This window comes from Schistocerca cancellata, chromosome 7, assembly GCF_023864275.1.
Source record: "Schistocerca cancellata isolate TAMUIC-IGC-003103 chromosome 7, iqSchCanc2.1, whole genome shotgun sequence".
Lineage (NCBI taxonomy): Eukaryota > Metazoa > Arthropoda > Insecta > Orthoptera > Acrididae > Schistocerca > Schistocerca cancellata.
In genome coordinates, this window is record NC_064632.1 from 563,582,678 (window position 1) to 563,654,766 (window position 72,089).

Here is a 72,089-nt window from a genome sequence, read left to right on the forward strand (position 1 = left end):
ACCAAACTGTAGCCTTCAATAGTTGTCGTCCCCTGGGCAGAAAACAACATGTAGGTCGTGAATCCGTAATCTTCAGGCTGCAAGAAACTATTAGCGAGGAAATGTTGTTTTATAGATGATTAAATTTCCGATCAGTTAGTTTATACGGGATGTCTTTCGTTTTTTTTATTGGCAGAACACGAGAAACTGCACAATGACATTCCACTTTAGAGTCATAAAGTCAAAAATATGCATTATTTGTGGTGTCACCGCCAGACACCACACTAGCTAGGTGGTAGCCTTTAAATCAGCCGCGGTCCGTTAGTATACGTCAGACCCGCGTGTCGCCACTATCAGTGATTGCAGACCGAGCGCCACCACACGGCAGGTCTAGTCTAGAGAGACTCTCTAGCACTCGCCCCAGTTGTACAGCCGACTTTGCTAGCGATGGTTCACTGTCTACATACGCTCTCATTTGCAGAGACGACAGTTTAGCATAGCCTTCAGCTACGTCATTTGCTACGACCTAGCAAGGCTCCATATTCAGCTACTATGAATGTATTCTGAACAGATAATATTGTGAATCATGTACCGTCAAAAGCGACGTTCATCATTAATGGACTAAAGTTAATTATCAAAACTAAGTTCGTCCGCTTTCTGAATTCTCATTCCTTGTCATGTTCCAGACCTCACGTCAGTATAGTTCTTCCCTCCTCAAGCTAGCCTGCGTGAGCTAAAACGCCTGCATTTCGGCCTCCAGTTGTAACACGGTGTTGGCTCTTCTCCTAACACAAAATTATTCTTCATCAAAATAATTAACTGCGAATTTCAGTAATTACAATTACATTGTTCTCAACTAGACATTGCAGGTTATATCTTAACTGATACCGCGGTAGACAACATGTCTCTCCTCAGAGACTGCCGAAGGAGCTCTGATCTTACAGCCGAACCAATTCGCCCGCCCTCCAAGTTAAGCACGATCCGAAGATCACCGGAGTCTCCCTCATTGCTTAGCACCTGTTTATTGTCCTGCTGGTAATTAATAATTGTGAAATAATAGAATGGTAGCACGCTATTGAGACAAACTTTAAATATGACATGCAGGTAAATACTCTAATTTGTCTAATATTAATAACAGAAGATTGTCATTTTGGCGCGCAATTTCTAAATGCAGTAGCTAATCATGGAGATTGTCGCATGTCCAGTATCGTGTTGGGCAATTTCGCCAAAACCAGGAATTATTATTAACGTAACAATAGGTTTTATTTAATCACTGATTTTCCCGGCTAATGATTGTTATTTTGTTAAAGAACTCTCCACCTGGTAACTTGTACCAATGTTGTCTGATCATATACAACCAGCAAACAAGCTAAATGCATAATAGGTATTCTCAGCTATACAAGAGTAACGATTTTTAGCAATCTTCAGTGCTGTCACATAATAGTCTTTAATTGTTACAGATCGTCTATCGAATTTACCGCTACTGTTATTCGAGTTTGCAACACCTTTCCTTAAGCAAATTGAACAGTTTGGTTACACAACACCATACGCACACAACACTAATGTATTATTTCCTATCAAAATATTTCATAAATGTTCTTACGAAATAACCGGGCTTCATACATCAGCCTAGAAAAATTTTTGTCATCTAAAATGCTGTCTGCATAAGACAAAGTTCACTATATTCAAATATTATTCGCAATCAAGTGGCATTTACTACCTCTTAGCGAGTTCTGCGCCACCAATACACAATTATTACGGCAATAATGACCATCAAGATTTATGTCAGTATAAAAATGCGCCGGCCGGTGTGGCCGAGCGGTTCTAGGCGCTACAATCTGAAACCGCGGGACCGCTACAGTCGCAGGTTCGAATCCTGCCTCGGGCATGGATGTATGTCATGTTAATTAGGTTTAAGTAGTTCTAAGTTCTAGGGGACTGATGACCTCAGAAGTTAAGTCCTATAGTGCTCAGAGCCATTTGAGCCATAAAAATTCAATTTAAAACAGTCGCTGCAATGTGTCACTAAGATGACGGCTAACATAAGGCAGTCACTTATCGATTCTCCTTCAGGCACCGTTTTACTACTAACAAGTAGTATATATTAAATCCTTTTAGTACCTTTACCATATGCATTAACATTTACAACTATTTCTGAATGTTAATCGCGTATTATTTAGCGTTTACCAATAAACCGCGCTGTAGATCAATAGTGCTAATGGCTGTGCTCCATTGTAGCTGATCAGAAAACCTAACATTTATAGTGGCCGAGAACCACAGAGAAATAAAAGTCGAAGCAAAGTGGATTCATTTCAGTGACACAGAAACGCTATTTTCCAATTACAACTTAACAACATAATACAGTTCGTTAAAGTCCTCTGTGACACTAGGCATCAATCACATCCGTGCAGTACAACAGTTCGAACAAGAAGAAGGATTATTCTAGAAGCATCATAGATAACAAAAGATGGAGATTTTAAATACCTTTTTCCATGACTATTGTCTGAGATAATACCTTACAGAATATTAAATTATGTCATTGACAAAATTTATTTACCAGTTTAGGGACGATGAAGTCCTTTCTAAAATATCACGAGAATGTTAATTCAGATTTCACGCACAATGGTGTCGTGAATATTTTTCCGAAGAAAATGTAGACGTGGAAACTACAAGATGGACCACAATTTAGGCGGTCTTTCTCACGATACCGGTACCTAGCAAACCATCTGTTATCGGTACCTCATCTTACGTCATCTGGCCACTGCTGCCTTCTCACCTGCTCTAAGAAGAGCTTCTTCTACCTGAATATGATGGTTGCAAATCCAGAACTATTACACCTCTCCTACAAACGTACAGCAAAACCAAGCAGTCTCGTGCTTCTCTATCCCGCTCCTTCGTCACTCGTAGTCATCTCAAAACAATTCAATGAAACTTTAGAGTATTGTCTTTTAAGTGACTGATTTATATGGATTTGATGTACTGACGCCTTAGTAAATCCCGCAAACATTTAACTCTTACTCTCCAAGAGCTTCTAGTATGTGTGATTGGCTACGCTTACATATACTATTTCAAAGGTGCCATTTGTTGTCAACTAAGACTCACAAAACTGTTACTGGATTTCAAAAAGTATTGCGGATGAGGCAAATCCCACCTTGCCCTCACGATGGTGACGACCATATTCTGATATGCAAGTAAACACATTGGCCAAAAAATATTATTACCCCCCGAAGTGATGGCGCCAATACAGCATATCATGGCCACAGATTTCTCCAGGTATGTCATATGCAGCTGAAGTCCGTCTTTAACTTCTAGGCCCATAAGGTACTAAATAGCGGGGATGTTAACTGATGCGTTTCACTCGCTTTTCTAAACGGCCTCAGATATTTCTATCAAATTACTGACGACAGATCTTGTGTGCTCGTCGAGGTGCGTCAGGGTGCTATCATGGTCGTCAAACCAGCAACGTATGCGTTCCACCCTCTCAACACTGCTGCTGTCGCCTTTGGAAGATGGGAACGTCCTCAGCATAGTAACATGAAGATGAGGAAGAAGGGCCAACACTGATCAGCAATTATATTAAAATAAACGGTTTGCTTCGTATTAATGGTACCATGAATTAGTTGCTTGAGGTCATGGAACTAACAACAAAAAGCTGTACACTGCCGCCCCGACATGTATTACAAAGCCCTAAAATAATTGCTGGTGGAACGCCTCATTAGGCCGTCGCTGTATAACGTAGAAACTCACCGTCGGTTTAGATCAATTATGGCAACTTTCGCCGTATTGGTTCAAATGGCTCTGAGTACTATGGGACTTAACATCTGAGGTCATCACTCCCTTAGAACTTAGAACTACTTGAACCTAACTAACCTAAGGACATCACACTCATCCATGTCCGAGGCAGGATTCGAACCTGCGACCGTAGCGGTCGCGCGGTTCCACGGCTAGAAACGCTCGGCCACCTCGGCCGGCTCTGGCCGTAATAACGGCCTTGATACGCCTGGGCATTCAGTCAAATAGAGCTTGGATGGTGTGTGCAGATACAGCTGCCCATGCAGCTTCAACACGATACCACATTTCATCAAGAGTAGAGACTGGCGAATTGTGATTAGCCAGTTGCTCGGCCACCATTGACCAGACGTTTTCAGTTGTGACAGGTCTGGAGAATGTGCTGGCCAGGGCAGCATTCGAACATTTTCTGTATCCAGAAATGCCCGAACAGAACCTGCAACGTGCGGTAGTGCATTATCCGGCTGTAATGTAGGTTTTGCAGGGATTGAATGAAGGGTAGAGCCACGGGTCGTAAGACATTTGAAACGTAATGTCCACTGTTCTAAGTGCCGTCAGTGCGAACAAGAGGTGACCGAGACGTGTGACCAATGGCACCCCATACCATCGCGCCGGGTGATAAGCCAGTATGGAGATGAAGAGTACAGGCTTCCAATGTGCGTTCAACGCGATGTCGCCAAACACGGATGCGACCATCATGATGCTGTAAACAGAACCTGGATTCATCCGAAAAAATGACGTTTTGCAATTCGTGCACCCAGGTTCGTCGTTGAGTACACCATCGCGGGTGCTCCTGTCTGTGATGCAGCGTCAAGGGTAACCGCCGCCATGGTCTCCGAGCTGATAGTCCATGCTGCTGCAAACGCCGTCGAACTGTTCGTGCAGATGGTTGTTGTCTTGCAAACGTCCCAGTCTGTTGACTCAGGGATCGAGACAGCCATGCAGATAAGATCCCTGTCATCTCGACTGCTAGTGATACGAGGCCGTTGGGATCCACCACGGCGTTCGGTATTACCCTCGTGAACCCACCTATTCCACATTCAGCTAAGAGTCGTTGGATCTCGACCAACGCGAGCAGCAATGTCGCGATACGATAAACCGCAATCGCGATAGGCTACAATCCGACCTTTATCAAAGTTGGAGATATGATGGTACGCATTTCTCCTCCTTACACGAGGCATCACTACAACGTTTCACCAGGTAACACCGGTCAACTGCTATTTGTGTATGAGAAATCGGTTGGAAACTTTCCTCATGTGAGCACGTTGTAGCTGTCGTCACCGGTGCCAACCTTGTGTGAATGCTCTGAAAAGCTAATCATTTGCATATCACAGCATCTTCTTCCTGTCGGTTAAATTTCGCGTCTGTAGCACGTCATCCTCGTGGTGTAGCAATTTTAATGGCCAGTAGTGTATAATTTGTTCCATTGTGACGCGGTACGATACTCAAAATTTTACGTCAATATGACGAAATGATTTTGAGTTGAAACGTCCCCTTATAACATTTATACACGACTGTGTAGTGTATCTCCCGAATTTTGTAATGAGTAGAAGAACATCATGTACAGTTCTGACGTCAGTGTGATTATTGTCTTCGAATAAAAGTATCATTTCTATTCGTCACCTTGCGTATTTCTTTTAGTTATCTTGTGTACTGTGCTGTACTGTACTGGAACGTACTGTACTCTAGAAGTTCTTTCTAAGTATGGTTCAAGTTCCATCGAGTTATGGTGCTTCGCAGTGACACATTACGCCAAAGCTACTTTCGTCCTTACGATCATCAGATCAGTGTAGTTTACAAATTAAAAACCACAGATGGACCCAATCAAATGAATCTGGCACCTTACAAAGTGACAATTATTGAACTACATGAAAAAAAACCGTAAGTTAGTTACAAACTAAGGCGTGCACTCATTTTCTTTAAATGATGTCCAGCCCAAACCCTGTATCATTTCTATGATACTCTCTCCCATATTTCGCGATAATACGAAACGTGCTGCCTTTCTTTGAACTTTTTCGCTGTACTCCGTCAGTGCTATGTGGTAACGATCCCAAACCGCGCAGCAGTATTCTCAAAGAGGACAGACAAGTGTGGTTAGGCAGTCTCCTTAGTAGATCTGTTACATTTTCTAAGTATCCTGGTAATGAAACAAAGTCTTTGGTTAGACTTCCCAACAACATTTTCTATGTGTGCCTTCCAATTTAAGTTGTTCGTATTTGTAATACCTAGGTATTTAATTGAATTTATGGCTTTTAGATTAGACTGATTTATCGTGTAACCGAAGTTTAACGAGTTTCTTTTAGCACTCATGTAGATGACCTTTCACTTTTCGTTATTTAGGGTCAACTGCCACTTTTCGCACCATTCAGATATTTTTCAAAATCGTTTTACGGTTTGTTTTGATCTTCTGATGACTTTATTAGTCGATAAACTACAGCGTCATCTGCAAACACACGAAGACGGCTGTTCAGATTGTCTCCCAAATCGTTTATATTGATAAGAAACAGCAAAGGGCCTATAACACTACCTTGGGGAACGCCTGAAATCGCTTCTGTTTTACTCGATGACTTCCCGTCAGTTACTACGAACTGTGACCTCTCCTACAGGAAATCGCAAATCCAGTCACATAAGTGAGACGATATTCCGTAAGCACGCAATTTCACCACGAGCCGATTGTGTGGTACAGTGTCGAACGCCTTCCGGAAATCCAAGAATACGGAACCGATTTGAAATCCTTTGTAAACAGCACTCAGCACTTCATGTGAATAAAGAGCTAGTTGTGTCTCACAGGAACGTTGTTTTGTAAACCCATGTTGACTGTGTGTCAATAGACCGTTTCCTTCGAGGTAATTTCTAAAGTTCGAAAACACAGTTTCTCGATCGCGAAATGCGCATTCCGCCAAATGCGCCACTTTTCCTTAGTGACAAACTCATGCAGGTGGAAGTGCGCTTCGTCGCTAAACCAAACCACTGATCTCCGCAGGAATTCCGCAGGGCTCTGTCATTTCGCCTCTACTTTTCAACTTATATATAAATGACATCCCAACAGTCCCCCTTGTTACGGCCAGTTTTTATGCGGACGATACGGCCTTTCTGACAACTGGACGACACTTGGACCAGCTAATCGCTAGGATGCAACGGCAACTTGCTGTAATGGAACGCTGGGCGCTGCAAAATAAGATAACGATCAACCCGACGAAGACGGCAGCAGTTCTGTTTACACGGAGGAAACCAGTTCTGAACGACAGACTCCAAATAGCTGACCAATTTATCCCATGGTCACCGGGAGTGAAGTATCTCGGTGTCTACCTTGACAAAAAATTACTCTTTACGCAGCATATTGACGACAAGAAGACGGCAGCCCAGAAGATGGCCAGGTCGTTGATTCCGTTCCTGAAGAGTAAAGATCTCAACCCTAAGACAAAAGTCCAATTGTATAAGGCAACGGTGGAACCCACAATGTTGTATGGCTCCACCTCGTGAGGAACTACGTGCGTCTCCAACTACAACAAACTCCAAGCGCTGCAAAACATTTGCTATCGATGGATCACAAGAGCTCCATGGTAGACAAGAAACGTCGACATCCGCACCGCACTCCACGAGGCCACTATACAAGAGAAGGTCCATGACAAGGCTCTACGAGTTTTTGACAAGATCTATGCCCTTAGGGACGAAGTTCGAGAATTACAATCGGTAGGAACGGTAAACCCTGCAAGATGGCACAAGTATCGCGTACCGAAGTCAATAACGTTTCACCCCCCATAGGCAATCTGTCATAATACGAGGAAGCAGTCACACTTAACAGCCTTGACACATTTCACCTTCCACAGGAGATAGACATCACCAAAGACAGCAGGCTAAAGGACCCATTGCGTGCCCAAGCCTAACTGAATGCGTAATAAATAAAGTGTTTTCCTTATATCCTTACACCCCATCCTAGAAGAATAAGTCATCAAGGATGATCTCTTCAGTCCACACTACACACACAATATTTAAGGGAAAAAAAAAAACACACACGCGCATACTAATCGCCATCATGACCCGTGGCAGCCGTCCAGTTTGGACGTCCTAACGGAAACCGTTCAGCAGTTATGACGGTTTTATTTCATGTAGTTCAATAGCTGTTACCCTGTAAGTAAGTGCCACAATTCTGCAGCCATAATGTTTGTCAACAGTTTTATACGCTAGCCTCCCTGGTCGCGCAGCAGCCAGCAAGGTCAACTGAGCGAAGCTCATCTGCAGCGCCTATGTAGTGGGCCATGCGACATTGGCGCGGCTCGCTTTGTCTCGCTAATCCGAATTTCAAATTCGGGCCGGTCGGCGGGGCCGCGGTTACCCACCACCACCACCACCACCACCACCACGCAGCCCTGGACCAGGCCACTCGCCGCTGTTACCTGACGGCGGCGCCGGTGTTTGCCGGCTTTGGGGCGGTCTGTCCGGCCCCCAGCAGGTGGCGCAGCACGGCGGCCATGTAATATGCATGTCCGTCCGCGGCGCAGACTTTGTCACTTCGCGACTGCCGCCTGCTTTCCTGTTGCCCGCGCCACCTAGTTTATGTCTGCCCTCGAGGTCTCCCGTCCCATAAAATACAAACAGGTAGGTTAGCGCAGCGAGGCCCCTGAAGCATACTGGCAATACATGCCTCCTGTCAGCAACGGTGACCGCAGCTACCGCACTCTATCACCTGCACTTTTCGACGCTAGACTATAACAGTATCACCGAAATTAGTCGCTCCGAGCGAGGTGGCGCAGTGGTAGCACACTAGACTGGCATTCGGGAGGACGACGGTTCAATCACGCGTCCGGCCATCCTGATTTAGATTTTCCGTGATTTCCCTAAATCGCTCCAGGCAAATGCTGGGATGATTCCTTTGAAAGGGCTCGGCCGAATTCCTCCCCCATCCTTCCCTAATCCGATGAGACCGATGATCTCGCTGTTTGGTCTCTTCTCCCAAACAACCCAACCGAAATTAGTCAACACATAATTCTCACACATCTGTTGCTTGTTTCTCTACGTAACACGAGACAGCTAGTGCTGCACAAATCGCTAACAGCTGTCACTCCGCACCACCGTTAGCTCTTTAGTAAGAAAGGGGAGGAAATCTCTAACAGGCTTCTGCAGTAAAAGGATGTAAAACGCATGTTCAGTTTGAGTAACTTACAAATGCAGTCAAACTGTAAGCCAGAGATTCTGTTTAACTACCATCTCCTGTGAGAACATTATGTCCTCTGGCGCGCACATTCCTCATTTTACACACGAAGAGTACACTCACTGATACTACAAGCACCGTGTGTGTGTGACTAGCAGTCATTCTCAGCCAGGTGACCACACGGGCTTATATCGATGGTTGGTCAATGGTCATACTGATCTGGTTGATCAATTTAGATGTATGTCCACCTTTGTCAAGGGTAACAGCGGCAACGCATCGTGACATGAAAGCTATGATGCCTTGGTAGGTCTGTGGGTGTAGCTGGCACCACATCTACACACATAACACAATTATTTCCCGTAAATTCAGGCGAAGGAGGTGGTGAGCTCTGACGCCACATTCAATCACATCACAGATGCGTTCGATCGGGTTCATATCAGGAGGGTTGGTGTAATGGTACTTGAATTACGCAACCATTACGGCACCTCACCTCAACCTCTCCATACCAGCAATATTCTACTGTGTATCTGTAAAGTAGTTAACATATTTCTGAGACAACATTCAGATTTGATTTCATTAATGTAGAGGTACTTTGATACATCGATATATTTGTATTGCAATGATATTATTCTTATGTGAATTCTTTCTTTTGTCACTATGACCTTTGATGTACTTGTAACTCTTGATTTTTGGGCGCGTAAGCGATTATTAGAGAGTGAGAAACTCTAAAGTCAAGTCTTGTACGTCATGTTGGAAAGACGCATAACGTAGTCAGCTTATAAAATGTGAACTTTAACAGTGAGGAAGATGTTTTCAAGTATGTTTTGTATTGTGAAGTGATGTTTTGCGCGTTACGTGATATTGCAACAGAAGCAATAAAAAGGAAGTGTAACTTAAATTCGGAGTGCTGATTACTTTTTTACATCACCATTATCCTGCAAAACTGTAATCTTCAAGAATGGTTTATGAAGCACATCTATAAAACTCTTGAATATCGCATAATAAAACTTAGGCCTCTTTGCATCCGAGCTTGGAATCATCACCACCTAGATTTTTGACGATTGAGCCGTTCGTAACGAGACCAGCGTGGGAAACACGAAGAGATGAGTGCCTAGTTGATTCATTATTACATGAAATGACTTTATTAACTGTGCTCTAATGACACCTGCCACATAATAACTTTCTTGTTGCCCGAAAATGCAGTGTTTAGCATCGTGAGCAACACCACAATCATTATTAAATTTTGACCTTTGTTGTGGTAGGGTTGTTAGATTGGGGAGCCAACACATGAACTGAACTCGCCACTACTGTGTTCCTATTCTGTACTTCTTAGACTGTTCATTCCATTCAGCAGATTCTGTAATTCTTCTTCACTTTCACTAAGCATAGGAATTTCATCAGCTAATCTTGCCACTGATATCCTCACGCCTAGAATTTTAATTCCACTCTTGAACTTTTATTTCCATTATTGTTTCTTCCACGTGTAGACTGAACAATAGGGGCGAAAGACTACATCCCTGTCTTACACACTTTTTAATCCGAACAATTCGTTCTTGATCTTCCACTATTATTATTCCCTGTTGGCTCAGTTCATATTATGTATTACTGGTCTTTTCCTATACCATACTCCGATTATTCTCTGAATTTCAAACATCTTGTACCACTTTACATTGATCGCTTTTTCCATGTTGACAAATCCTATGAACGTGTCTTGACTTCCCTTTAGTCTTGCTGACCGCAACGTCAACGTCAGAAGTGACTCTCTGGTTCATTCACCTTTCCTAAAGCTAAGGTGATGGTCATCGAACAGATCCCTAATTTTCTTTTCCATTCTTCTGTATATTATTATTGACAGCAAATTGGGTGCATGAGCTGTTAAGCTGAATGTGCGGTAATTCTCGCACTTGTCAGCTCTTGCGGTCTTTGGAATTGTGTGGGTGATATTTTTTCCGAAAATCGCTATATCGCCAGATTTATACTTTGTGATGGAACGTCAGCTATCCCTTGTGCCTTGTTTGATCTTGAGTCTTCTAAAGTTCTTTTGAATTCTGATCCTAATACTGGATCCCCTATCTCTTCCCTGTGGACTCCTGTGTCTTCTTCAGTCACATGAGACAAGTTTTGCCCCTCATAGAGGTCTTCAATGTACTCTTTCCACCTATCCGCTCTCTCCTCTCCGTTTAACAGTGGAATTCGAACTGGACACCCTCACTCTTAATGTCACCGAAGCTTGTTTTGACATTCTTATATGCTGAGTCATTTTTTCCGACAGTCACTTCTTTTTCTGCATTTCATAATTTTTCATGCACCCGTTTCTCCTTAGCTTACCTGCGCTTTCTATTTATTTCATTCCTGCGCGACTGGTATTTCTGTATTCCCGAATTTCCTGAACATTTTTGTACTTTCTTCTTTCAGCAATCAGCCGAAGTATTCCTTCTCTTACCCATGGTTAGTACGTAGCGTCTTTCTCTGTACCTACGCTTTTCTTTCCAGTTTCAGTGAGTGCCCTATTTAGACACGTCCATTCCTCTTCAACTGTACTGCCTACCTAGCTGTTCTTTATCGCAGTATCTATAGACTTACAGAACTTCAAGTGTGTCTCCTCATTCCTTAGTACTTCCGTCTTTCATCATCATTTTCATCATCATTGAACCGTAAGTGGCCGAAGTGGCATCAACTAAAGAGGACTTGCAACACAGCGGCCGAACACCACCGCACACTTCCTTCCAGGAATGCCATATGATTATTTCCATTTTTCCGTATCCCACTTCTTTGTGTATTGATTCTTCCTGACTAGTCTGTTAAACTTCAGTTTACTTTTCATCACTGCCAAACTGTAGCTTTAGGCTGTCTCTGATCCTTGATATGCCTTATAATCCAGCATCGATAGTTCTGTCTGACCATGACGTAACTTAACTGAAATCCTCTCGTATCACCTGGCCTTTTCCAAGTATATCTTCTCGTCTTGTGATTCTTGAACAGAGTATTCGCTAATATTCATTGCAGAACTCAATCAGTCTTTCTCCTCTCTCATCCCTACTACCAAGCCCACATTCTCCCTCAACCACTTCTTCTACTTCTTTCCTTAGAACCGTATTCCATTGCCCCTTGACTATTAGATTTTATGTACTGAATACCCTTTCAATATCAACAAATAATTTCTCTAGCTCTTCATCTTCACATTGCGACGTGGGCGTATTTACCTGAACTGTCGTTGTTGGTGATGGTTTGTTGTCGAGTCTGATGCGAACAACCTTGTCGCTAAACTACTCACACTAACTCACTCTCTCTGTCCTACGTTCTTATTCGTAACGATTCCTACTCCCGTTACACCATTTTCTACTGCTGTTGATTTTACTCTGTACTACTGTAACCCGAAGTTTTTGTCTTCTTCGCATTTGACTTCCCCGACATTAACATAAGATTATTTCGGTACAAAAGTCGTTAGGTGTTTGTTCGCTCGTGGGATTCTTTGCTTGTGTTTTGCTGCATGTTGTGGCACATATGCTAAACACTTGCATGGCTGCTGGTGTCTAAAGACCTGTGCCTTCTTCTGCTTAGGTACTGTTTTGTCAACTATTTCCACACATTGTCTGGCTGTCTCGTCTCGTAGCATGCAACGACTGTGTTGTGTTTTGTAAGGCATAACATCTGCACTCACCTGGGGCTGTCCCTACTGTAATCTACTTCCAAATTTGCGAACTTGTGACCGAATATTGTAGGTACATACCTTTGCAACAATCCGACACCTTTCGTTCACTGTAATCGTTCATCCTCGATATAGTCAAGAGTTGGCTCCATCCGGTTTTCATGTGTTTGACAAACTTAAAACTCCCTTGAGGATTCACTTTGACAGTGGTGAAGTGGTGCAAGTTGAGGTAAGGTTTTGTCTCCATCAACAAAGTCAGATTTCTGCTCTCTCAGTGGAAGATAAGTGTTTGCCTACAGGGAAGTATGATGAGAAATAAAATATTAAAAATAGGGAAAGTTAATAAAAATTTATCTTGCTTAAAAAACTTTAAGAGATTTCACATAAAAAATTCGGAGGCATTACTTTTCAGAATGTCCTAGTACTTAAAATTTCGAAGATAATGAGTCACAGTACGTGAACAATAACTTCCGTATATACACTCTATTTTGTTTGTAGCTTCTATGTAATGTGAAATGTCAAACGCTGCATGTATCAGGCACAATTGTCACTCCGCAACTGGAAGACACATCGTGCACCCTGCCGGTACTAACATATATTTCTGAGTGTGCTAGTGCTTTAAACTTTTATAGTTGTACTGTAACTTGTCATCCCGTATCCTTTCTCTGCTGGAAACTTTTTTGTGAACTTTAGCTTAGATGCATTTCAGTCGTCATATTCAGGGATACAGTCTAACATTACAGTTTGGGGAACACTAACTTTATTATCGTGTTAAACATTGGAGTAGATATACGAATATTAGCATTTAAACCACGATATTAGGCTGGGGCATAAGTTCCTACCGTTTTACCATAAGTTTAAGAGACACATATTAGAGACTTTAATTAGCAACTACATATTCTCCTTGTTTATTTACATTAATCTTCTTTTTGATTCCACAGTTTAAGAAATCACTTGGTTTTCTGGCAAAGAATGCATTGAGGCATGAAACTTCCTGGCAGATTAAAACTGTGTGCCGGACCGAGACTCGAACTCGCGACCTTTGCCTATCGCGGGCAAGTGCTTTACCAGCTGAGCTACCCAAGCACGACACACACCCCGTCCTCACAGCTTTACTTCTGCCAGTACCTCGTCTCCTGAAAGGCAAAGGTCCCGAGTTAGAGTCTCGGTCGGGGACACAGTTTTAATCTGCCAGGAAGTTTCATATCAGCGCACACTCCACTACAGAGTGAAAATCTCACTCTGGAAACCTCGTCTCCTGTTAGAGCTCTTGCCCCCGAAAGGGAAAGGTCCCGAGTTCGAGTCTCGGTCCGGCACACAGTTTGAATCTGGCAGGAAGTTTCATATCAGCACACACTCCACTGCAGAGTGAAAATCTCATTCTGGCATTGAGGCATGATCGGAGAACATTGTGGGCCGTAAAGGAATATCTCTTCGTGGTCGTTTTCCTTGAATTGCATCTGCAAGACATCTCAGTTGTTGACAGTAAATATCAGCAGTGATGACTTAACCTTGGGGAAGCAATTTGTAGTCAACCAAACTATCGCTGTTCCATCAGAGGCAAAACATCATCTTTTGTGGATGTGCACAGGTCTTTGTACAAGGAGTTGGTGCTTTGTTTGGCCTCAACAACTCCTTTATTTTCCTTGTGTTAGCGAAAAGGCACAATTTCTCGTCACCAGTAACGTTGTTGTTGTTGTTGTGGTGTTCAGTCCTCAGACTGGTTTGATGCAGCTCTCCATGCTACTCTATCCTGTGCAAGCTTCTTCATCTCCCAGTACCTACTGCAACCTACATCCTTCTGAATCTGCTTAGTGTATTCATCCCTTGGTCTCCCTCTACGATTTTTACCCTCCACGCTGCCCTCTAATACTAAATTGGTGATCCCTTGATGCCTCAGAACATGTTCTACCACCCGATCCCTTCTTCTGGTCAAGATGTGCCACAAACTTCTCCCCAATCCTATTCATTACTTCCTCATTAGTTATGTGATCTACCCATGTAATCTTCAGCATTCTTCTGTAGCACCACATTTCGAAAGCTTCTATTCTCTTCTTGTCCAAACTATTTATCGTCCATGTTTCACTTCCATACATGGCTACACTCCATACAAATACTTTCAGAATTGACTTCTTGACACAAATCTATACTCGATGTTAACAAATTTCTCTTCTTGAGAAACGCTTTCCTCGCCATTGCCAGTCTACATTTTATATCCACTCTACTTCGACCATCATCAGTTATTTTGCACCCCAAATAGCAAAACTCCTTTACTACTTTAAGTGTCTCATTTCCTAATCTAATTCCGTCAGCATCACCCGACTTAATTCGTCTACATTCCATTATCCTCGTTTTGCTTTTGTTGATGTTCATCTTATATCCTCCTTTCAAGACGCTATCCATTCCGTTCAACTGCACTTCCAAGTCCTTTGCTGTCTCTGACAGAATTACAATGTCATCGGCGAACCTCAAAGTTTTTATTTCTTCTCCATGGATTTTAATACCTACTCCGAATTTTTCTTTTGTTTCCTTTACTGCTTGCTCAATATACAGATTGAATAACATCGGGGAGAGGCTACAACCCTGTCTTACTCCCTTCCCAACAACTGCTTCCCTTTCATGTCCCTCGACTCTTATAACTGCCTTCTGGTTTCTGTACAAATTGTAAATAGCCTTTCGCTCCCTGTATTTTACCCCTGCCACCTTTAGAATTTGAAAGAGAGTATTCCAGTCAACATTGTCAAAAGCTTTCTCTATGTCTACAAATGCTAGAAACGTAGGTTTGCCTTTCCTTAATCTTTCTTCTAAGATAAGTCGTAAGGTCAGTATTGCCTCACCAGTAACGTTACAAGCTAGGAATGGTGGCCATTGTTCACCAGCCAATTGACGATGAGCAATCAGAGATGAGCATATGGCCACCGTCCGACTTTTGTGATTTTGGCTTAGGGCCGAGTGTATCCTCCATACACTCTATTTTTAATCTTCCTGTGGTATCATCTATCGATACCATCCTCCTGGTGACACACAGCTGGTAACGGAAAAGCAAGTTTCCGTCAGACAGTGGTCGTGACGGAGCAATGGACCCAATGGTTGCACACCCAATGGGGCACGGCACTAGAGGCTCTGTGCCAAGAGCGCCCTCTGTCGCCGCGCCACAGGATGCTCGGTGGCAGCCACATGGGACATTCGCAACAAGGCGCGGCCATTTGCAATCGTGTCGCCACCGCTTGTGCATCAGTTAAGAGAGCCACTCCATGTCATTCTCTTGTTGCTATTGTCTTAGCTGGACTTTAGTGCTGCATGTTTATTATTACAGAGTCTTCGTACGCGTAGAGGAAGCTACTAGTTGAGTCAAGCTTCTGCTTACTGTATTTACTTGTTCGCCAATCATTTCTGCTGATGTCCAGCTTTCCTGTGACGATAGCCGCTGCACCAGTCTGCGGCTCACCAGTAGTACACAACAAACCTGGCGACGAGAGGTAATTCCTACATGTGGCAGTCAACTCTTGTTGACTTCTTCTCATTCTGTCGTCTTTTCGGTTGTTTTTTCTTCAGTAGCTTCTCTTTTGTGTCCGCAGTGCTTACTGTGCTGGTGCCCTTTATGTTCTATGCTTTGACGGTGCTGCTTTTGCACCGCCTTTTTTCTCTGTGTACTATTTTTACTTTTCGCTGTTTGTATTGGTGCATTGCTTAGCTGATAATGTTTTCCACACTGCAACAGATTGCTGCGCCACCTGCACCTTACCTGATCCGGTTTAGTCAGCTTCAGTTTCGACAAATGGAGACAATAGTTGACATGATGAATCGCTTCATGACGGCGCATATGGCTTCAAACAAGACGCCGGAACCAATGGCAGTGGCACGGCCTAAACTGCCTGCATGTGTGCCACCGTTTCGTGAGTTTGAAGAGACGAGGAATGACTGGACACAGCACCTCACAAAGTTCAATGTTCAGAACGCAGCTTGTCACATACAGGTACTGATAAATATTCTTCTTTCTTACCCACAACTACGAGGTGCATTCAAGTTCTAAGGCCTCAAATTTTTTTTCTCCGGACTGGAAAGAGATAAAAACATGCGCATTGTTTTAAAATGATTCCGCATTCATTGTCAATACGTCCCAGAGATGGCAGCACTGTACGGCAGATGGACTTTTACCGCCAGCGGCGAGAATGAGAACTGTCTTAAATACTTAACATGGCGACGTTTTCCTTACTTGAACAGTGTGCAATCATTCGTTTTCTGAATTTGCGTGGTGTGAAACCAATTGAAATTCATCGACAGTTGAAGGAGACATGTGGTGATGGGGTTATGGATGGGTCGAAAGCCGGCCTGTGTGGCCGTGCGGTTCTAGCCACTTCAGTCTGGTACCATGTGACCGCTACGGTCGCTGGTTCGAATCCTGCCTCAGGCATGGATGTGTGTTATGTCCTTATGTTAGTTAGGTTTAAGTAGTTCTAAGTTCTAGGGCACTGATGACCTCAGATGTGAAGTCCCTTAGTCCTCAGAGCCATTTGAACCCTGTGAACCGTGTGTCGAAAATGCGTTCATGGGTGCGACAGATTAATGAAGGCAGAACATCGTGTGACAACAAACCGAAGCAACCTCGGGCTCGCACAAGCCAGTCTGACGACATGATCGAGATAATGGAGAGAACTGTTTTGGGGGATCGCCGAATGACTGTTGAACAGATCGCCTTCAGAGTTGGCATTTCTGTGGGTTCTGTGCACACAATTCTGCGTGACGACCTGAAAATGCGAAAAGTGTCATCCAGGTGGGTGCCACGAATGCTGACGGACGACCACATGGCTGCCCATGTGGCATGTTGCCAAGCAGTGTTCACGCGCAACGACAGCATGAATGGGACTATCTTTTCATCGGTTGTGACAATGGATGAGACGTGGATGCCATTTTTGAATCCAGAAACAATGCACCAGCCAGCTCAATGGAAACACACAGATTCACCGCCACCAAAAATATTTCGGGTAACCGCCAGTGCTGAAAAAATAATGGTATCCATGTTCTGGGACAGCGACGGCGTAATCCTTACCAATTGCGTTCCAAAGGGCACTACGGTAACAGGTGCATCCTACGAAAATGTTTTGAAGAACAAGTTCCTTCCTGCACTGCAATAAAAACGGCCGGAAAGGGCTGCGCGTGTGCTGTTTCACCAAGACAACGCACCCGCACATCGAGCTAACGTTACGAAACGGTTTCTTCGTGATAACCACTTTGAAGTGATTTCTCATGCTCCCTACTCACCTGACCTGGCTCCTAGTGACTTTTGGCTTTTTCCAACAATGAAAGACAATCTCCGTGGCCGCACATTCACCAGCTGAGCTACTAATGCCTCAGCGATTTTCCAGTGGTCAAAACAGACTCCTAAAGAAGCCTTCGCCGCTGCCATGGAATCATGGCGTCAGCGTTGTGGAAAATGTGTACGTCTGCAGGGCGATTACGTCGAGAAGTAACGCCAGTTTCATCAATTTCGGGTGAGTAGTTAATTAGAAAAAAAGTCGGAGGCCTTAGAACTTGAATGCACCTCGTACAGTTGAAACTGTTTATTTTAAAAGACGTACAGAAATGTGTGAAGTTCTGACTCTGACAGTAACTGTATTGCGACTGAGAACAAAATAAATTAAATTTAATTATTCTTCCTACAAATGATAAAGGAATCAGTTCTCAAGTATCGGACTACGAATTTTAAAACATTCGCTGACAACTCCTGACATTTGTTTCGCAATGCTTCTGTATGCAATGGACAAGTTACCTCCTCTTGCTGCAGCAACTGCATGATCAGCAACATGCTAAAAATAATTCAAAAACCATACTGTGACGTATGCAATGCATGGTCATAGTAATTACTGTCATATTTTTTATGTGCAGTGTAGTTGGTTGGTTTGGGGAAGGAGACCAGACAGCGAGGTCATCGGTCTCATCGGATTAGGGAACGAAGGGGGAGGAAGTCGGCCGTGCCCTTTGAAAGGAACCATCCCGGCATTTCCCTGGAGCAATTTAGGGAAATCATGGAAAACCTAAATCAGGATGGCCGGACGCGGGATTGAACCGTCGTCCTCCTGAATGCGAGTCCAGTGTCTAACCACTGCGCCACCTCGCTCGGTATGTAGTGTAGTGGCACCACCGTTTACGATGGGGAAAGTTAGATTTGTGCAATAATCTGAGCACAAGTTAGAGCCTGGCGTGGGATGGATTGCAGTGAATTATGCATACCAACAGTTGCGAAGTACAATAGAGGCCACAGGGCTGTCAGATTGCTGAAAGAGTAAATGTAGCGGTTTTGCATGTCGAAATTCACAGGCAGAAGGAGCCCTCTGTCCAACCTAGCATGTTATGAGTACGTGACATGAAGCAGCATGTGTGGCAAAACAGAGGAACACAGCTGCATATAAATAGGTGCGGGTTTCTAGCGAGATTCATTCAAGTGTGGCAGCTCTCCTGGATGGGGGGGGCATGTCCCACCACCAGATACGCACAGCAGCAGTTGGGGTGCCAGCGTTCCAGTCCATGGCGGGTCGCTGGTTCGACCCTCTGAGGCTGACGTGGGTTCCGTAGCCAGCCAGCGTCAGACCACTCCACGGCTTCCTACTGTGGGCAGTCACCCTGGCTTCGAACACACGCCAGAGGCATCCCCAGCTGATTTGGATGTCAGATAGCAGGCACTTGTTGTCGCTGCAATCTCAGCCACACTGGCGAGAAGCACGTAGCTGGCCGCCTACAGCTCTCAACGAGCGGCGATGAGTCAGCAAGGACGCTGACCGCTGAGTCAACTGCCAGCATTCCTGACGACGGCCGCGACTCTGCTGGAGTACAAGGCCAACACACAGTGTGTGCACAGGTCACTGAGGCAGCCATTCCATGACAAGCTGATTTGCAGACAGCGTAGTGGTGACCTCAGCATTGCGGGACCTGGTGGAAAACACTGAGGGGAACACGGCACTGTAGTTGGAAACAATAAATCACTTGGAAAGCTCAGACGAGTCTTAATATGCTGCCTTCTACCTCTTTGCGCTACATTTCGTTATCCTGATACATTCGGTCTCAGAAGTTGACACTATAGTAGGCAGAGATCGAATGATCAGAAGGGGTTTGGTCAACTAGCCATAGACAGTGTAAAAATGAAAGAAATCGGTAAAGACTAATTTCCTATTTTCGCAAAATGGATTACTTAAACACCGATAAACTTTACACAGACCTTAATTATTCCACAATGTCCATATTCAATAAACATGTCTCTGGCCACAACAAAGGTACAAATATTACTTTAAATGCGTGAATACATAAATCTGTCAAAATCCTTCTAGTGCACAAGCAAGCAACAACAATGTGCATCGACAAGGCAAATTATCAAATATCGTTAATTAAGACCAAAGTCTGCTCCGGCGCTACTAGCACAATCATGGCAGGGTGCGATATCTCGTGTCGTGACCACTTCCGATTCCTCTCGGCAACTGTTCCTTCGCTACTACTCCCGATTATAATGTCTCAGTCTCAGAGTTTGTGTATGTACACCACAGCAGAAACATTAGTCAACTTCGCAAAAAAGTATTAACTTCCAACTTTCAGAGTGACTGTTTATAGGTTGTGTGTGGAGTTTTTTCCCACATCGCACTATGAGTTGGTACAATACGAGGACGTACTGCCAGTGCTTGCAAAGTATTATGAAGACATGTTACAAGTGGCGGCTGCCTGTTACAAATTCTTCAGGTTGCGCAAGCAACAAGGATAGATTCCAGAATGAGATTTTCACCCTGCAACGGAGTGTGCGCTGATATGCAACTTCCTGGCAGATTAAAACTGTGTGCCCGACCGAGACTCGAACTCGGGACCTTTGCCTTTCGCGGGCAAGTGCTCTACCATCTGAGCTACCATCAGTGCACACTCCGCTGCAGGGTGAAAATCTCATTCTGGAAACATCCCCCAGGCTGTGGCTAAGCCATGTCTCCGCAATATCCTTTCTTTCAGGAGTGCTAGTTCTGCAAGGTTGGCAGGAGAGCTTCTGTAAAGTTTGGAAGGTAGGAGACGAGGTACTGGCGGAAGTAAAGCTGTGAGTACCGGGCGTGAGTCGTGCTTCGGTAGCTCAGAAGGTAGAGCGCTTGCCCGCGAAAGGCAAAGGTCCCGAGTTCGTGTCTCGGTCGGGCACACAGTTTTAATCTGCCAGGAAGTTTCAAGGATAGATTCGTTAAAACTTCTGGGCTGAGAGGCCGTGGTCGATCAATGAAACGTCTTCTTCCTGACGTTCCGTTGCCAAGTGCGGGCGACATCTTCCGAGGTGAGTCAACGACTGTCTGCCAGGCCGTGGTGGTCCCGTTTATATAGGGCGCATGAAGGGCACCGCTATACGTCACACGGGGTCGACTGTAAGTCTCTGTAACGTCATTATTGCCGGTTGATGGTAATCGATTGTCACATCTTTGGTGAATAGTCGACCGCCATATCTTACCTAACTTTGAACCTTCCTTTTTTTTCCATCAAAATTATTGTGGTGTGTCTGAATCTCTGTAACTTCTCTATAGATGCATGCATAATAATGCCATGTCCTGGCTAGCACGCACGTCTCACTAGATTTTATTTCATGATGACCGTCTTTAAAAACATGTTCCACTACAGTTGATTTACCGGTATGTCCCAGTCGACAGTTCCTTTTGTGTTCCGTTAAACGATATTTGACACTTCTTTTCTTTGCTCCAATACAAACCTTCCCACAGCCACACGGAATTTTATGCACCCCAGGAGTTGCTAAGGGATGTCGAGCGTCTTTCGCCGATCTTAAACACTCACTAATTTTCTTGGTGGGTCTGGCCAGAACTTTCCCATTACGATCCGTAATATTGCGAATAAATGGAAGAAAAACATTTCAAGCTGACAACTGTTGTTGCTGAATGTTGTCAGACACTTTTCCTGTGGGATAGAGTGCTTTATCGATCTCATTGTCAGCGTATCCATATTTCTTAAAGGCCGTTCGCAAAAGATTTAGTTCAGTTTGCAAATAAACTCCTCACAGGTCTTATTAGCTCTGTCTACCAATGTTTTAATGACACCTCTTTTCTGCCTGGGATGGTGGTGGAGGTAACATTATTTCCTTTGCTCCTCGGGACACTGTTGCTACGGTATGTCCAGAATTTCAGGATTTGTTTTCTGAGACTTTAAGCAGAGCCAATAATTTTGTTCCCTGTATCACACTGAAGGACATGGCACAGCCACGTTTTGTTAGAACTCGTCGTGTTCCTCAGGCTCTTCGAGGATAAGTGGCCCAGGAACTTAATGCTTTCCCAGACAGTGGGCGACCCCCTTGTTATTCTAAAGAAGCAGTCAAACATACTCAGGTTGTGGCCGATTGTAAGAAAACTGTGAATCCACAAACAGTCATTGACGGTTATCGCTTGCTGCGCCTGGAAGAATTGTGAATAAATAGGGTGCCGGGCGTTACATTTCTAAACCTGATTTGCGCGACGCTTACTTACAAATACCTCTCGATTAGTAGTCGCGAGAGGTCTATGTCATTAAGAACCATCTGGGTCTCTGCAAATTTTTGAGATTGCTGTTTGACAGCGCTTCTGCATCCGTCATATTTCAGTGCCTTCTGGAACAGATCATTGCAACAGTTCCTTTTATTTAGATGATATTGTCGATTCAGGACGCACTCTTGAAGAACTCATTCGCAGTCTTCACACACTGTTTTAAGTGTTGTCTGCAGCTGGTCTGAAATGTAACATAGACAAATATTAATTTTTTTCATACTCCACTTCAGTGCTTAGGACATATTATTCATAACCACGGTGTCCACTCATCGCAACCACATTTGCTTGTTAATTCCTGACCTTCAACCCCCACACAGAGTGCTTGAATTGCAGTAAGTGTTAGGGAAGCTCAAGTATTACATCCAATTAATTCGTAACGCCACGCATATCGCTGTTCCTTTATATCTCTTGTGCAGGAAGTAGTCGCAAGTGTGTCAGTCTGCTTTCAGATATTGAAAGGCACTTTCATTTTGATCCAGGAAAACCTGTGGTCTTGGCTATGGATACTCCCTCTTATGGCATTGGTGCAGTTTTGTCGCCTAAATTTGGTTCTATTGACAGGCCAATTGACTTTGCTTCGAAGTTGTTGAACAATGTTCAGTGTAATTATTCGCAAATTCAAATGGTGGCTATTACCGTTGCCTACGGGTCAATTATTCCTTTTGGGGGTATATAAAAATCATTGAGAATGTAAGCAAAATCTAGTTTACTTACAACACTTTTCCTTTCCCAAAAAGAAAGTCTGGCATAATTTGTGTAAAACACATTATGACAGAATATCGTTAACAACTTACACGTGATTTAAGACCACAATGGACAAGGATCCTGGGTGGCAAAAGTGAGTCAAGTACTCCGGCACTAAAAAAGTGGATAACGCAATCTGAATTGATCTGACGCTGAGCAGACTTTGATCGATAATCTACAGAAGTCTATATAGGTGCAGCTGAGAACAAGTGGCGATTGTGATTTGTACGCCCTGTCAAGGCCGGAGCAGCAGTACATTACCCTGTTTGCTTCGTACAGGTGGCGAGATGTGTGCAGCGGGGTGAGGCGTAAGACGGCACCCGTGAATCGATCGCGGCCACGAAAGATATCCAAAATCTCACGGTCTACCGATCAGGCAGACGGATCGCAATTTACTGTCTACCACAGCCCTGAAATCATGGTAGATTTCAGTGTGTGACACATCCGTTCGCTGATCGCACCAAGGATCAATTTGGCTCACTTGTACAACAGAGTGCACAAGGATACGAAACGTCAATACTGGTAAACCAAAAACAAATAAGTGTGCCCTCGGTAAACGAGTAGGCTGAGACGTTTGAAGTCACACTGTGGTTACAGTAAGAACTTCACCACAGGCTCCCCAGTCTAGGTACTCACAAGTGAAGTCAGTCTTAGGAGAGGCCCCAAGTACGACGAGGGCAGTTCAATAAGTAATTGCAACACATTTCTTTTTCTCGGCCAATTTTGGTTGAAAAAACCGGAAATTTCTTGTGGAATATTTTCAAACATTCCCGCTTCGTCTCGTATAGTTTCATTGACTTCCGACTGGTGGCAGCGCTGTACGGAGCTGTTAAAATGGCGTCTGTAACGGATGTACGTTGCAAACAACAGGCAGTGATCGAGTTTCTTTTGGCGGAAAACCAGGGCATCTCAGATATTCATAGGCGCTTGCAGAATGTCTACGGTGATCTGGCAGTGGACAAAAGCACGGTGAGTCGTTGGGCAAAGCGTGTGTCATCATCGCCGCAAGGTCAAGCAAGACTGTCTGATCTCCCGCATACGGGCCGGCCGTGCACAGCTGTGACTCCTGCAATGGCGGAGCGTGCGAACACACTCGTTCGAGATGATCGACGGATCACCATCAAACAACTCAGTGCTCAACTTGACATCTCTGTTGGTAGTGCTGTCACAATTGTTCACCAGTTGGGATATTCAAAGGTTTGTTCCCGCTGGGTCCCTCGTTGTCTAACCGAAACCATAAAGAGCAAAGGAGTACCATCTGTGCGGAATTGCTTGCTCGTCATGTGGCTGAGGGTGACAATTTCTTGTCAAAGATTGTTACAGGCGATGAAACATGGGTTCATCACTTCGAACCTGAAACAAAACGGCAATCAATGGAGTGGCGCCACACCCACTCCACTACCAAGAAAAAGTTTAAAGCCATACCCTCAGCCGGTAAAGTCATGGTTACAGTCTTCTGGGACGCTGAAGGGGTTATTCTGTTCGATGACCTCCCCCATGGTCAAACGATCAACTCTGAAGTGTATTGTGCTACTCTTCAGAAATTGAAGAAACGACTTCAGCGTGTTCGTAGGCACAAAAATCTGAACGAACTTCTCCTTCTTCATGACAACGCAAGACCTCACACAAGTCTTCGCACCCGAGAGGAGCTCACAAAACTTCAGTGGACTGTTCTTCCTCATGCACCCTACAGCCCCGATCTCGCACCGTCGGATTTCCATATGTTTGGCCCAATGAAGGACGCAATTCGTGGGAGGCACTATGCGGATGATGAAGAAGTTGTTGATGCAGTACGACGTTGGCTCCGACATCGACCAGTGGAATGGTACCGTGCAGGCATACAGGCCCTCATTTCAAGGTGGCCTAAGGCCGTAGCATTGAATGGAGATTACGTTGAAAAATAGTGTTGTGTAGCTAAAAGATTGGGGAATAACCTGGTGTATTTCAATGCTGAATAAAACAACCCCTGTTTCAGAAAAAAATATGTTGCTTTACTTATTGAACTGCCCTCGTACTTGTCAGTACCTGACATAGTATCATGGTCCAAGTGAGTGAAACATCCTTATCACAAGGACTTTGTTGTCGGTGACTGGTCTTGTGAAGGAGAAGAATAGTCCTTCCTGATAATATACGAGCAATTATTGTAGATCCATCCAGCTGTGGCGAGACTAATGTTCTCATGACGCTGCTAACACATGTAGGTGGATTCCGATTTGAACGTGATTGTGTATTCACCAAAACAATGTTTCGGCCCAAGAATCAGCTGTTACAGGTGATATTGCGCAGTGTAAAAGATGTTACATACACGATAGTCAGTGAAAGTGGGGATATCTCCCCTCCCACCTCACGACGACTTTGCACTTGCCACAGTCTGGATGCATAAACTGAACAGCCAACTTCTCTGTCCCAAGCCTTTGCTGAACATCAGTCTGCCATGCTTCAGCAGTTCTTTGCATGGTCCAAACCTCAAGCACATTGGCAACGTTTGCGCATGGATTTCGCTGGTCCTTACAGGAATACATATTGGTTCATCATCGTTGCCACTTTCAGCAAATTTCTCTTCGTGGTTGCTGTGCACACAATTACAGACTGTTCCACAATCCAGGGCTTATTGATCTTTTGCCTAGCGGGTTGCCTGATGTGGTTGTGAACGACAGTACAAATCCTTTGTGTTGCTGTACATCACAAGTTGTCCTTTTGTCAATGTGCCATCATATTTTAATCTAGTCACAATTTTTGATTATTATTAGCAGTTATGGATTTAAATGATAACTTATGCCAAAGAATTTGTGATATGTGGTACGTGTGTAATGATTTTTCTGCCACTGATGCTCGTTTAGAACCGAAACTGGTAGCAGAGCAAATAAAATTGTCACAGACAGCGCTGTGTCAGGCATTTTGTAAAATTTGTACGTGCTGTTGACCATCGCCTAAGCAAGATGTTCTTTCATTTATTTGTACTACACAACGATGGTATATGGAAATGAGCGTTTGGCGTCATTGGCTGGGAGGCCCCTTACGGGGCAGATCCGGCCGCCTTGGTGCGGCTCTTATTACGTTCGACGCCACATCGGGTGCCCTGCGCGCCGGATGGGGATGAAATGTTGACGAAGTTAACACCCAGTCCCTGAGCGGAGAAAATCCCCATCCCAGCCGGGAATCGAACCCTGACCCGTAGGACGACAACGATGGTGAATAGACTTGGATGAGGAGGGATGTGGCAATACTTATAGGTACCATCCCATTAGCGCCTCACATTTGGTAACGGAAACGCAAGCTTTCTTCAGACTCTGACAGCAATGTTGCGTGATCCAAAGGGCCCAGTGGAGCACGCCTGCTGTGCCCACACCTCCACTAGCCCCACATTAATAGCGTCATGTGACACCGAGATACAGGATGGTCGGTGGCAGCCACGCGCCCCGTTCGTAACGATGATTTGACCTTTCGCAACGGAGTCGCCGTCCAGACGCATTCCAGTCGTGGCCATGATTATAGCTCGTTCATTATTTAAGAGAGCCTCTTTCTACGATGCTCTTGTTGCTATTGTACAGGGCTATTACAAATTATTGAAGCGATTTCATAAATTCACTGTAGCTCCATTCATTGACATATGGTCACGACACACTACAGATACGCAGAAAAACTCATAAAGTTTTGTTCGGCTGAAGCCGCACTTCAGGTTTCTGCCGCCAGAGCGCTCGAGAGCGCAGTGAGACAAAATGGCGACAGGAGCCGAGAAAGCGTATGTCGTGCTTGAAATGCACTCACATCAGTCAGTCATAACAGTGCAACGACACTTCAGGACGAAGTTCAACAAAGATCCACCAACTGCTAACTCCATTCGGCGATGGTATGCGCAGTTTAAAGCTCCTGGATGCCTCTGTAAGGGGAAATCAACGGGTCGGCCTGCAGTGAGCGAAGAAACGGTTGAACGCGTGCGGGCAAGTTTCGACGGTTTGGAAAATCTTACGGAAAAGGCTAAAGCAGAAGCCTTACCGTTTACAGTTGCTACAAGCCCTGACACCCGATGACAAAGTCAAACGCTTTGAATTTTCGGCGCGGTTGCAACAGCTCGTGGAAGAGGATGCGTTCAGTGCGAAACTTGTTTTCAGTGATGAAGCAACATTTTTTCTTAATGGTGAAGTGAACAGACACAATGTGCGAATCTGAGCGGTAGAGAATCCTCACGCATTCGTGCAGAAAATTCGCATTTCACCAAAAGTTAACGTGTTTTGTGGAATCTCACGGTTTAAAGTTTACGGCCCCTTTTTCTTCTGCGAAAAAAACCTTACAGGACACGTGTATCTGGACATGCTGGAAAATTGGCTCATGCCACAACTGGAGACCGACAGTGCCGACTTCATCTTTCAACAGGATGGTGCTCCACCGCACTTCCATCATGATGTTCGGCATTTCTTAAACAGGAGATTGGAAAACCGATGGATCGGTCGTGGTGGAGATCATGATCAGCAATTCATGTCGTGGCCTCCACGCTCTCCCGACTTAACCCCATGCGATTTCTTTCTGTGGGGTTATGTGAAAGATTCAGTGTTTAAACCTCCTCTACCAAGAAACGTGCCAGAACTGCGAGCTCGCATCAACGATGCTTTCGAACTCATTGATGGGGACATGCTGCGCCGAGTGTGGGAGGAACTTGATTATCGGCTTGATGTCTGCCGAATCACTAAAGGGGCACATATCGAACATTTGTGAATGCCTAAAAAAACGTTTTGAGTTTTTGTATGTTGTGCAAAGCATTGTGAAAGTATCTCAAATAATAAAGTTATTGTAGAGCTGTGAAATCGCTTCAATCATTTGTAATAACCCTGTATTAGTTCGGCTCTATTGCTGTAAGTTCATTTTTAAAGAGTTATCGTACACTTGGAGGAAGGTACCAGTTAAGTAAAGCTTCTGTTTACTGTATTTACATGTTCGCTAATCATTTGTGGCCCGGTCCAGCTTTCCTGCGTCCACAGCAGCAGTACCGCTCTTCTTACCGTTGTGGTAAGGCACTATGGTGATCACCGTCGATCACAGTTGCCGGTCCTCGAGTGCGCTGGTATGGATCAGTATGGATTAATGCGTTTAAACGATCTTCATCAAATCCTGAAGGTTTTCCTGAACGTAGGGAGACACTAATGTCAAAAAGATGCTTCTTCAAATGAGAAAACCATTTCTTGGTGTGCTGTGTCCAATGGCTTTATCCCCAAGTAATTGTTTCTGGCTGCCTTCGCTGCTGTCACATCTTTATTGAACTCAAACAGAAGAATAAGTCGGAAATGTTCCAATTTCTCCACTTGGCGTTCCGTTTTCTAGGGTCCACAGTTCCATTCACTGTCTTCAAATGACAAAATGACGCTGTCTGAACCTAAACAGCAACATTGAATTACAAGTAAGGAATGACAAACCGATAAATAAACCCATGGCAAGCGGAATACCAACATGCAAAACAAAAATAACTGAACTTTTGCACCGACCTAATACATGTTAAGGCATTGTACCGTGATGTATTATTAAAGGCACTGGACAAAACCTTATACCACTAAATAAATATATTTCAGAGTTGCCAGTTAATAGGGATGGTTGTTGTTGCCTGTTTTGATGCAGCTCCCCACAACATTCTGTCCTCTGCAAGCCTCCGTCAATAAGTATTGCAGCCCATACCCATTTGAACCTACCTTAGTCTACAATTTTTGTAGTTAAACTTTCCTTCGTTACCTTATTCCTGATGCCACAAGACGTCAGTATCAACCTATACCTTCTTTTAAGCACGTTCTGCCGTAAATTTCTTTTGTCCCCATTTCGATTCTGTTCCTCCTTACTAGTTATTCCATCGACTCAGCTAATTAACCACGGTGTTCTATAGGCCCACGTTTCTAAAGCTTCTTTTATTTTCTGGTCTGAACTGTCTGTTGCCACATTTCATTCCAGCAAAAGAGTACACGTCAGAAAAATACTTTCATAAAGACTTTCTCGTTGTTGTCATTCTGCGTTTCACATAATTTCTTCTTCTGCCATTGTCAGTTACTTGGCTTCTGAAATGGCAGAAGTTATCTACTAGTTTCAGTGTTTCATTTCCTAATTTTATTCCCTCAGAAGCCCCTGATTTACTTTAACTACATCATATTACCATCGTTTTACTATTGTTGGTGTTTGTGTTGCAAGATATACTTTGACTGCTCTTCCAAGTCCCTGCCTGCGTGTGGAGGGAATTACATCCTCATTGGAAAATCTAAAATTCTTAATTTCTTCTCCCTCAACTTCAATTATATTTATGAATTTCTCCTTGTTTAGCAATATTTCTTGATAAATGTGGAGACTGAAAAACGTCTGCGCTAGAGTATAGCTCTGTCTCATTCGCTCTTCAACCACTGCTTCCCTTTCATGGCCTTGGACTACGTAATTGAAATCTGCTGTCGTCCTGAATCAATTACAGAAATAAGCACACCGGACCTCCATGGAGGGTCACGCTAATAGCTTCATAGAGGCTTCGTTTCGGTGTGAAAGGGAATCCGCAAGTTTATTGAGCTGAAGCCACTGATTGATGATGAGATCCCACGGAGCTATCAAATAACGGGGATGTTTGCCACCGTTCTTCCACCGTTCCAAGCAGTCACAGACTTTTTTATGAGGTTAAGGTCAGTTCATTTAGCGGGCTAGTCAAGGTGCGGTAGGATCCCCGAGAACCCGTCGGACTAGCAACATAGACGTGTAGCTCTGGCCCCATCCCAATTATTTATAGTACTCTTACTGTCCTCCCTTTCATTGTATTGCGCCGTAACTGATTTCAACCAGCAGAAACCAGCTGCTTTGTCTCTCTGCCCTGTATTCGCTGTCTTGATTCAGATTGTGTTGCTGGACAGTATATCGCTTGCAAAGCCACAGAAGTATCATATCACAGTCGCGACGTTCAGTCCATTATAAAAGTATGAGTGATAGTCTTGAGCTTACTTTAAGAACTGCAGAACGCTTAAGAATTATACCAAACACATAAAATAATAAAAATTCACAGTTGTTTCCGATGTAAATACTGATCAATAAATCTCGAACTGATACGTTTCTCTTCGAGTTATTTGATAAAAGACTTACTTTTACATGTACACTACCTTGAAAGAAAAAGTGCAACAAGTATTTCTTTACTTGTAAATGACTAGCAAGCCTCCAATGTTTATGTACAGGGTATCTGCCATAATGGTCAAAGTACGAATATTTAACTTGCAGATTATAGTTCATTATTACCATTATGCTGACTTAAATTGAACATTGCATCACTGTTCTACTTTTAATCCTTTGCAGTTTTATTACACTTTATTACTTTATTACACTTTATAACATGTATCAAATTTAGTTTTATAAAAAGGATCAAATTCAGTGTCGTCAGAATCGTAATTACATTTTCGGCAAAGCTGATATTTCAAAATACGATATTCATTGGGTTAGATAGAGCAGCAATCCGTCGTAGAATTAAATTGCTTTAATATGACATTCATAGGCACAACGCAGATCAGATTTCGACCTGTGTCAGGCCATTATCAATGCTAAAACAAATACAAGAGTACATATTATAATGTCATTTACAAAAGTTATAAGTCCATCACATCGTTGTCTTTTAATGTTAACATTACATACCAGTGAGTAATTGTAGCAGTTGTTCGTGCTCAAGTGAATGCTTACACAGTTCAACCATTACTGTCGCAAATTATATGTTGGTTTCACAGTACACATCGGTTTATGCGTATGGCGCCCTCTATGAGCTGCGCCTGAAGTTTACACTTTTGACGACATTTTTTGTAATGTTTATGTTGTATAGTAACTAAGTAGTAACATGAAATTATTATGAGTACAACTATGTAAAATTACAATTCTTACTTTTTCTCATGTCTGTAATGTGCTAGGTGTCTAAAATTACTATAGCACGTAACAGTGACAGTTTACGCCTCATGGGCTAAAATTAATTACAATACTGATATGGCTACGTAAAGTACGTTATAGGAAGTATTGCATATGTTGTCGTGTTGGGATCTGTCTTAACTTAATTAGTTGTTACTTGACAAAAGATATAACGTTAACTTGATATACAAAATAGGCTTTCAAAAAGGGAAATTGAAGAGTTCATTGGGTTATTGAAGCTAATTTTGGAATTTAATTATTTTAAATTTAATGGTACAGTCCTTTCTCAAAAAAAAAAAAAACGGTGTTAGTATGGGGAGCTCAATATCTGGTATACCAGCGGACATATTTATAAACCATCTTGAGAACAAATTCTTTACAGAAAATCCATTATGGGCAGAAAAAATGTATATTATTATAGATACGTAGATGACACATTGTCGTTATTAAAAGGGAATGAAGAAGTAATTGACAACATAATATCCACTTTCAATAGTTAGAATGAATCAATAAAGTTTACTGGTGAAATTGAGATAAATGGTTTCACAAATTTTCTAGATTTATCAATCCAGAGGAAGAATGGTAGGCACACATTTGGTATCTATCGCAAAAAAAATATGCACAGATGGTATTGTAGACTACGCATCAAACCATCCCATTCAACATAAAAAGGCGTTTTTTAATTTCGCCATTAATCGTGTATTAGCCATTCATTTGTCAAAAGAAGAACATGACAATGAAATGGCAACTATAAGATATATCGCTGAAGTGAATAATTATCCTAACACATTTTTCGATATGATATATAGGAATGTAGAGAAAAAATATGGTAATGAGATAAATACCTTGATACCAAAAGAAAGTACAAAATTTGTCACTTTACATTATTATGGGAAAATGAGCATGAGAATTGCATCGATTTTCAGAAAATACAAAGTGAAAGTAGCCTTTGGAACAAAAAATTATTTAGGATGTATCTTACAACATGCTGTAGGTGTAAAAATTGTACTTGATTCATCTGGGGTTTATAAAATTGATTGTCCAGATTGTGGAGCATGTTACGTAGGTCAGACAGGGACGAGACTGGAAACTTGGTTTAAGGAACATGGTGCTCTAGAATGATCAGGTTACACTTAGCATTTCTTTGCTGGCAAAACATCTCCATCTCCTCAAGAAGATCGAGGAGTCTACCCTTCTCGCCTCTATGTAGCAACCTTACATTTGAGGTTAACATTTGTAATCTATGTTTAGTTGACAACAGATGTGCAGCCAGACTTGATTTCTCTGATGCGTCTTTTCTTTCTAGACCACGGCTGAAGTACACGGATCAAATCGTTAATGATGTGTGATGTAACACCTATAAAGAAATGAAGACAAAAGCTGAAAGACGCAACAGAATGGAGACAAGTTGCCATTGTAGCTGTTGCAAACCAATCCTTGGATTGACCTCTACAGAAGAGAGTGAGGCTTTGGTCACAACGTGATGAAGGTTTATTACATATCTAGCGGTGAGCATACGAGGTCTATGACCGTATCATGTCGTATCATATACAACGCCACGTTTTCATGGAAACTGTACTCGGTTCGTACTCGGTGGATGAGCTCCTCTCCTGTGCATTCTTTCTACCCTGTATTTAACGCGGATGTAATTGCAGAAAAGATTACTACACTCGATTCCTTGAACACGTTCAGGAAATCAAAGTTCTGTATTAGTCATGAATAATTACCCAATGTTCTACCTCATCCGTAGCAGAGCACAGAGATACAGGGTGACAATTATCGAACTACATGAAAACAAGTAAAATAGTTACAAACTACGGAGTACACACAGTTTATTCAACATGTAAATGTCACTACAGACATTCGGATTTAGTTTATGACGTGTTAGATATGCCTGCCATCGCTGGCGATGATGCGGCGCAGACGAATAGCAAAATTCAGCATGACCTGTTGAAGTGCGTCGATGACCTCCTGAATGGCGGTTTTCAGCTCAGCAATGGTTTTGGGGTTTACTCAGTACATCTTGTTTTTAATATGACCCCACAAAAAGGAGTCGCATGTATTCAGACCCGGAGAATGTGGCGGCCAATCGAGGGCCATGACAATGGCCTCTGGGTACCGCAGTGACAGAATGCGGCCCCCAAAGTGCTCCTCAGCAAAAACCACTCTCCTGCCGATGGGGTCGAGCTCCGTCTTGCATGAACCACGTCTTGAGGTAATCAGAGTCACTTTGGATAATGGGGATAAAATAATCTTCCATCAAGGACTATTTCGTAGCAGCACATTACAAACAACACAGTCACCCGTTGCACTTTCAATTGCATTTAAGATGTGGGGACTGAACTTATCACATTTCTATAAATTGTAGCGTATGTATTAAGCACCGTTTGAGTGCGAAATACAATCGTAAATACACTTGGGGAAATGGAAAAAAGAACACATTGACACCGGTGTGTCAGACCCACCATACTTGCTCCGGACAGTGCGAGAGGGCTGTACAAGCAATGATCACACGCACGGCACAGCGGACACACCAGGAACCGCGGTGTTGGCCGTCGAATGGCGCTAGCTGCGCAGCATTTGTGCACCGCCGCCGTCAGTGTCAGCCAGTTTGCCGTGGCATACGGAGCTCCATCGCAGTCTTTAACACTGGTAGCATGCCGCGACAGCGTGGACGTGAACCATATGTGCAGTTGACGGACTTTGAGCGAGGGCGTATAGTGGGCATGCGGGAGGCCGGGTGGACGTACCGCCGAATTGCTCAACACGTGGGGCGTGAGGTCTCCACAGTACATCGATGTTGTCGCCAGTAGTCGGCGGAAGGTGCACGTGCCCGTCGACCTGGGACCGGACCGCAGCGACGCACGGATGCACGCCAAGACCGTAGTATCCTACGCAGTGCCGTAGGGGACCGCACCGCCACTTCCCAGCAAATAAGGGACACTGTTGCTCCTGGGGTATCGGCGAGGACCATTCGCAACTGTCTCCATGAAGCTGGGCTACGGTCCCGCACACCGTTAGGCCGTCTTCCGCTCACGCCCCAACATCGTGCAGCCCGCCTCCAGTGATGTCGCGACAGGCGTGAATGGAGGGACGAGTGGAGACGTGTCGTCTTCAGCGATGAGAGTCGCTTCTGCCTTGGTGCCAATGATGGTCGTATGCGTGTTTGGCGCCGTGCAGGTGAGCGCCACAATCAGGACTGCATACGACCGAGGCACACAGGGCCAACACCCGGCATCATGGTGTGGGGAGCGATCTCCTACACTGGCCGTACACCACTGGTGATCGTCGAGGGGACACTGAATAGTGCACGGTACATCCAAACCGTCATCGAACCCATCGTTCTACCATTCCTAGACCGGCAAGGGAACTTGCTGTTCCAACAGGACAATGCACGTCCGCATGTATCCCGTGCCACCCAACGTGCTCTAGAAGGTGTAAGTCAACTACCCTGGCCAGCAAGATCTCCGAATCTGTCCCCCATTGAGCATGTTTGGGACTGGATGAAGCGTCGTCTCACGCGGTCTGCACGTCCAGCACGAACGCTGGTCCAACTGAGGCGCCAGGTGGAAATGGCATGGCAAGCCGTTCCACAGGACTACATCCAGCATCTCTACGATCGTCTCCATGGGAGAATAGCAGCCTGCATTGCTGCGAAAGGTGGATATACACTGTACTAGTGCCGACATTGTGCATGCTCTGTTGCCTGTGTCTATGTGCCTGTGGTTCTGTCAGTGTGATCATGTGATGTATCTGACCCCAGGAATGTGTCAATAATGTTTCCCCTTCCTGGGACAATGAATTCACGGTGTTCTTATTTCAATTTCCAGGAGTGTAGATAACTCTCGACAGAAGAAACGATTTGCTATAAATCTGTGTGAAGAACAGTAAGTTACGTTTTACAGCAAGCCCAACGGAAAAGAGAGGACGTGAACAATAACCGCAAAGTGGCTGAAATTGGTGATTAGCGGGCAGAAACATTAAAACTGTGGGAGGTGCCTTATGCTGGGTGTCAACTGTCTTAAGAAGTTGATGTGGCGGAAAGCAGAAATAGCGACCAATGATTGCAAAACTTCTTGAGTGACACACAATGAATGATCATCGAGGTGACGTCACTGCAGGGAAAAGAGAATATTGCGACGTCCAGCGTTATCGTGTGGGAAGCAGCTCGACACAGCGCACCGAGAGAGAAGTTACGTGCTTGATGCCCGCACAGTAAGGTCTGGATTTCGACGCGCGGCGAGAAACCGGATCGTTACATGGCCCAATGGCATGCTGAAACGTATCCAAAGTAAGTTTAAATTCAGTTCGACTAACAGTGTTTAATGTCAATTAATTTTACTTAGAAGTTAAGTAATTTTATTTAGATGTGGTGGAGAAAGACAAAAAATTTAGATGAATGACCTAAGTGTAGAATCAAACATGGCTCGAGGAAACTTAGATTTGTCAGACTATGCTCATTTGTCTACGCTTGTAAAATTAGGATGAATGATATTGTAGGAAACGAGAAGTAGGAAATACCAGTAGACAGTTTACAGGCAACAGAAGCATGGCTCAGTCACACAGGCAGTTGTTACGATTCCACAACTACAGACAGTGAAACTAACAAAAATGTAGTCACAGAGTTTGGCACGCATGAAACGTGTGCAACTCTGATGAGAAAACTAGAAACGACTAACAACAAAACAGAAGAAACTGCTAGGGATACTAAACGACATCTGATGAACGTCATTCAGAAGACTAACAAACTAACCGCTGATACATTGGAGCAATATGTCTGGGAGACGGAATAATTTTTAAAGCTGTAGACGGGAAAATAGAGAATGCAATAAAGGAACAGAGGGCAGTAGCTAAAGATTTATCAAAAAAGAGTCACGACTGGGCGCGCAGCAGCAGTAAATCATGGCACGTATCTAAACGAAATGCACTCATAGGATGCCTTCCGATCTAGGAAATTGTTAGTTTTCAGGTACCATAATTAATTGTGTCGTTATTATTTTATGGTGTTTTGTAAATAAATATATCGTAATGACATCCTTTTTGAATGTTATTCCGAATAACATATCTTTCCTTTCGTCACTGAGAACCACAGGAAGTAGAACTGCACATTACAGAGAACCCGACGACGCTGATACTGCTTCTGCAAGGGACATGAACTGCGAGAGCTTCTCAGCAAAACAGGTAGAAGAAATGCTAAACGATGATTCACTGACATAGTCCAAGGACGGATTGTCTCAATATCCGCAAAAGCCGGATGGAAAAATATGGTCATTCATACTGTACGTTTCTTACCCCATCCGCTACAGACTCACTAGTCAATCTGAGACATTACAGGAGGTTTAGAAAAAGTGGGGGGGGGGTTCTTGCAAGCTTTCATCATTGGTTCCTTTCCTTTCCTTTCTCACCGTACCACTTCCAATTACGTTATAAGTATCGAAGATTCCTTCGACAAACACACCACTGCTGTAAGCAATTTAAAACTTCTGGAGCAGCTGCTCCCACAGTTTCCTGTAGTGTCTGCCTCCTTTCTATTGTATACTCACACTTAAGATTGCTCGGGTTACTATGAACGAGATTGATATAGACTTTTACTAACTGTATCCTGCAGATACTATGAAAACACTGTGCTGTAATGGACGAAAAAATGATTCTTATTTAGTGGTGGTCAGTTATAACACGATAAACTCATCCTCAATGACACTATTACAGTCGACTCCATCACGCCATTTTAAGATCCAAACTAAATAGCTCTACTACGATAGGTTTCCGTACATCACTTCTAAAGCATTTCCTTAAATGGAAAGAAGACGGAAGTATTCCCTCAAATTAATTTGCTCCTCAGCACATTCTCACGCAAGTAGTTCACAAGTGATCGTCTGCTTGTTTTGTTCGATTCCTTACGTAAGGCAACTGAAGCCTACTGACAGCGAAATCCTATGAACGACATATGCCATTGTATTTTAAATTTACAATTGACAACAGTTTCTTTTGACCACACGCTCTGCGACATTGAGAAAAAATTGTTCCTTACGAGACAGAGAGGCTTTCTTTCTCACCAAAAAAATCGACTTTCGAAGCTACGTTCCTTAATTTTGCAACCACTTACTTTCCAAATTATTGTCAAGTTGTTGTTGTTATGGTCTTCAGTCCTGAGACTGGTTTGATGCAGCTCTCCATGCTACTCTATCCTGTGCAAGCTTCTTCATCTCCCAGTACCTACTGCAACCTACATCCTTCTGAATCTGCTTAGTGTATTCATCTCTTGGTCTCCCCCTACGATTTTTACCCTCCACGCTGCCCTCCAATACTAAATTGGTGATCCCTTGATGCCTCAGAACATGTCCTACCAACCGATCCCTTCTTCTGGTCAAGTTGTGCCACAAACTTCTCTTCTCCCCAATCCTATTCAATACTTCCTCATTTGTTATGTGATCTACCCATCTAATCTTCAGCATTCTTCTGTAGCACCACATTTCGAAAGCTTCTATTCTCTTCTTGTCCAAACTATTTACCGTCCATGTTTCACTTCCATACATGGCTACACTCCATACAAATACTTTCAGAAATGACTTCCTGACACTTAAATCTATACTCGATGTTAACAAATTTCTCTTCTTCAGAAACGCTTTCCTTGCCATTGCCAGTCTACATTTAATATCCTCTTTACTTCGACCATCATCAGTTATTTTGCTCCCCAAATAGCAAAACTCCTTTACTACTTTAAGTGTCTCATTTCCTAATCTAATACCCTCAACATCACCCGACTTAATTCGACTACATTGCATTATCCTCGTTTTGCTTTTGTTGATGTTCATCTTATATCCTTCCTTCAAGACACCATCCATTCCATTCAACTGCTCTTCCAAGTCCTTTGCTGTCTCTGACAGAATTACAATGTCATCGGCGAACCTCAACGTTTTTATTTCTTCTCCATGGATTTTAATACCTACTCCGAATTTTTCTTTTGTTTCCTTTACTGCTTGCTCAATATACAGATTGAATAACATCGGGGAGAGGCTACAACCCTGTCTTACTCCCTTCTTAACCACTGCTTCCCTTTCATGTCCCTCGACTCCTATAACTGCCATCTGGTTTCTGTACAAATTGTAAATAGCCTTTCGCTCCCTGTATTTTACCCCTGCCACCTTTAGAATTTGAAAGAGAGTATTCCAGTCAACATTGTCAAAAGCTTTCTCTAAGTCTACAAATGCTCGAAACGTAGGTTTGCCTTTCCTTAATCTTTCTTCTAAGATAAGTTGTGAGGTCAGTATTGCCTCACGTGTTTCAACATTTCTACGGAATCCAAACTGATCTTCCTTGGGGTCGGCTTCTACCAGTTTTTCCATTCGTCTGTAAAGAATTCGTGTTAGTATTTTGCAGTACTGACAAGTACGTATTCTAATAAACCTGCATGACTATTCAACATTCTTGCGTTCTTGAGAGGAAAGATAAGGGACGTGAATTTAATGTCGGAATTTTCTACTGAGGACAGGACGCGACGTCTGCACATAACGTTCAGCCGTGACCTTCTTTTATTGGGCCACCACGTGGGCGTCTTTGGTGCCTGTTGGCTGCGTGCGCAGCAACCACGGCCGTCTCCACCCGACAGTGACTGATGGAGGAAACGGTGCGTGTAAGGAGATGGAGGGGCATTAATGTACACGCGAGTCAATGGCCCCTCTGTGATGTTGCGCTCGCCTTCGAAGGCGGGCGAGCGGCGTTTGTCGAATTATTACTTTGACGCCTAAGCTAGCATTTCCGGCCGTGGGCAGTCAGTTCCACCATTTTAGTATGTAACATACGAGGGTTGCCCAGAAAGTAATGCACCGCATTTTTTTCTTCGACCACTTTATTGAACATAATGAGAATAACACACACGACAGAATGTTGTTTTATCTACGCAGCCTATTTTTCCACGTAATCTCCATCCAGTTCTATGGCCCTCCTCCAGCACGAAACAGGGGCGTTTATGGCCTGTCGGTGCCCATCCTTGTCCTGGTGGCGGAACCAGTGCTTCACTGTGTGAATCACCTCCTCAGCGTCCTCAAATTGGAATCCTTGAATGGCCCAAACAGGTGGGTGTCCGAGGGGGCTAGGTCAGGACTGTCAGTCGTGACAGACGTGGGTGGTCTCCTCGACCGCGGCAAATCGTGGAGCTCCGCTGAACCGCCTTCGGACGACCTCGCCCTCCGTGCCCAGTGACTAACTGTACTTCTGTCGACAGCAGACGCTCCATAGATTTTGCACAAGTGTTTATGACTATTCGCCACGTTTTATTTCTCTGCGGTGATAAATTCAATGACGGTACGTTGCTGCCGCGCGGGATTAGCCGAGCGGTATAAGGCGCTGCAGTCATGGACTGTGCGGCTGGTCCAGGAGGAGGTTCGAGTCCTCCCTCGGGCATGGGTGTGTGTGTTTGTCCTTAGGATAATTTAGGTTACATAGTGTGTAAGCTTAGGGACTGATGACCTTAGCAGTTTAGTCCCATAAGATTTCACACACATTTGAACAATTTTGAATTTGGTACGTTGTTTGTAACGTACATCACATACAGACTCCAGTTTGAAACTGCCCTGCACCTACGCTATCTGTCGCAAGTGATGGAAACTTGGCGCGCTGAAATAATACGTACGCAACGTTTTACATTCGTAGCATTACTTTCGGCTGAGAAAAAAAATGCCGTGCATTACTTTCTGGGCAACGCTCTTAAAATGACCCACGTACATACACTTGAATCCTGAACATACAGTCTTATTGGAACACCAGTACTAAGCAAGGAAACAAAACTGGGAAGTGGAAGGTGTATATACATGTGCCACGCAAGGGAAACTAACTTCAATGCAATAAAGTAAGATATTCCGCTCACTGTGTTTAATTTCGTTCAGTGTTAAAGTGGACGCTTGAATTTTTTATTTTAGATAAGAAATTGTTTCAACTGCAGTTGTTTCAAAGAAAATGCCTTTGCATGCTGCACATTGAATATTTATTTTTATTTATGCATCCAGACGCATTTCGCCTTTTTTGCAACGCATCTTCAGCGGGTGCCCTGAAATATTACATGATTTGTCCTTTTTACACATAGGTTATGGTTTCACATCTAGGTTATAGATTTAAAAACAGTTCCTTAACGTTTTTTACGAAATGGAATGGTACTTACAGGTAACTTCTAATTCGCTGCATCTAAGCAAACTGCTTTTTCTCATCTGGCAACTACGTGGACATCTTACAGGTCACTTTCAGTTCACTGTTTTCGTTACACATCACTATAACTGCCATCTTCTTATCTTCTTAATACAGAGATTCATTTGGTTTCCTAAGTATTACCAACTGTTTTGTGAATGTGTGTGTGTGTGTGTGTGAGTGTATTACAGAGGGATGGATATTTTTGTAAATAATCATAATTATTATTATTATTATTATATTTTCCTGTGTATACTTATGAGAGGAATCAGATGTGTATTCATTTGTTGGGATTTCTGTCTATTATATGATCAGTCAGTGTAAACCATGAATTGATAATCATACTTACTTGGTCATTTAGTAGTTGTTTCTTTTCAGCCTTTGTTTTCTATATATGATTATTTTCCTGTAACGTTAGGAGATGTATTTCATTATTTATTCTAATTATTTTCATTTCATTTCGTCTTGTAGTAGGCTTGTGGTTATTTTCTCTCAAATGTTCCGCAGAAGTTGAGTGGCTCGTTCCATATTTCCATGCTCTGATATGTTCTTTGTACCGGATGTCAAATGTTCTGCTGGTTTGTCCTATATACCTTCCATCACATGTGTTGCACAGTAGTTGGTATATTCCTGCTTTTTGGTAGATATCTGTGTATTTTGTTATTTTTGGAATGTGCCTTTGGATTGAATTGTCTGTATTGAATGCTATGTTTATCCCTTGTCTTTTTAAAATGTTTCTTATTCTATGTGTGAGTTTCTGCTTGTATGTCATTGTGTTCCTTCTTGAATCTTGTTTCTTATTTTCCTGTAACCTTTGTGTCATTATTGTTCTGTCACTGTTTGTGCCTGTTTGTGTAGTGTTTTATTGTACTGTTGTTTGTGTGTGTTTATGTACTGTGTTCACTTATTGTATTAGCTTTTTTAGTTTTTTTGTTTAATTTGGTGACGAGTTCCCCATTGTACCTATTGTTTCTTGCTGTTTGTGTGACGATGTCTGGTTCTTTCTGGTCATTTTCTGTAATGAGTGGTACTGTACTGAGTCTACGGAGCATGCATCTGAGTGCTGATTGTTTATGTCATTGTGACACACAAACACAGACCACAAAATACATACATACATGTATATATATATATATATATATATATATATATATATATATATATATATATATATATATAATTGACATTTATAAGAAGAAGAACAACACCAGGAATGAAGCAGGAGCTTAATATGTAGGAAATCGTCCACGCAACCTATAAGTACAGTTCAAAACATTACTACTTAATTGGAAATAGCAACCACCAGAACTGTTTATAACCTATAGGTACAGTGACCAAAATGTAAATTAAATAGCAAACATATGTACGTAGTCCAGGCCACTGATGATGCCCTGTAGAAAATGCAGCCGAAACGCGTATGACACTAAAAAATTGTGTTTTATTCAGTTGCTGTCAGAAGGTCCATAAGTAAGAATTATCTATATACCGTAATAAATTGGACCATTCTGCCGCGTCAGAGGTCGACATATGACAGCAGCAAAATACGATCGTGTTCCATCAAGTACATACTTCACTTCCTAGGCAAAGGACATGACAGGAATTTAAGGCCAATTAGATTGGCACTTGATCGAATGCATCACACTTCAATGTGAAAGATGCGTGATGAGCAGTGCTGTTTTATAAATTATTCCTTCACAACTAGTTTCGGTCAGAAGCCATCTTCACAGTGACATACCTACGAAAAAAAAAAAAAAGATAAAGCCATGACCATCGAAGCAAAATACATTCTCCAACGAATTAAGGTAATCTAAAACGTCAGCTACTTACGAAGATTTTTTTACAGTGGCTACACCACAAGACACACATGTCTTTTGATGTGAATGATAAGATGGACAAGTCAAAAACAAAGGAACATTTAACTTAGGTAAACAGTAATATAACAAAGGCTCAGTCAACAACAAGTGAAATACTGGCAGTCCAGGAGATACGTACAATCCAAGAGGTTACAAAGCTAAGCCAAAGATCATACAATCAAAGCCAATTGAAGCATAAAGTAAGATGCAACGTAATCTCGTAAGCTATAAAGTATAAAACAGTGACAAATAGCTATGATGAACACAAAGATTTTATATAAATACGTACATTTTTTCCTTGCACAAGGATAATGACCGATATCAATACTCTGAATGCAGCCAACTAATATAATAACATCACCTACTTGAAACTAAGTTACTCCATGCTTCAGGACTATAATGAAGGGGACCAAAATTCCATATCCAGTCATAAAATAATTACATATATACACCCGCATGAAAAATATACGCATAAATTCCATAAACATTTATTCACAAACTTTGAGATCATTCGCGTTGATGTTCCCTTGTACCTTCATTATAGCCTTAATTTTACAAAAGAGGGACTATATAGATTTTATTGATAGTCTAACGTTCGATCCTCTGTTCCAAGTGGGTTTTGCAACATTTTAATAAATTCATTGTCGTAATCATTCCTTTCAAATATATTTAGAGCATCAGATTTCAAGTCAATTCCCAGTCAAATTCTATGCTTAATGAATACATCTGAAGAAGACATTTAGTCAGGGTGCAGTCGAGCCGTAGTACAGGGCTCTAATATTTGAGCAAGTTAATTTCAGGACCTTGATAAACTTTGAAAAATATTTCGAACGGTCGACATTGCGTACGCTGTAGTTCTGAGTAAAATGAGAGTTACACTAATTACTTGCTTCTGCATTTCGATTCCGCGGGGTAACTATCAAATCCCTTCACATATGGCAGCCTGAGTTACTGCTCAAGGATATTAATAGGCAGACGTCCTGTGTTTTTTACTTCAAGTAGGGCGAGGTCAGAGTTAAATGGGAGAAACAGTAGGCCTGTATTTCACTTCTCTTGCCGTATTACAAACAGACCAACAGTCTTGAACTCAAGAGTTTCCTGAGAAGGTCTTAATAAAACATTGTAGTATGGGAAGTAACCTTGCAAGCGGCATCAGATGGAACTAGCATGTCAGATCGGTAATAAGGGGAGCGTATGTCCGACATTGGTTTATTGCGAGAACTGTAGGAAAGTTTAGGTGATACGTAATGGAGACCATATATAGAAAACTAATGTGACGTTTTCTTGAGCACTGCTCGAGAGTTTAGTGTCGCCACCTCGTCGGGTTAAGGAAAACCGTGGAAGCAATTAGGGAGCGTGGTAGGTTCGATCAACACGTGAGTATTATGAAGTTCTTCCTGAACTCAAATCAGAATTCCTGGAAGGCAGACGACGTCCTCTCCGCGAAACACAACTGAGGAAATTTATGGAACTGGCGTTTGTGACAAACTGTAGAATGATTCTATTGCCGCCAACGTACATTTTGCGTGAGGAGAGTGAAAATAAGGTAAGAGAAGTTAGGACTCATAGAGAGGCGTATGAACGATCATTTCTCTAAAGCTCCATTTTCGTGTGTAACGTGAATGGGACAAACTGTAGAATGATTCTATTGCCGCCAACGTACGTTTTGCGTGAGGAGAGTGAAAGTAAGGTAAGAGAAATTAGGACTCATAGAGAGGCGTATGAACGATCATTTCGCTAAAGCTCCATTTTCGTGTGTAACGTGAATGGGAATGGCTAGTAGTGATCTAATGTGCTCTCCGCCGAGCACTATATGGTGGCTTAAGATGTATGTACGTAGTTAGACATGTAGAAGTTACTCTAGATGGAACACGTCCTCGGAGTGGAAATCAGTGGGAAGTGCTACTTTATTTCGACAGAGGTGGTTATACTGTGCACAATGAACCTCTTTTGCCGAAACCTGGTATAACAAGAAACGTGAGTCATCCAGTCTTGCGACACCTTTCCAGTCACCCTCGGCCCTACCTAACTCGTGCCAAATGGAGTCGTAAGTGATGGAGTTGTCCGCTCAACAAAAGAACAGACGGCGTTGCCCACGGTCAACAATCTGCGTTGGACAGTATGAGACGAAACACGTGTGTCTGCAACAGTATTGTACTGTATCGTCAGATCTGCCTTAGATGGCCGCCTATCGTGTCTTGCGACACCTTTCCAGTCACCCTCGGCCCTACCTAACTCGTGCCAAATGGAGTCGTAAGTGATGGAGTTGTACGCACAACAAAAGAACAGACGGCGTTGCCCACGGTCAACAATCTGCGTTGGACAGTATGAGACGAAACACGTGTGTCTGCAACAGTATTTTACTGTATCGTCAGATCTGCCTTAGATGGCCGCCTATCGTGTCTTGCGACACCTTTCCAGTCACCCTCGGCCCTACCTAACTCGTGCCAAATGGAGTCGTAAGTGATGGAGTTGTACGCTCAACAAAAGAACAGACGGCGTTGCCCACGGTCAACAATCTGCGTTGGACAGTATGAGACGAAACACGTGTGTCTGCAACAGTATTTTACTGTATCGTCAGATCTGCCTTAGATGGCCGCCTATCGTGTCTTGCGACACCTTTCCAGTCACCCTCGGCCCTACCTAACTCGTGCCAAATGGAGTCGTAAGTGATGGAGTTGTACGCACAACAAAAGAACAGACGGCGTTGCCCACGGTCAACAATCTGCGTTGGACAGTATGAGACGAAACACGTGTGTCTGCAACAGTATTTTACTGTATCGTCAGATCTGCCTTAGATGGCCGCCTATCGTGTCTTGCGACACCTTTCCAGTCACCCTCGGCCCTACCTAACTCGTGCCAAATGGAGTCGTAAGTGATGGAGTTGTACGCTCAACAAAAGAACAGACGGCGTTGCCCACGGTCAACAATCTGCGTTGGACAGTATGAGAGAAACACGTGTGTCTGCAACAGTATTGTACTGTATCGTCAGGTCTGCCTTAGGTGGCCGCCTATCGTGCTTTATAGAGCGGGCAATCCTCCGAGCCCCACATACAGTGACGAGGAGTGCACTTTTCAACACCTTGAGGGGCACCCACATGCCTCGCTCATACTGTGGCATCAAGCAGACAGGCCTGCAAGATGAGTGGTCTGCAAAGCGAATGGATTTGTTGTTATTTCTCGTGTAACATCAATGACTGATTATGAGCTCTAGTACCCACAATTAAGCTACAAATTACTCTCCTGTTTGAATATTGCGCAACGGAAACGGATAACGCACATCTGACTACTAGAAATTTACACACGCTCTGGCAATACCACATTTTCCTTCTTACTCAACTGCTTTGATCAACAAGTGGCCATCGCACTGAATATGAATGGCGCACACATTATTAATTCTGGATATCATGACTACACACTATTCGAAGAACAAGGCCAACAATCTTTTTCTTTTCACCATCTTTTTTATTCCGATAAATTCTATTATGATTCAAAGGTAACCTAAACACACCATTACATTTTACACAATAATTACATATTAGAATCTCCGCCCAGTTGGCATGGCTTTACATTGGTGATTCTCTATCTTATGGTCTCGTCATTATCTAACGCTACAGCGCACTTTCTGGATAGGATGGTGGATCTTTTGCTATATCCCACACTTCGACTCTCACACACATCATCACGAAAATTTACACCACACCGAGCGGTACAAGAAGGAACATGCATAACCCACTGCCTATTAACCTATCTTGCTACACTCCCTTGCAAACCACACATACAGGGCTATTACAAATGATTGAAGCGATTTCATAAATTCACTGTAGCTCCATTCATTAACATATTGTCACGACACACTACAGATACGTAGAAAAACTCATAAAGTTTTGTTCGGTTGAAGCCGCACTTCAGGTTTCTGCCGCCAGAGCGCTCGAGAGCGCAGTGAGACAAAATGGCGACAGGAGCCGAGAAAGCGTATGTCGTGCTTGAAATGCACTCACATCAGTCAGTCATAACAGTGCAACGACACTTCAGGACGAAGTTCAACAAAGATCCACCAACTGCTAACTCCATTCGGCGATGGGATGCGCAGTTTAAAGCTTCTGGATGCCACTGTAAGGGGAAATCAACGGGTCGGCCTGCAGTGAGCGAAGAAACGGTTGAACGCGTGCGGGCAAGTTTCACGCGTAGCCCGCGGAAGTCGACGAATAAAGCAAACAGGGAGCTAAACGTACCACAGCCGACGGTTTGGAAAATCTTACGGAAAAGGCTAAAGCAGAAGCCTTACCGTTTACAATTGCTACAAACCCTGACACCCGATGACAAAGTCAAACGCTTTGAATTTTCGGCGCGGTTGCAACAGCTCATGGAAGAGGATGCGTTCAGTGCGAAACTTGTTTTCAGTGATGAAGTGATGGGGTTATATGAAAGATTCAGTGTTTAAACCTCCTCTACCAAGAAACGTGCCAGAACTGCGAGCTCGCATCAACGATGCTTTCGAACTCATTGATGGGGACATGCTGCGCCGAGTGTGGGAGGAACTTGATTATCGGCTTGATGTCTGCCGAATCACTAAAGGGGCACATATCGAACATTTGTGAATGCCTAAAAAAACTTTTTGAGTTTTTGTATGTGTGTCCAAAGCATTGTGAAAATATCTCAAATAATAAAGTTACTGTAGTGCTGTGAATTCGCTGCAATCATTTGTAATAACCCTGTACTTAAATTACATGAAATACATCACACTAGCAACATACAGCACAAAGAATAGTCACAACGTTAGAATCGCCTCACTTTCAGCTTTCCCACTTCAATTAGTATTCATCCCAGTTTCACACGACACTGCCCCACTTCGTAACTTTTCTTTCCTACCACGAGCTCTGGAGGATATATGCACGTCTTCCTGTGCAATGGAAGCCAAGTGGCGTTGCTGGATAGACGGCTGACTCACCTTGCTTCTGTCTTGAGACTCACACAGTACTGAACACGTGGAAGTACTCGTCTCTAATTTCAAGTCCTGCAACGCCATTTCTTAAATATTTCCAACTTATACTACACACGCCAGTATTTCAGCTTAACTTTAGCACTTAGTACTAACACTCGCAAGTATTTCAACTTATTGCTACACGTGGTTTCATTGTGACCGTTGGTCACTTTCGAATATTACTACGATCCCCTTAATATTACCTGCCTGTCGTTTAATTCTCCCCCTCAAAATTTCCTGAAAGAGAGAAATAATTATTCCAAACTACTCTTAAGTATTCCACATGCATACCATTCTCTCCACTCTTTTCTCTTTACGGAGCACACCTAAGACGGGTCTAACCAACACAAGATCCAGCGCCAGAGTGCTGAAACATGGCCGTTCTTCAGGTCATCTCGCACCTCGGCCGAGGTGGGGGACCACCATGCTACCGTATTGGTCACCCACATTTGAGGCGCTCAAAGCTCAGGTAAATTTCTCTCGTTGGTTACACCATAGGTGACCAAAGGACCGTCTCAAAGATGATCATATATTGCACATTCAATAACTGCAGTTAGCAGACGACCATACATTCATTCATTTCACAGATCTCAACGAATTGGATGTAGGGATTTATTTTGTGGGAGTGCACAAGTGATCAATTAAATGAATAAATTGTCCTTCTTTCCTGCACTGGTATCCGGCTTCGATGTATTAAGTGAGATTTAGTTATTATTACAAAAAATATGTTATTCTGACAAGAATAACGAAGAATGTTGTACCTACTTTCAATGTCGGGCGGTACTGTACCCTTTCAACCTGATCGCCTACTCATTGTTTCTTCGCATCTCAACAGTTTCCCATCGATGCGTGCGAACAGCTGACACTCTGGCAGTTTCACGTTATCAGTTTCCAAGCGCCGTTGCTCAACTGCCTGCTCTTTCTCAGTGTCGATTCCCCATTTGCCCTCCATATCGCCACTGACTAATTCTCTGTTCGTCCTTGCTCTGTTTGCATACTTTCCTCATTGCGTCACGAGCCCGAAACAACACAAGACGGCATTTCATCTCGTTACCGGCAGTGAACATAACGTTTTCATTCATTATTGTATTTCCAATGCTGATTTATGGATATGTATTATTTTTTATTTCCCTTCAACCGGATTTCGTCTGTGTTGAAGACATACTATTCAATGAAATTTATAGACACGCTAAAAATTAATAGCGGGTGTGGCACAGGTGAAAGTATGCAATGTCGGAAATAAAAAATTCCAGTTAACATGAGCACACAAACGAACAGTTCGCGATGTAATTGCTAATTTATGCTTACTAACAGCACTAAATATTTGCCCTAGTTAATTACAAAGATATTTTAAATATATGTTGTTGTTGTGGTCTTCAGTCCAGAGAGTGGTTTGATGCAGCTCTCCATGCTACTCTATCCTGTGCAAGCCTCTTCGCCTCCAAGTAACTACTGCCACCTAGATCCTTTTGAATCTGCTTGGTGTATTCGTATCTTGGTCTCCCGCTACGATTTTTACCCTCCACGCTTCCCTCCAATACTAAATTGGTGATCCCTTGATGCCTCAAAAAATGGTTCAAATGGCTCTGAGCACTATGCGACTTAACTTCTGAGGTCATCAGTCGCCTAGAACTTAGAACTAATTAAACCTAACTAACCTAAGGACATCACACACATCCATGCCCGAGGCAGGATTCGAACCTGCGACCGTAGCGGTCGGTCGGCTCCAGACTGCAGCGCCTAGAACCGCACGGCAACTCCGGCCGACCTTGATGCCTCAGACCGTGTCCTACCAACCGATTCTTTCTTCTAGTCAAGTTGTCCCAGGAATTCCTCTTCTCCTCAGTTCTTTTCAGTGCCTCCTGATTACTTACGTGACACTCATCTGGTCTTCAACATTCTTGTGTAGCACGACATTTCTAAAGCTTCTATTCTCTTCTTGCCTAACCTGCTTGTTTTCACTTCCATACATAGCTACATTCCATATAAATTCTTTCAGAAAGGACTTCCTGACACTTAAATCTATACTCGATGCTAATAAATTTCTCTTCTTCAGAAACGCTTTCCATGCTATAGCCAGTCTACATTTTATATCATCTCTACTTCGACCGTCATCAGAGAGCAAATCATCCCAGATAGCAAAACTCATCTAGAACTGTTACGTGTCTCATTTCGTAATCTAAATCTCTCAGCATCACCTGATTTAATTCGTCTACATTACATTTTCGTCGTTTCGCTTTTGATGATGTTTATCTTATTTCCTCCTTTCGAGACACTATCCATTCCGTTTAACTGCTCTTCCAGGTCCTTTGCTGTATGTGACAGAATTACGATGTCGTCGGCAAACATTTAAGTTTCTATTTCTTCTCCATGGATTTTATTTCCTACCCGAAATTTTTCTTTTGTCTCCTTTACTACTTGCTCGATATACAGATTGAATAACATCGGGGATAGGCTACAGCCCTGTCTACCCTGCCTTTCTCCGTTCTCAATAACTGCTTCCCTTTCGTGCTCCTCGACTCTTATAACTGCCATTTGGTTTCTGTGCAAATTGTGAGCACCCTTCAGCTCCATGTATTTTACCACTAGCCACCCTCAGAATTTGAAACAGAGTATTCCTATCAGCGTTGTCAAAAGCTTTCTCTAAGTCTACAAACAGCGTAAACGACGTTTTTCCTATCGTTCACCTAACTTCTAACATAAGACGTAAGATCACTATTGCCTTGCGTGTTCCAACATTTTTACGGAATCCGAACTCATCTTTCCCGAGGTCGGCTTCTAAGTCACGATTGCATTTAAAATATACGGACGATATTTTCTCAGGCTGTGATTAACAGCATCGCCACACTTGGAAAAATGCATAATGACATAGTTACGACCCGTGTTTGTCCTAGTTAGCACGAATGTATTTGAAATGTAACGTATCTGATAAAAAAAAAACCGACCTCATTCGGCTCACATTTGGGCCTTGGTTTATCTTAACCATAGGTGTAACATTACATTTACAATGCTCCATAATTCATGTAATATCACAGAGTGTATGTTTTAAACAGCTAACAAAATTAAACTAGGTCCAAAAATCCCAAGACAGAGTAAGGAGGCAGTGTGATGTTATATGAATCCTGTTTTTGGATCTACATGGCCTACTTAACTGAGGACTTTTTTATGTTAATAATTTTGATGATGTGTTCAGTGTATTAAAATTATTTCATTAAAACAGTCTAGATCGCATGTACGTTGTCTATATTTCGTTTGCTGACATGTTTAAGTGTTTTATCAGACCATCATAATGGCCTGATGATAGGCTGTTTTTTGAAATAATTTTGATATTATTTCATCGATCGATGTTTTCCTATAGATAATATTCAAGAAAAGTTCCAAAATGTTATTTTCATTGAAGACAGAAATGTATACGGTGACAAGTTACCCAAGTGGAATGTGAAGTCAGAGGACGATGTCCCAATGAAACTCGGGACAAAGTGTACTGAATACAAACACATATATGAAGGGCTTATTTAAATAGTGGAAGAAGTCCATTTTTGTTTATTTTGAGATACAGAGTCCTAAAGTTAAATGAGTACTTAAAAATCTGCAGTTGAGATACCAGAAATATTCAAGCATATGGCTTCTTGCTAGAGATGAACCTTTCTTTATGTTTGTATGGATCATTAATTTCAGAAGCATTACAGGCAGGAAAGTGGAGGTAATGGACTTGTACCACTATTGAAATAAGCCCTTCATATATTTTACGACTAGATGGCCATCTTCCAGAATTCACGTCGTACCCAAGGTTCAGGAAAACGATCTGACAGAGGGGCTATTGTTGCGGAAAACAATCTGGGCGGATATAGCTGAAAACCATAAAGCATAGGCTGCAGGTCTTTACCAATCAGTGGACATTAAACTGCTGTCGACAATGATAATAATGTCGATGATATTGATGACATATCACAGCGAAAATGTATCTTATTTGCACATGGCCAAATACTTTTTTCTCGATCGCAGAATATAATATTACACGTTTTCCAAATGAAAAGTCAAGCATTTTATCAGGTGACTGATAGAACATTGGAAATCAGGCGTTTAAGTTGCGGAAATACCTAAAATACTAACGTCGAGCTATAGCACGCGAGAAACCAGCATTAACCAGTATTTATTCGACGTCACTTCCCGTTTACAGACGTTGGTTCAAAGAGATAAGTAACATCGGTAGTAACCATTTGGCAATTTCTTAACGTCGCTGTGCTGATGGCGAGTTTGAGCTTGTGAAACAGCCCACGGACATCCAAGTTGAACTGATTTCTAAGAGTCCATGGTCCATAGAGGCATATGTCAATCATGCGAAATCACAAAAACCACAGAAAGGTAAACAAAAAGAGTAAAACAATGTAGTCAATGATTATCTTGTAATTGATTAATTATGCTCCCATGTCGCACCGTATGCTGTCAGCAAAAGTTTCAAAAGACACTGCATGAAGCGTGATACATTGTTAGCTACTCATCATTTACGCATCTGGAGTAGGCTGTTCAAATTTCTTATTACGAAATAACTTCATTTCAAGATTGCGACTCGTTGCTGATGGACAGTTAGTAAAGGTAATCAGTGAAATTGGTCAAAACTGTTACAGCGAGGTTAATAGTACGTTCTATATACCTATGATAAAACGATAAAACTAAAAAAAAAAGTGGAATTAGGCTCTCGTCCATACCATCACGACCATAATGTTTCAGAGTCACAACTGAGATCAATAATTATTCTACCAAGAGAAGGTTTAGTCTGCAGTCTCTTAAAAGAGCCACAAGTCACATTTTGTATTTTTTGCTGTGACGCGTTTCGCTCTTGAAATGAACAAGAGCATCATCATGACAGTCAGTTAAAAGTTGGCTGACAGCATTAAAGACTGGCCTTACAGCTGGCTCACAGCTCTAAAAACTGCTTTGGCTCTACTATGGCACTTAAACTTACATTTAAAATATGTTTAAAGTATGGTAGGGAATGATGACATTCACATTGACAGCGCTGTGAATGCCATCGGTCAGTGAGACTGTATGTATTATGTATCTTCTTTAAATCACCTTATTTAGCTGCCGATATAATAAAACTGTCCTCGTCCAACTTCGTATCCCATTTCATAAGGAATTTTTCTGACCATCACCAGGTTTAATTCGATTACTATATATTAATCTTTAATGAGCTTTGTCACACTACAAACCATTAAGATATTCACTGAAAGTTAATTCGGACCATGGGTTATGTAACTCACGAATTATTAACGTTGTCTCGGCAAACAAATTTTAGTTGTGAAAGATGCTGAATTGTTTGTTGCACAGGAGTCAATGCTGAAGGGTATTTTCCTTTAAAACTGACTTGTTTATTTCAGTGGAAGGAAAGAAGATACCATTGCACAAAGTGAGATACGATAGTGAATAAAATCAATGATCCAGAATTTATAGAATTTATTTGAACCTCTTGACGAAGATTCATTAATTAAAATATGTTTCAAACAGACCTTAAAGCGGTGTCCATTGGCCGAAAACGATAGTCTGAGGACGTAAAACTTTTTTGATCATTGGTAGGGATAAAAGAAATGCACTCTACCTTCCACTTCCAGTCGGACAGTCTATAAACAGCATGCTGATGAGTGACAGAAAAAATTAGAGGGCGGGAAACGTTAGCCATTGCTGTGTTCGACGCCACCTTCGGATTTATGACAGCTCCACAGTGTGTGGGTAACGATGATACGCAGCAGTGCGAACGCTGCGACGTGTTTGCAGAAATAACGGCGCCTGCACAGTTTGCTACCAGAGTCCCGAGTTTCCGCCAGATGTTGCGAAGCTTACTATTAGACGAAGGGCCCAGGGCTGGAGGCACGGGCAAAGGACACAGCAGTATATCAAGTGGGGGTCAGGGACCACAGCTGTCGTCTGGGCACTGATTTATTCCGGGCCGCCCGTGCCAGCTTTGTCAACGTACAGGATCAGCGGCGACCGAGGAGATTCACGCGCAAGCGTCACTGGCATGTCCTGTACTGCGTGGCTGGACTGCGGAGAACAAAGTAAGGACGCTGTGTAACAACCGTCAACTAGGGTGGCGTTTCAGCGTGAACGTTGAAGTTTGCAGGAGTAACGCTATATACATTACGTACATAATCACAAGTTATACAACACATTTCCCACTCGGATTCCATTTGAATTTATACCTATTGCGAGATGGTCGCATTATCCTCCGTGTAAGGATGAGAAACGTCAACCACTGGTTTATCGTTCTGCGACGTTGCTCTCTTGATGGCTCGATCACAAGACTCATCCAGATATCAGTCTTCTGACTGTCTGATGCGACTCGCTACGAATTCCTCTCCTCCGCCAACCTGTTAATCTCAGAACTGTGGTTGCACCCTGCATCCTGAATTATTTGCTGGATGTTTTTCCTACTTCGGTCATCCCTATGGCAACATGAATGTTATTCCCCGACACCTTAACACATGTGTGTGAACCGTGATTTATTTTCATAGAATATTCTAAAGAATTTATTTTATTTACTAGCGATTCATCAAGAGCATTAACACATATAATCACACTATGTAAGCATGGAAGTAGTTGCCAGAGAGTAACTGATAAAATCATAACCAAATTCCTTTTAACAAATTGGAATTTTATTCACTTTAACAGTGTCTAAAAGCATTTTTTAAAAGAAACAGATTTAAAATTATAATCAGAAAGCACCCTCTAAATATCAAAGTTATAATTTAGTCAGAGGCAGAAAGAAACAAGTTTTGACTGTATGAGCTTTCGGGCAGAGAACCCTGCCGCTCCCTTTTGACATGGCTGAAAGACTATACTGGTGCAGCTCTGCAACACACCAGATAACTTTAAACTAAGAGTTTTAACAATTTACACAAGCACACAAACTATGCACCCCACGTAGGAGGGATGGAAATGGTACAAAACACTAATAATTAAAGTATTAACCTTGCCACCAAAGGTGCAACTTGATTTTAACTTCTAAGAAAAGTGTTACGGTGAAAGGGTGACAACTTTATATACTAAAATGATCATTTTAGTAAAAGCCCATTAAATGCAATCTTATATAAAAGTCTACAACGTTGGCCAAACAATAGTTAAGATGCTCTACAGTACACAGATACCGTCTCTCAAGATCATAGGTAATAACATCAAATATTCCAAAGATGAAAACATATTTCAGATATTAGGCCGTTTCACTCCAAGCAATATATTCGTTAACACACCAAATCCGACAAATATGACAAAGGCAGCTACTAACCTACGGTAGATTGATAGGAAGATTACCGAACAAACCGAACCGCAGGTTGCTCTAACCCGCCCCCCCCCCCCCTCCCTCCTGTACTCCACAAGGGAAAAACGGACCACACAATTTATAAACAACCACCTTCCCGCGGGCGGGCAAACGGAGAAGATTGGTGGGACGAACCCAAAGCAAAACGGCTGATCACCTCACCAAGAAAACAAGTAGAATTTAACAAGAGTAAGTCAGACAACGTATCACCAATCAACTTCTAATAAACTGAGATTTCTCGAGAAGACCTGGCGCAGCACTCCCAAATCGCTCTCCCGAACCGTCCGGTGCCAGCCGCTTCAACGGACGCAGCAAGACGCGCCGATCTCCCGTCTCACGGCGTCGCATCTCGCACCGGTCAGACTGATGTCGTGGGTTGACTCCTGTTGCTCTCGTGTCGATCGCCAAGTCACTATCCCTCGCTATACGAGGCGGCCCACTGGACTCACGTGGCGACGTCATATGGACTCTTCATCTTGGGTCTCAGTGCGCGACCGACCAACCGATCGATCCAACCTCCAATTACCACTGCCGGAACAAACTCGAGCAGGCTGGCGACCTAACACACACTAGCACTCCGGATGACAGGCAGACACTGACTGTCCCACACTGACCTGGCTGACCAACTGACCAGACTCGCCCAGACTGCACTGACTCAGACTAACTGCCGATTTTTTTTTCCTTTATTGTTATTTTAAGACCTGTACATCAGGTAGGCTTGCAGCAGCATCCTACGCTGCTCTTCAGCCTCAGAGTTGACAATAAGAAAGCAGAAAGGATACACAAAAGAGACTGAACAAATTGGCCGGTAAAAAACAGTAGACATAGAATACAAAAAAAAAACACGAAGCCGTTCACCCTCGACGAGAAACACACGAAAAACTGACGGCACGGCGCACAGACACTGACGACTTCGACGGCACAGGTGAACGTTGGAGCGTGACGGCGAACACTAAACACAAACACGATGTCACACACACGAGAAACAGGTGGCGATGATCTCCGGCGCGCGAATGTCCACGTAACGTGTACGAGTCCGGGGACCTGCCAAGAGGGGAAGAAGTGGGGGAGGGAGAGGGGAGAGCAAAGATGCCAATGTCAGAGGACATGGAAGAAGGAGTGGAGGGATGGTGGTTGGGGAAGCCCGGGGGAGGAGTGGGGAGAGAGAAAGGAGAGAGGGGAGAGAAGGGAGAGAGGGTGCCCAAAGGAACAAACACAGGAAGAGGGAGGGAGGATCAAAGTTGGTAGGAGGGGTAGATGGAGGGGAGGAGGGCATCATCAGGGAGGGGGAGCTGGCGGAAGCCACCTTGGGAGAGAGTATGGAGAGTGGAGAGATGGAGAGCAGGTGAGACGTGGAAATACAGGTGCGGCAGGGGATGGGGGCGGGAGAGGATGGGAGAGACGAGCGGGTGAGGAGGATCGTTTACGAGAGGTGTAGATGATCTGTAACCGTTCGAGGAAAAGGAGGAGGTGGGGAAACGAAATAAGGTCGTACAGGATCCGCGTGGGGGAGGGGAGACGGATGCAATACACGAGGCGAAGAGCTTGGCGTTCTAGGATCTCAAGGGATTTGTAAAAGTTAGGGGTATTGGAGATCCAGGCAGGGTGGGCATAGCTAAGAATAGGGCGAATGAGGGATTTATAGGTACGGAGGATGGTGGAGGGGTCCAGACCCCAAGTAGGGCCGGAAAGGAGATTGAGGAGACAGAATCAGGAGCATGCCTTGGCTTGAATCGTCCAGATGTGGCGGGTCCAGGAGAGGCGACGGTCAAGGATGACACCAAGATACTTTAGAGTGGGGGTGAGGACAATAGGACAGCCATAGATGGTGATGTAGAAATCGAGGATGCAGAAGGAGGGGGTGGTTTTGCCTACAATGATCGCCTGGGTTTTGGAAGGATTGACCTTAAGCAACCACTGGTTGCACCAAGCGGTGAACCAGTCAAGATGGGATTGGAGAAGGTGTTGGGAGCGTTGCAGGGTGGGGGCAAGGTCAAGGAAGGCGGTGTCATCAGTGTACTGGAGAAGGTGGATGGGGGGTGAAGGCGGCGGCATGTACACTGTATACAAAAGGTACAGAAGAGGGGAGAGGACGGAACCTTGGGCCACACCGGAGGAGGGGAAAAAGGTGTAGGAATCCATGTTGTGGATGGTGACGTAGGAAGGACGTTGAGAAAGAAAGGAGTCATCAGACGGACATAGTTAATAGGAAGGACGAAGGTTTGGAGCTTGAAGAGGAGACTGGAATGCCACACGCGGTCATAGGGTCGTTCAAGGTCAAGGGAGAGGAAGATAGCGGATCGACGGGAATTAAGCTGTTCAGAGAGGAGATGAGCGAGGTGAAGGAGAAGGTCATCGGAAGAGAAGGATGGCCGAAAGCCACACTAGCTAACGGGAAGGAGACGGTACTGGCGGAGATGCTGGTGGATGCGTTGAGTGAGGGTGGATTCCAGGACCTTGCTGAAGACCAAGGTAGGGCTGATGGGACGGTAGGAGGAGACAGCGGACAGTGGTTTACCGGGTTTAAGCAACATCAGGAAACGGGAGGTTTTCCACAGGTCAGGGTAGTAGCCGGTGGACAGGACTACATTTTAGAGCCTGGCCAGGGTGGAGAGGAAAGAGGCAGGAGCTTCACGGAGGTGGCGATAGGTGACACGATCGTGACCAGGAGCGGTGTTGCATTTCGTGCGGAGTGTAGCGATGAGATCCTGTGTAGTGATAGAGGCATTGAGTTCGGTGTGTGCAATGTTGTCCAAGTACTGGAAACCAGGTGCGAGGGGAGGGACAGAGGTGTCAGTTCGATCACGGACATCTGGGAAGAGGGAGTAATCGAAGTGGGGATCGTCAGGGATGGTAAAGAGAGGTAGGAGGCAAAGTGATTGGCCTTACTAAGGTTGTCGGGGAAGGGTTGGTTATCATGAAGGAGAGGATAGTATAGGGGGGAGGAGGTAGATCCGGTAAGGCGGTGGAAGGCTGACCAGTACTTGGACTAGTTAATAGGAATGGTAGCGTTTACACGGGTGCAGGTCTGTCGCCAGTCCCGGCGTTTCTTAGCCGCGAGCAAGTTACGGATGTGTCTCTGGAGTTGCCGGTGGCGTCGTAGTGTGTCCGGGTCACGCGTGTGGAGGAAGGCACGGTAGAGACGGCGGGATTCACGGAGGAGGAGGACGGCCTATGGGGGTAAGGTAGGACGGTGGGGGTAGATGGCGACAGAAGGCACGTGGGCCTCCATGGCCTCAGACAAGGTCCGCTGGAGAAAGGAGGCAGCTTGGGTAATATCATTAGGGTGGCGGTAGGTGAAGGGGTGGCCATCGACCTGGATGGATAGGGTATCCCGGTAGGCATTCCAGTTGGCACGGGAATAATCATGGACGTACTTCGGGGGAGGGTCATGACGGGGGTAGGGTTGGGGGCGAGGACCGTCTGAAACGGTCAGGAGGACAGGGAGATGGTCACTATCAACTAACTGTCGAGCTCATAGCGCTCCTTAAACGCATGTGAACAGGCAACCTATCCCCTTTCCCACCAGAGGGAGACACCAAAGCTGCGATTGCCACAGCGGCGCCACCGCCAGAAGCGGAGGGCGACTACTTGACACTACGTGCTGTGGCGCGCTCTTCAAAAGAGCAATTGCTACCACGGCTCACTATCATTTTGTCCCTTCTTCTTGTCAGTGTTTGCGCTTTTGCCATACGTTACTATCCTTGTTGCTCTGTGGAAAACCTGCCCATTCCTTCTCTTACCAGTCCACCGAATTTTCAATACTGCTGTGTAGCACCACATATAAAACGATTCTCTTCTTTTCCGGATTTCCAAATGTGCATATTTCATTACCATACAGTGGTGTGTTCCAAATATACATTCTGGGAAATTTCTCCCTCAAACTAAAGCCTGTGTTTGATTGTTTGATACCAACAGATTACTCTTGGCCAGAAATTCCCTTTTTTTTGACAATACTAGTTTGCTTTTTGTCTTTCTTGCGTCGTCCTTCATGAGTTATTTTGCTTGCAAGATAGCGGAATTCCTTAATTTCGTCTCCTTCGTGCCCCCCCCCCTCCCGCCTTTTTTTTTTTTTTTTTTTTTTTCATCAGGCTTCTGACTGGTTTGATGCGACCCGTGACGAATTCCTTCTCAGAGTATCACTTGCAATATATGTCCTCAATAATTTGCTCGATGTGTTCCAATCTCCGTCTTCCTCTACAGCTTTTGCCCTCTACAGCTCCCTATAGTACCTAGGAAGTCATTCCCTCGGGTCTTAACAGATGTCCTCTCACCCTGTCTCTTCTCATTATCAGTGTTTTCCACATATTCATTTCCTCTCTGATTCTGCCCAGAACCTCCCCATTCCTTACCTTATCAGTCCACCTAATTTTCAACATTAGATTGTAGCACCACATCTCAAATGCTTCGATTCTCTTCTGTTTCGGTTTTCCCAAAGTCCTTGTTTTACTACCAAACAATGCTGTACTCCATACGTACATTTCCTCAAATTATGGCTGATATTTGATATTAATAGAATTCTCTTGGGCAGGAATGCCCTTTTTGCCACTGCTAGTCTGCCTTTGATGTCCTCCTTGCTCCGTCCGTCATTGGTTATTTTACTGCCTAGGTAGCAGAATTCCTTAACTTCATCTACTTCGTGACCATCAGACTTGATGTTAAGTTTCTCGCTGTTCTCATTTCTATCACTTCTCATTATATTCGCATTTCTTCGATTAATTCTCAGTCCATACTCTTTTAGTCTGTTCATTCCGTTCAGCAGATCATGTAATTCTTCCTTACTTTCAGTCAGGATAGCAATGTCATTATCGAATGATGTCATTGATACCCTTTCACCTTGAATTGTAATTCCACTCCTGCTTTTATTTTATGTTTATCGCAATTCTCATTTCTGCTGCTTCTCATTACATTCGTCTTTTACCAGTTTACTCTCGGTTAGGACTATGTACTCACGAGACTGGTCTTTGAATACATTAAATCCTGTAATACCTCTACATTTTCACTGAGGATGGCAATGTGTTCAGTGAGTACTGTCATTGTCTTTTCACTTTGAATTTTAGTCCCATTCTTGAAATTTTCTTTCACTTCTATCATTGTTTGGCTCAAATGGCTCTGAGCACTATGCGACTTAACTTCTGAGGTCATCAGTCGCCTAGAACTTAGAACTACTTAAACCTAACTAACCTAAGGACATCACACACATCCATGCCCGAGGCAGGATTCGAATCTGCGACCGTAGCGGTCGCTCGGCTCCAGACTGTAGCGCCTAGAACCGCACGGCCACTCCGACCGGCCTATCATTATTTCTTCGATATATAGACTGAAAGTAGGGTGAAAGACGGAATCCCTGGCTTACACCTCTGATCATGCAGAACACCAACGCTGACTCTAATGCTAGCGGTTAATGGACACCATCTCAGCTGTGTTATCATTCGTTTATTGTTTTACGAACGAATCCAGTCGTAATACAATAAGTTTTTAATGACACAGCTGAGATATATTTCACCAATCATTAACCTTTTTTGCCGAAGACCTGATTTTGCGGCGCCAGTTTCGTAGATTCTGTGCAGTAATAGCCGTTTCATTGCCGTTTCCCCAAATGATTTGAAAAATATTGGTAGAATGTATCTCTCCCATCCGCCTGTTTTGATCTGAGGTGTTCCAGAGCTATTTTAAAATCTAACACTGGATCCTCTACGTCTTTCTTATTGTCCTCCTCCTCCATCAAATCATCCGACATGTGCACCCCTGGCAGAGGCCTTCAACGTACTCTCACCCCTTATCTTCTATTTCCTCTTCGTTTAAGCGTTGAATTTCCAATCCACTATTAATGTTACCACCTTTGCTTTTAATTTTAGTGAAGGTTGATTTAACTTTTCTAGACGCTGAGTCAGTGCTTACGGCGATCATTTCTTTTTCGATAGATTTCCATTCTTTTTGCTACCATTTTGCCTTCGCTACCGTGCAGTTCCAATTTACTTCATATCTGAGAAATTTATGTTGCTGTATTCCTGTCTTTCCCTAAAAATATTTGTATATCTTTCTTTCATAGATGCATTGCTCTGTTTCTCCTGTTACCCTAGGTTTCTCCGCAGTTAAATTCACTGTACTTAAATCAGACTGTCCAACAACTGTGATTGTCCTTTTTAGAAATGCACACGCTTCTTCAGCTAAGCCTTTTACTGTGCCACTGATTACCACAGTACCCACATCCTTACAGAACTTCAAACCCGTGTCATATACCTTCACTGCTTTAGTATCCCATTTCCTTCCTCTCCGATTTTTCTACACGATTCTTTTAAACTCCAGTCTCTTCTTCATCACTACTAAATTGTGATCTGAGTCTATATATGGTCTTGGGTATGCCTTACAATGTCTTATTTGGGAATCACTGTCTGATTGCTACGTAATAGAGATGGGCAAAACTGTTCTTTTCAGAGATGGGATCAGAAATGTTCACTCCCTGGAATGAATTAGCTCTTTTTCATGACTCACCACTCATTTACAATAGAAAATAAATGTAAGGCACATTGCCCTTTAAACTTGGTTTATTGCAGTACTATACCTGTATTTTGATCTTATTTGATCCTATTTTAAAGTAACACAGATAATGAGTAAGAATTTTGTATTGTTTATTGAAATTTCCACGATATGACAAAGTTTTTGATTATTAATTTATTTTGCACTATCGTGGTTTTTTGGGTGATCGGAAAATGTTGTAACTTGAGATTTACATTAACAATATATTTGGCTATAATGTATTAAAATTTCATTAACCTCATACAAATACATCGCAAGCCATATATTTTTAAAGTGAACGTTTCCTTCCGAAGACGCCTAAAATCGCAAAATCCGTACCAGAATAAGAAAAAAAATATAAATTTGACTGTAAAACGAAAGTGCTGCATATAGCCTTACGCAGAATAAAACAAGGAAAATATTGGTGTATCACATTTTTCGATATGTTTATTGGTTTGCTCGTAATTAAAGCGTAAATTCGAGTGTCCATAATAAAAATCCTATAGTAAGAGGAGTCGTCAGGAACCTAATCTGATCAGTTTAAACAAATAAAAATAAAATAAAAACAAATGATGTATACATAACATAATAATGTAATATACATAGCGGTATTACTACGAAAAACAATATCCAGTAGAGACGAACTCCGATGCAGAAGCACTGAGTCGAGCAGGTCGAGCCGCGAGCTGTATTACTGCGTGAGCTAAGACCGCAGAGACCAGAGTGACACCTGAGTTGCTTTGCTCAACACTCTGGCTAGAGTCGAGAACGGTGGGGTGAGCTTTGAGCGGGCGAGTTCCGAGGGTGGGGGAAGCGGTGAACTCACCCGTTCCGAGACAAATCGTCTGTTCCCTTGCGAGCAGGTTGTTGCAAGTAGTTCCTATGTTATCCGCTAGGTGGCTCTCTGTCCTGTTGCTCGCATCAACTGCCCAGAGGGCAGGACGTGCGACTGAAACGATCGCCGACAGAGTGCGATGCGAAGTTAAGCTGCGCCAGACACTGCACGCGGCAGACGACGCACAGAGACGGCACGGCATATGTGAAACACAAAATCCAATGGAGCACTGCACAATGCAGGCAGCCAAGGTAGAAGCAGGGCAGAGGCCGGCGCTGGCTGTGTTGTGTGGCGTGCACTGTGCTGTGACCAGCAGAGGCGCTGCTGATATGCTCCGTCTCTCTCTCTTTCTCTCTCTCTCTCTCTCTCTGCCGTGGTAAACGTTTGGAGCTACCGTTCTTTTTTTCTGAATCACTGATTGTTCACTCCTTTGAAAGACTCAACTCTATGCATCAGTTCAAGAGCGGATCACCATCTCTACTACGTAATCCAGCTGAAATCTTCCATTTCTTCTGGATTACACTGTGTAGGACCTCAAAGCTCCACCTGCCTAGTGTCCGAGAGGACGAGCATATTGTTCACTCATCCGTGCACGATCATAGTGCCGTGGCACGAACACTGAGACAGGAAGTGGGCATTTTGGCATTAAGACAAGTGCAACACAGTCGGTGAAAAGGCGATTGAAGCACAATGGACTGTCTGAACAGCGACCATTGTAGTGGCTACCCTTGGATCGACAGCAGAGTTCCGCTGACAGCTGTGCGCAGAATGACAACGCTGGACGTAGGAGTTTCGTCACTCGTCATCATCAGGCAGCATCAGCGCCAAACATGATGACAGGGGATGCCATTAGGAACGCCACGTGATCACGTCTGGCTCGCAAGGCCAGTAATTTGTACAGCAGCAGCTAAATTTTACTTTAGAGTTCTCCATGTCTTTGGACAAGATAAGATCGAATGTCGCCCGTGCCGCCCGACTTGCTCCACTGTTGCCTTGGCTAGTAGGGTCTCCGAACCTCTCACCCTCTGGAAACATTTGATCTTTGGTTGCAGAGAGTGTGACACAGATCCTCTCGCCATCTATAACGACTGATTAACTCTTGCATATACTGAAGCAGCACGGAATGTCGCACCCGTAGCTGTCACCCAAACTCATTTCGACTCAGTATTCAGTTGGGATACAGCCACTGGTGATTGCACCTTATGAAAAAGAATTCTGTACCCTGTTCACCTCTAAATCATTTGTAAGAGAAAGGCTTGGTGGAACTTTTCTTATAAACAGAAATTACTGCTTATTATCCTGTGGACCTAAATCTGTAAAGTTCGATTTCCAAAATTTGTTTAGTAAGAAATCATTTCATTTTCATGTGTAACGTAAGTAGTAAAGTGAACTTCATTCACTCTCCGATACTTAGATTCACCATCTCTTCTTTCCCAAAGCCCAAAGCACTTTGTTAATTATGAAAACTAATAACTTAAAATCTAGGAAACTGAACTTCTGTGTCATTAAGTGGTGTTACCCAATGACATTGACTGTGTGTACTAAGTTATAATATGGTTTCTAAACTCTGAGAAGTTCAGGGTCATTAGAACCCACTTTCCTGATGTATATGTAAACAAATGGTGAAACGTAAGTACAAACAAGGACGCACGTGATAATAAGCTGTCAAGTTTCTTGACTTCATTTACAGCATCTCTTGGCTAATCAGAAGTACGACAGGCTAAGTTCGCGCGCACAGTGACTGATCGTGGATATTAAGTTCCGTTAATTACAATTTGTAATTAATTGCAGGTGGAAAATTATGGCTTCATAATTTTAGTAACTGTTTTAAACAGTTATAAATAGCAACAAGCTGTAACTAGTATAAAAAATGCTGGAAAAGACAGACTGTGTGCAACAGAAAGCAAATAAAGAATGATTACCCTACAACTGAAAGCCCGTTTCGATTATGAAGTGTGAAGAGATCACGGTCATGAACGTCATTTTACAACATGCGTTATTAAGTGGTACTGTTATTGTTATTATCATTATTATCCTAAATTTTGTCGTAAAATCTTCAGGACAATTCGCAGTATAAATCAATTAATAGCCTAGCACGTAGTCAGTTATTAACTGCATTTATGGAAAAAAAACTGGGCGCAAATAAAATAAACAGATGAGATCGTTATTGAACAACACGTAGAGTTATACATGCAGTCATTTACAAATGCGCACAGACAATTTGCTCAAAGCCTTGATTCGTATCTCTTCACGCACATCAGCCTACTCACATCACCAATACTCATGACTTAACAGCAACGTTAGAGAAACTTCACATGCATCCAATTGCAATGCGACAATCAGAAGAAAAAACAGGAGCAGGTACAGCTTACACATTCGCTTTTACGAAGTAGAATTGGCACTGAGTATAATTGTTGGTATTTTCTCCGAACTTAGTTTGTTGTTTTACGGGTAAGACACTATTTTGTGATATAGTACGTGCCAGATTATTTTACAAGCACCTAATTACTACTATTAACTGTATTATTATGAAATTCCTACTTTCATGATGAAAATTTCCTTCGTGTCAACATAAAACATGTTAATTTTTAACTCTACTATCCTACAATGCCATTAGTTACGTGTTTTAATAAGTTCTTCCAAGAATTGTTATTGGTAATTCCATTCACTGACGTTATTGCTCATGTCTAAAGCTGAAAACATTTCTTTGTCACATTTTCTAAGAACACCAGGCCACGTCGTAGTGGGCAATGAATATGTGAACAGCAAGGACATATTGATTCAGCACTATTGCAGTATTAGCTGCATGCTGCTGTATTGCTGCCCTAATTGGATCTGCAATAACGCTGTTACTAATACAGGAAATATTACAAGTGTCACTATTGTACTACAAATCATCACTATATATTTATTGATTCAAGAAACCAGTGGTGAAACCCTACATATTCAAGCTGTTTGAGACGATCTGCTATAGTAGCGGTCAGTATGCTAATAGCAAGAAACGATGAGATTTAAGTATGAGGAACATTTCAAGGTACATGGAGGGGACTCAATTTGTTTATCCTTACAGTGACCACTCTAGAGTAGGAATTTATCAGCCGAAACAAATAGAGTATAGGACGAGAAACAATTTAACAACGAAAGAAATCGGAATTATTGTGGTATAATTATTCATTATCTTTAATAGATTTGTATCTCGTCATAATGTAATACTGTTGTTTGGTTATGGGAGACAACTGGCTGAAAGCGAAGCCAGAAGACGTAAGAGACGTGTATGTGGGGATAAGGCATTAAAATTAGAATCGCCTTTCGTGAGCATCTTGCGTAAACTCGAGGCATCTAAGGTGTGCATTAAGTTGATGTATTGTGCTACTGTAGTATTTAGCAGTCACTGTGGTGTTTATAAGAAAATATCTGGTTTCAGACTTAGTGTTAAATTAGTCCGGAACCGGATAATATTACATAACCCCCATAGTGATCACTTTAAGATTACAATACCATAAAACGAACAACGGCTTTTAAAAGAATAGAAGCTCCTTAGATCTGTGTTATGGCTTGATTCTTTTAGTGTCAGGCTTACAACGATTACATTATAATATGGACACCACCTCCCCGTACATAAGTTACTATGGTGTCTACGATAGCGACCCCATTTGTCGTTGTGGAGATTGGTTCAAATGGCTCTGAGCACTATGGGACTTAACTTCTAAGGTCATCAGCCCCTTAAAACTTAGAACTACTTAAACCTATCTAACCTGAGGACGTCACACACATCCATGCCCGAGGCAGGATTCGAACCTGCGACCGTAGCGGTCGCGAGGATCCAGACTGTAGCGCCTAAAACCGCTCGACCACCAGGGCCGGCGTTGTGGAGATTGCGGCTGGATGTTAACACACAGAGAAAGTTGCAGAGTTCTTTAAACTGTAGGTGTCCCAGTAAAGTGGAAGGTGAGGCGTCAAAACGTGATCTCACACTGTTTGCTGAAGTGAACTTCTACCACAAGTGACTTGCATGTTCAGGCTGAGGCGGACTATTAAGTGGTGCAGTCGAAATTTCAAAATATATGCCAGTTGATTCACACCGTTAGTGTTGCTCAAAACAACAAAATCACAGTCGTCAGAGACTCATGTGCTCTTATGGAATAAATTCATATGCTAAATAATTCATGTATATGATTAAAATATTTTTCATACACAAATGACCAACAGCTAAGCAGGGCTTAACAACTGGCCGGTTTTGAGCGCGAGTAATCGCGTCTGCTCAGGCATGTGCTCGCGAACAGGTGCAAGGTCGCGGAGTAGGGAGGGAGGGGAGGAAGGGGAAATGCGTGCGCACGTTTGAATGTGATCTCGCGTTCTTAGCAGATTTAACTAGCCATCTGAATGCTTTGAACATTTTACTACAAGGTAAAGATCTGCTATTTATTAATTTCATAGATCTAATGCGAGCTTTTAAAATGAAATTGACACTTTGGGTGAGTCAGCTGGAAACAGGAAACCTAGCTCATTTTCCTAAATTATCATCCATGCAAGATGTTCACAAAGACTGTGGACGTTATTCACATAGTTTAGTTGATCAGCGCTTTCAAGGTCGGACAGTACTAGACAGTGATTTTGATCTGTTCTCTCCATAGTCAGCGAATATTTAAGAGATACGTCCTGAGCTGCAGCAAGAAATTATTGACCTGCAGTGTGACAGAGAATACAGAGACAAATTTCAGAACAAGAAAAACATTTTGGAATTCTACAGACACTTCCCTCAGGATAGATTTCCTCGTTTGCACTAACTGGCGGCTACAATAATATCAATGTTAGGTTCCAAGTACGTTTGTGAACAACTGTTCTCTACAATGAAATGTAACAAGACGCGCCTGAGAAACGCATTGTCTGATCGAAATTTAAACTGCACGCTGCGCCTAAAATGCACAAGAACAATTTCTCCGAACATAGACGCAATTGTAAAGGGCAAAAAGTACAGGATAACCGAGAATCCCACACTTCAGTGACACCTTTTATTGTGTAACAGTTCACAAATTAATGCGAATGTAGAGGCATACACTAAGCTAATAAAATTATGTGGCATGTGTACATTCTCCTTTATTTGTTTCATTTGTCGCAGTAATAATTCGTGAGTGATATCCCTGCAGGTGGCCGCGTATTTACATTGACTGGCGGCAGCTGTTGTGTGCCCCACGTGACTTTCGCCACTCTCCGCTCTGGTCCGGTAGTGGGGGTAGCGTGCTCGCGCTGCTCTGTGCTCGCGCCTTGCTGCACACAGCTTGCTCCGCGAGCACGTATGTTGTGAAGCCCGGAGCTAAAGCTTTCCTAATATGTAATTAGTCTGCATCGAAAGCAGACTCGTGTCACAAAATACATCATTACCGGCCACCAGCAAGACCTGAACCAAAAATAACATGCCAATACAGAACACAGCTGGTCGCTATCAGGAATTGGACATTTCTCACGGCCAGCAGGGATTACCTTTATGGGGCATCTTCCGTAACAACATAACAACGCTGGAAGCTGTTTCGGCTGTTCATAACTTTTATCATGTTCTATTTGTTGTAGCGAGTCTATTTTCATTAGTACTTCTTAATGTCTACAGTGATGAGAGACTTATTGCACTTATGCAAATTTCTATGCAACGCCTTATTTAAGAAATAACACGTAACGAATGTGTAGCTTTCGGCGCGAACCCAACGTCCCATTAGCCTACAGCGCCATAAGATAGATCCGCTGATGCCACGTGAGGTAAATGAAAGAGCCTATAGACGTATGGTGACGTGCGCAAAACGACAGGTGTTGCATTTGTTGGGTGCCTACGCCTATTAGGACCTTCCAGTGACGTCAGCTGTCTGTTGCAGTTGACAATAAAGTATCTATAGCTAAAAGAGCAAGAAATGTTACAAGCTGTTTTGGAGTTGCGTGGATAGTAGGCTTCTGGACAACGGAAAGTTGAATACTTAAGATGTGAGGTGCGGCGACGAATACATTCTAAGTAGATATGACGACCATGTAAAGGCAAACAAATGATTACAGTTTCGGAAAAAAGCTGGACAATGTATTCAAGAGAATTAGCTTCACAACCTAGGCGAGTCAATAAGGCATTGGTCCACGAGCACAGAGAACGCTTCAAGCAGCAAAATTCTCACTTGGAAATGAGGTACCAGGTAAAGTGGAGACGCTGCTGGACACTTAATTAGGGCAGAAAACTACAAACACCAGGCAAAGCGGCTGTGACTTCTATGACCTTCCCTCCGAGGGATAACTTCAAGGTAAATACATGAATAAGCTTATATAGACAACAACGTAGAGATATTGTCGTAAATTCAAAACGAGGGCTAATTTTGTATTTTCATTAACATTTCCGTTATCAGCACACCGAAAAACCAAACATTAGCTATTTTCTTGCCAGTTACAGTACAACAGTAAAATTTTGTTGGCTAGTGATATTTGTTAAGCAAGATGCTTTGCGCCATAGTAAGTGTGCTTTCCCTACGTACCTCGGTGCTGACGTAACGGGCGTTCTGAAGTCTAACCGCAGCACCTGACACCACCATATACTGGCAACGCCATATGATCCACCTGCTCCTTCAGCCAGCGTGGGAACTGAAATCTTACCCCAGTCAGTCACCCAGTTTACAAAGAAAATGGTTGAAATGGCTCTGAGCACTATGGGACTCAACTGCTGTGGTCATAAGTCCCCTAGAACTTAGAACTACTTAAACCAAACTAACCTAAGGACATCACACACATCCATGCCCAAGGCAGGATTCAAACCTGCGACCGTAGCGGTCGTGCGGTTCCAGACTGTAGCGCCTTTAACCGCTCGGCCACTCCGGCAGGCCCCCAGTTTACATGGGGCTCTTGAGGCCAGACTTCGTAATCTGATGTCCCAATACCGTTTTGGGTGCTCATGTAAACATTTAAAATGGTTTCCGGATATCCGCTTCTGGTTGCCGGTTTTCAACTCCGCAATCGGTTTTCGCCCCCATGTAAATGCAGTCGCTTATGAAGCGTGTTTGGGCTGGCGGGTTTCGTCTTGTTTTCAAAATTTTTCGGCTCATACGGACGGAGTGGCTTTTTGTACGGTAAATGACAAGTAGAAATATTAGACTGAAGTTGTTTACAACTCGTCTAATTGAAGAGAAATAGCAACTGCGCTAACTAAATAATAAAATGTATCAGCTGTTTTCCAGGCGCCGTATTTATCTGGACTAGCAAATCCACTTCAGGCGTCATCATGTACACACGACGGCGAAAAACGGTTTCCGAAATTCGGATTCTGTCTTTTGGAAGATGCGTGCGCTCTGCACTACAGCTTTACTCACTGAATGCCACATGATATCTTCAGACGCTATACAAAATTGTAGAACTGGAAAGTGGGGGCACCCTGCACGGATGTTGACGCATTGTCCTCCACATCCGTAGCCGAGTGTACAGCGCTGCAGACGCTCATACGGATGACCCGAGTTCGATTCCTGACACTGACAGTGATTTTTCCTTGGTGGAAAGACTGGAAAAGGGTGCACTCACCCCGGTGTTGCCAGCTGAGGAACTACCTGACTGAGGTAGCGGTTGCGATGTCGGAAGGTCGACGGCGACCGGAAGTGCACTGTGCTGACACCACGCCACAGCATAACGCATCCGCTGACGAATAACTCAGGATGACATGGCGGCCGGTCGACTATCGCGTGGTCTCCTGTGCCTGGGCGCTGGGTTTCCTTTTTCCTTTTTGGCAAACTTTCACGCACAACTTCCAATAGGCGTAACAACTTGAACCATGGTGTAATGGCTGCACTGCAGACAGTATCTTGCTCGTCATAAGTCTCATTTTGACAGACACTCAGTTCGACATTTCCGTGATTATTTACGCTGTGATTGCTAAAGACAGAAGTTGCTGGCGCAACAGTCTTTTGGTTAGTATTGCAAGCCGTCACTTGCTGTATTCACAAATATGTGTCTGAGTAGAGCTAGGAGTTATTGTCTTTAGGTAAAGAAAAGTATTATATTCTTAATAAACTTAAAATGGTGAACGACACCGTTAGTTTTTGTAGTATATGAAATTATTGAATTTACTCATGGCATTTTAGTTGTTTATGCCTACAGTCACTTTCAGAACTCTAATTATTAATTAAATTAATTAGTTTAATGAGACTGAATCTTAAATTGCCAGCCGGCAGGTGTGGCCGTGCGGTTCTAAGCGCTCCAGTTGGGAACCGCGTGACCGCTACGGTCGCAGGTTCGGATCCTGCCTCGGGCATGGATGTGTGTCATGTCCTTAGGTTAGTTAGGTAAGTAGTTCTAAGTTCTAGGGGACTGATGACCTTAGAAGTTAAGTCCCGTAGTGCTCAGAGCCAAGCCATTTCTTAAATTGCTGGTGTATCCATGTACCACGACAACAAAATAAAAACAGTGAATAGCTGAGGGTGTATGATTGAGAACAGTGCCATATTTAAGTTTACAAAATAAAGAGAAGTTTTTATTAATCCTTTTATAACCACAACGAGCTGATAAATCTTGCAAAAAAATGACAAACACTGATCGGAAGAGGAGTGGTGTATGTTTGGCAAAAGCATACATTTAGGTGGAAGGAATACAATTTCTCACCCGAATTAATCCCTTTTTTAACACAATCTGACGTTGTTTACATGAATCCACTGTGAGGTCCTCCTCTATTCAAATGAATCAACTACGACCAGTTATGCCACAAACTATGGTTCACCTGACAACAGTGAGCTGTGAATATCATTTAACAACACTACGCCGGTGCAGCAGTATTTTACCGTTTCACCCTGATTAAGGCGGTAGCGGAAAACGGCGTGCTGTGGGCGTGGAACGACGCTCTGCGGCAGCTGTAATTTTCTGACTCGTCCACGAAAATCTGCAAACTACTCGGTCTGGTGCTCTGATTACCAGAACGCAGGAAACAGAGACCTGAAGTCCCGGCAGATTTCATTGTGAGGTGCACCCGTTCGCTGGTGTTGGCCAGACCAATTTGAGTCACAGACACGACGGTGCGTGCTGAAAGTGTCGGACGCTAGGCATCGACTCAGGACGAATAAGTTCATCCTCGTGACGCACTATGTGTCCGAGATGATATGTAGTTTCACTGGGATCGCAGGAGAGCTTCTGTAAGGTTTGGAAGGCAGGAGACGAGATACAGGCAGAAGTAAAGCTGTGAGGACAGGGCGTGAGTCGTGCTTGGGTAGCTCAGTTGGTAGAGCACTTGCCCGCGAAAGGCAAAGGTCCCGAGTTCGAGTCTCGGTCCGGCACACAGTTTTAATCTGCCAGGAAGTTTCATGTAGTTTCACTATTGGTACATTTAGAAACTGCCACTGGATCCTGGTCCACAACAAGATACAGATCACAGCTCTCAGCCACTAGGGAGAGACCTGAGGTTCTCCACCAGCGAAAGACCAGGAGACATAGAATCTGAAGAATCACCACCATTTTCCACCAAGCCTCAGTACAGGAACTGAATTAATAAAGCTAACCCCCCCCCCCCTTCCCCAATTGTGCAAACCAGTTCAACTGTCCTCTACTCATTGAATGTCCCCTCCTGACATTTCTGTTGGCCTGCTAAATAATCTAGACACAGCACTGGGGTGCCCGCGCTGGGGGAGCAAACCGCCACATCGCATATTCCAAGAGGAGCTGATCAGCCACTCCAAATCTCTCTCCGCTCCCACACTGCGCAAACCAATCGAACTGTCCTCTAGCCAATCCAGACACAGCACTTGGGTGTCCACCCTGGGGGAGCAAACCTCCACTTCTCCGAGAGGAGCCGATCAGCGACTCCAGATCTCTCTTGTCTGGAAAAAGGAAACTTTAGAGTAGGAAGGCGTCGTTCTCTCAGTAAGCATGGCAATGTTTTAGAAAAAAAACAGTCCCTCATTTAAGGAGAGATGTAATCTTTTCTGGACGACCATTTCCAATTCCAGAAAGAAGTTTTTTTTTTTTTTTTTTTTTTTTTTTGCATCTCACTAAAAGAACCTGGCGAATTCCTGCCATCAGAGAAGTTACAATGTCGCCTCCCCTAAACATGTGGACCAACCAGTCTGTCCGTTTCGTCCCAGCTGCCCACCGTTAGCACAAAGGCTCAGTTACAGCGGTAAGTCTTAAATGGCTTCCACGGCCCATTTTCCGCCAACTGGCTGCCTTTGCGACGGCCTGCCAACTGCCCCAGCTAAAGTTTTTAGAAAAACGGCGCCCTACCGTCCGAAGGAGGAGACTGCTGCTACCAGAAGTCGCTCTGCGGTTGCGATCCACTAAGTGTTGCTTCCCAGAATCGCTTAAACTGCCTGGTCGTTGCACTCACAATTTATGGCCCCCAATCCACCTCCCTCTTTTTGTTCTCCATCGCCTCCACTATGGTCCCTCACGTACAAGTACTTTACAGGTTACACATGCAATAATTTCCTCATGTAAAAAGGTCGTAAACCACACATACCAAATGTAGTACTTGGGAACGCCGAGATAATGTCCTTAAATACACTACTGGAAATGGAAAAAAGAACACATTGACACCGGTGTGTCAGACCCACCATACTTGCTCCGGACACTGCGAGAGGGCTGTACAAGCAATGATCACACGCACGGCACAGCGGACACACCAGGAACCGCGGTGTTGGCCATCGAATGGCTCTAGCTGCGCAGCA